General features: G+C 42.8%; 2 protein-coding genes across 6 annotated transcripts; one reads left to right on the plus strand and one right to left on the minus strand.

Annotated features, from left to right (window-relative positions):
• Nucleotides 1-956: 956 nt before the first annotated feature.
• Nucleotides 957-35,019, minus strand: rmdn2 (regulator of microtubule dynamics 2). Of its 5 annotated transcripts, none has more exons than XM_028989930.1 (11): nucleotides 21,547-21,895; nucleotides 19,670-20,117; nucleotides 13,362-13,536; nucleotides 13,067-13,169; nucleotides 11,572-11,632; nucleotides 4,772-4,847; nucleotides 4,261-4,338; nucleotides 2,686-2,784; nucleotides 1,944-1,997; nucleotides 1,679-1,759; nucleotides 957-1,596 (listed from the first exon to the last, which is right to left on the minus strand). In XM_028989930.1, the coding sequence occupies exons 1-11, from the start codon at nucleotides 21,638-21,640 to the stop codon at nucleotides 1,549-1,551; spliced, it is 1,317 nt and encodes a 438-aa protein (XP_028845763.1). In that variant the 5' UTR covers nucleotides 21,641-21,895; the 3' UTR covers nucleotides 957-1,548. The 5 variants fall into 5 exon arrangements, with proteins under 5 accessions (XP_028845763.1, XP_028845762.1, XP_028845765.1 ...); XM_028989929.1 differs by lacking the exon at nucleotides 21,547-21,895 and adding an exon at nucleotides 22,575-22,682 and having other exon boundaries at nucleotides 958-1,596; XM_028989932.1 differs by lacking the exon at nucleotides 21,547-21,895 and adding an exon at nucleotides 34,873-35,019 and having other exon boundaries at nucleotides 960-1,596.
• A 14,775-nt stretch (nucleotides 35,020-49,794) lies between these two features.
• Nucleotides 49,795-55,482, plus strand: cdc42ep3 (CDC42 effector protein (Rho GTPase binding) 3). Its single transcript, XM_028989522.1, has 2 exons — nucleotides 49,795-49,986; nucleotides 53,173-55,482. The coding sequence occupies exon 2, from the start codon at nucleotides 53,366-53,368 to the stop codon at nucleotides 54,323-54,325; it is 960 nt and encodes a 319-aa protein (XP_028845355.1). The 5' UTR covers nucleotides 49,795-49,986; nucleotides 53,173-53,365; the 3' UTR covers nucleotides 54,326-55,482.
• Nucleotides 55,483-69,952: the final 14,470 nt, after the last annotated feature.

Consider the following 69,952-nt stretch of genomic DNA (forward strand, 5'->3'; position numbering starts at 1 on the left):
TGAAGGGGGTAATACTAACTGCCGAGGCCAAGAGGGTGCTGTCAAACAGAAGCATAATCAATCTCCATATCGGAACAGAGCACTCGGCTCTGAAATGAAACGGAAAGGGATAGCGAGCATCCACCTTCACTGGGGACATTGCCAGTCCTGGGGGGTCTTTATCCATCTAGAGTACAAAGCGCCACTAAGCCTCCCCTCTCCAGTTACAGGAACACACAATCCTACAATTACAGTCTTCACTCGGACCGGCTTCTGGTACAAGGGCCTGAGTCCCAGGCAACCGAGCGGAGAACATGACACAGGCCGAGGGCTCCTGTGTCATTATCAGCGGAGCTAAAGTACTGAAACATGCTACTGTAGTCATATTTCATCACTCATAACTATTTTAGGTCATTAACCCCACAAGCCTCTCATTTGTAACATCATGTTCTTATGTGACCTCCAAATCATCTTTTTCATCAGCAATGCAATTAACTAAATCTTATGAAATTAGTCTCACCCAGAGTTCAAGAAACAACATGCTGAAAACCACACAACGCGGTCCATCTGAAAAGGAGAAACAGACTCTTCTGCCCATGAGGGCTGGGGGAGCAGAACCCTGAAATGCTGCACTGCGGTGCTCGTGGGGAGGGTGTACTCCGTTGACCCTGACTGCGGGCACTGATTCATTCGCTTGATGTCTGATTCATGAAGGGCCTGCCTTGTTAGGGTGGTATGGGGATGAGTGGTGAACCCAAGTGGCAGAAAGCCGTGGAGGTTACAGGAGCAGGACGAGTAACGTTTTCATTTTATCCATCCAGTTCACATTTCTGTCTTTCATTCCATGTGCAGTGCCAGATGGATTTAATATCATTAAATCATAAATTAAAACATGCACATATGCATCCAGTTTAATGGTAAAATATGAACATAGTACCATCATGAAAATTGTATAATAATGCACAGCTGTCCCACCAAAATGCTACCAGCAAATACATTCATGTTTCTCAGAAAGAAAAAAAAAAAAAAGTAAAAGAAAAGAAGCTATAAAACAGAGTATTAAAAAGTAAAAAAAAAAAAATCCTTTTAAAATTCAAATTGAACATATTTTTAAAAATCAAAATGTGTTGAATTCAATTAAAGTAAAATCCAACACAAAACATATAACTTGGGTTTCCTGTTCAACAACCATTTTTCACTAAAATACAGTTTTTAGATTTATACAAAAATAAATTACAGCTCAATAGAATTCGTTTATACATAAAATGAGACACGTGGTCTTACTAAAGGAATGCTTAGAATGCTTTTTTTTTTTTTAATGTAAAGTAAAATGTAAAAGTAGAAGTAATAATGAATTTCAGTCACTGACTGGACTTCTCCTCGTGGTGGTGGATGAGTTGGAACAGATGCCTCTTACAGCAGTGAGCCGATGGAGAGGAACTGCTGTCCAAGTGAGGGGCAAGTCCTCTTATCGGTATTATGCAGCTGGCGATGAGGTTTGGATTTTGGATTGATCAGTCGATCACAAGTGGCTGAACACGATTACAAATTCAGACAGATCAAAACATACTACAGTGACTGTAGAACAGAATCCAGCTCCTTTTGAGCCTCATCATCCTGACAACAGAAGAAGAAATACAGGTCTTTAGAAATACAATTATGGTATAATTAGAAGAAGACAGGCTGAAATGAAACCAACCTCTTTAGTGGTGCTGCTCAGGGAGGATGCAGCTTCACACATCTCTCTGGACCGCTGTCTCTGGCCAAGGTCTCTATAACACTGAGAATAACATAGGGGTCAAATATCATGAAGGAAAAAAAAAAAAAAACCCAAAACAAACCTACATTTTCAGCCACTGGACTATTTTCCAGACCCATTTAGGCCCTTTCTGGTACAAATTCTGCACAACCATGCACCATTCTTACAGTTATGAATTAGAACACATTAGAACACAACTACATACCTTTGCCAGAAATACATAGTTGAGTTTTGAGTACTTTGGACAAATCGCTTCAGCCTGAAGAACAACATGAAGAGAAAACTAGCGTGTCAGTTATATGAAGTGGAAGGGTGAATGCATATTTGTAATTATTAGACAGAGACTGAAAAGACCACCAGCCGAAGCCCGCAGAGTGAAAAAGGTCCCTATATGTAAAAAAACGCAGTGTGTTGCTGAAGTTTGCAGGAGCTGTTTGTAAGAGAGATAGACAGTCTTTTCTTCTTGTGGTGGGGAGTAACAAGTTGCAACACATAGCACTTAAATAAAATTTATGGGTAAGCTACACACAGCGAGCATGTGATTCTTGGCCAGGTGCGATTTCATTCCTCTATATAAACATGTGAGATGTGGCAACGGAGACGATTCCCTTTTAAATACCCGGGGGCTTGGAGGCATGAGCGTCTTCACACACAATATAGACACCGAGCTGAAGGGCCGCGGTGGGGAACATCAGGGCATTGGTGCATCTGGATAAAGAGCCCACACTGGACGCCCTTGCTGCATGCGGACGAGGCGTTCTGTTCACCGGGCCACATACAAAGACACGTCTGTCTCCGTGCCCGTCTCCATGGGCCACAAAGCCTCGTGCGAGCGGGAATAGAGCAGCGCAGGCCATGACATGAACGCTCAAGATGCGGAGCTCAGCACACAGGCAACGCGGGCCCGGTCCTCTCTACCTTCTGTGGAGGAGGGACACTCCTCATACCTTGAGGAAATGCTGCAGGGCATCATGGACGGTCGCACTTGGTGGTTCTCCAAAGAGTGTGGCAGCGATTTTCCTCTCGATCCAAGTGCACTGAGCCACCTGAAAAGATATAAAAAATAATAATAAAAAAAAGTGCTCTGACATTCTCTGAAACTGACTTATCCTCTTTCCTCCACAGCTAGAGCACGAGAAACGTGACTAATACAGAAGCACAGCAGGAGATTCCGTCACTTATAGAGAGAAACAGTTGTGGTCCAGAGCGGTTTTAGATCAAAGTTCTGAAACTTCTAAAATATTCCTGATGAAGGGAATGTTGCAACCAATGATTTTGTGGGATGTCCTGGATTAAAGAACCGAAAAGAAAATAAAAAGTCAGGAGTGGGGAGTTTCTGTTCCCAACCAGACAGCGGAAGAGGACATCTGAAGATAGAACTACATCCTCTGCTGTGAAATGATAAGTGTCCACTACTCTGCTGCTCTTTATTTACCAGCATGGAATGTCGGAGGGGATTGATCATTTGTACACCAGATGTTCTTCCTTCTGGTACATCGTGTTGGCAAACAGCAGTCGGCAAAAAGGCCAATGAGAGGCACGTCATCAGCAGTCTTGAACTGATTGACTGCTTGGTCCCTAGAGGTGCAGTCAATGGGTACCGTGAGAACAGAGGAGACACCTTATAGCCCTGGGGAGAGCTGGGGAGCCCTGGGAGATGGAATGCTGGGAGAACACGGCCTGCAGTTAACTAATGTTTCGTAATGCAAGACAAGCTGGTTGTTACTCTAGGAAGTTGAAACTCTGTAGGGTCATGTCAGACCAGTTGGAAAATGGAAAAACAGAACATTGCAGGACATTCTCTCATGTGTGGAGAATGTCCAGCACATATTCAACACAACCACCCATTCATGTATATTCAATCACACACCCACCAATCCACCCTCACACACTGGGATGGGTACAGCCTTCTGCTTTTCCAGGAATGAGATCAGCAATCTGGAAGAAGGTGCCATGAAGCATATAAAATGTTCTTTCTCCACTCCATTCATCTCCAGAAAAAAAAAAAGTTTAATTGCAGGTGTAATGTTTCCTTGGCATCACTGTGAGGAGCTTCAAACACGGCGGCGTTGGTGGATCATTGTCGGACAGAGGGAACTGAGAAATATCTCTGTTGAACCGAGACTCACACTTTTCTAACCTTGTTCACTGGGAATCTTCTGGAAACCAAGTGCATTTTCAACATGGTTTACCAGCACCAGTAAACCTATTCATTTCCATAATTATGCATCAGAGGTTGTCAAAATCAGACTGTTCTGTGAAAAAAGAACCATGTTTATCTAAATGACCTGATTTCTGGCTCATGGGATGATATCTACATCATGATTTAGAAGAATACTCTGTGACTGTGAATCTTTACAACATCTAAGTAAGACAATGGGCTGTCCAACAGCCTCCTGTTTTCTGTGTTAGCTCCACCAGCAGAATGATCACTGGCCAATGACTTAATTACATATGAGAGATTGTGAATGTACAGGCAGTAGGTGAAGAATGGAAGATGTGAGGAAGATCACAGCACTCACAGCGTAGCACCAGCGGCCCAGCAGGTAGTAGGACAGGGGGTTTTGAGGGTCCAGTTCTATGGCTTTGTCCAGGTGATCCTGCAGGGACAGGCACAGCTTATTGTTGAAATCATGAGAATCACACACACCTACATTTTTTTTAATGCAAGAGAACTGAAGACTGTTATTACCAGTTATTTCCTCCAAAGCCTCAAAATAAGTCATTTTATATATAGTTATCATATTCAGTAACATAATTGTTCAAAATAAAAGTTAAACACTATGAACCTAACTTCATAAGGCGTACTGGACAGAGACCATGAATATATGTACAAATACAGTCCAAATGGCATGAGAGCAGTATACTATAATTTCCCCAATTTGCTCCATTAAAATATCCTGAATTAAATGAGTTAAAGAATACATTCTGATCCACAGCCATCTTCAGCAGTTAACTGTGTACAGAACACTACCCACTCAGTGACAGAAACTTTACCAGAAAGTAAAAACATAAATACAAAGCTGAACTCACCTTGAACAAGTAGCCATTTTTTATTTTATTCTGTATGCTGTCATAGTCTGACATGAGTCCACACATTATGGCATACCTAAAGAGCATGAAGGAAACAGGGGAAACATCATGCTCACTGATTAATTCGATCAGAAAATGCAGGTACAGTGAGCACATACCAACACATGATCTTCTCGAAGGAAAAGTTACATGTGAATTTTATTATTAAACTAAGGTGGTGGAGTGGTGGAGGATGAAATTTCCTGTCTGGCAGCTGCTGGGCGTTTCTCGGTCATATTGCTGAGTTTTTTTTCTGATTCAGCTTCTACAGGCTCTGTCACGCCACAGGGCGTCTGGGGGCCAGTGGACCCCTCTGGCCATCAGCCAGCAGAGTCGGGGCCAGCGGGTGCTGCCACAGCAGGAGGGTCAACAGGGGTAGCACACACGCCACCTCTTCCCTGGGTCAGCAAGCCGAATGGGCGGGCAGGGCCAAGGGGAAGGGGGCAGGAGGGGGGGTAACACCATCTGAGCCAGGTCCTCATTAGGCCACTTCGAGGAAGATGAGGGCTTTTGGTCTCTGGGTTCACATCACCCTATCCTACGATCCCCCAGTTAATTAGGACAGATTCTTTGTGTGTGAGTGTGTCTATTTGCTGAAGGATGGGAGGCTGGTTGATCAAAGCAGTCCTCTGGTGATTTTTTTGAGGAGGGTCCCAGGATAAAGGGGTCACCAATGTGGACGGAGGGCCCCACCGGGGGGCCCTGTTGGGGAAGCTGGGAGCTCAGTTGCTGTTTCACTCTCATGCAGTCAGGTTCTCATTCTATTATTCTCTGTCTGTCATTTTCACCTTTACCCTCCTCCACTCTCTACTACCCAGCCACTTCCTTGGGTGATACGATGGGACACCGGTGCTGAATAAATGACTCACGATAATGGTACGCCTCAAACAACTCAAGCAATCAGTGACAGCAGGGGAACTTGCACGGGACATTTAAGACTGACAAAAGAAAGAAGAATGCTCGTTGATATGGAGAAATGCAGTAACCAAGCATCTAGTAAGAAACCAAGATGCCCCCTTCTGGTGGCAGACGTGTGCACAGCAGAAAGGACAATAATATGACTCGAGTGGCAAACAAACAATCACATCAACAATGTGCATCCTCCCAACTGATCAAAGAATCCATATGCATCCTTAACCCATCACACCACCAACCACGCATCCTCGAAGGCATGGGTCACCAACCCTGGTCCTGGAGGGCAAGTATCCTGCACATGTTTGGGAGTGATTTGAACTGTCTAATCCTTCCCACCATTTTTCTGAGTTGAATCAGATGTGATGGAATAAGGGACGAGCCAAGCCGTGCAGGGCTGGTGCCAGGACCAGGGTTAGTAAACCAATGCATCCTCTCAACCATATCACAACATCTGTATGATACACTCACTCAGACCCACTTCACTCAGCCAATCAAAGCATCCATGTGCATCTGCTCAACTTATCAAGCCACTGATGTGCAGCACTTCCACCAATCACAGCAATCATATGCATCCTTCTACACTGATCACAGAACTCCGGTGCATGTACTCTAACATGTCAAAGCATCCGTATTTGTCCTCTCAAACAATCACAGCACGCCTATATACTTCATCCCAGATCAGCAAATTGACATTGACAGCGTATTACTGTAATATCGTGTTTAGAAACAAAACTGAGAAATAAAACAGAAAGTTTCATTTGGTTATAACCACTGGTTATAATCCCCCCCCCACTCAACATGCAAAATCCACAAAACTGGGAAAAATATGGTACAAAAACTGGATGAATAAATCTCTGGTGCAATTGAAGGAAGACAGTAACATACCAGAAGTGATTAGCAACAGTCAACAGAACACACAGGTGAGGCCTGTGAGCGGGTTGCTCAATGGTCCTGGGGGCTAATCTCAGTTTTTCTTTTCCCCTCTTCCTTTTCTCACGCATCGCTTTATTAGACCAGCTCTCTTTTGGCCGGCAGCGCTCGTGTTCTGGCAGCACCTACAGACAAATATGTGAAAGCAGGAGGGCAGGAGCCAATGAAGACTTCATTTTGATGGACCAACTACATGACTGGCTTGGCAAATGTCTCCTAGACGAAGGAATCTGGGGTTTCCCTACTGAGGAGCAATATGGGTAAATGAAGATCTTTTCAAACTTCAGTTTGGTTAATTATGCAACCCCTCATCTCAACCTGTTATTCACAGATCAATTCAGATGGCATGCCCCCAAAAAGCCTTAAAAAAAAACAAAAAAAACATGCCCTGTACCTTTTTTTCTGTAATTTTCTGTAATTTTCCTGTAATTTTTTTTCAGAACAAATCAACACCAACCCTGCTCTTGCACCTACTGCATGCTTGCACCACCCTGGAAAAGTGAAGGGTTACTCCTTCCCGAGGTGCAGAAAGGGTCAACGAGTGAGGTGCTTTTGAGCTGAATAACAAAATAAAATGTTGTATAGTGTGGTTGTTTTCAAGACTGAGTGCTTTTGGCAGATTATGCATGAAGCGTTCGAGAAGTTTATGAAGAATACGGTGTTAATGTCCCACGATGTTACATAACAGCTCAGCAGGCTGCACCGAGAGCCAGAAGAAAGGAGTGTTCTTCGAATAATAGTCCAGAGAGAAACTGGTTGGGGTGGTTGCTCATTATTAAATAAAGTTTATCTCACTTTACTAAAGGAAGAAATCTGATCTTAGTCTGGAGTTGACCAGCCTGGAAGAGATGGAGTCTGAGACAAAGCGAGGGCAGAGGATATTGAAAAAGTTGGAAGGGGGCTTCGGTGAAGAGAGGGGAAAACGCATGACTGTGGCAGCAAAGTTGTTCTTTGCCGGAGGGTCTTGCCTCTTGTTGTTTTTAAGGCCTTCTTTTGCCGTGCTGAAACATAAGCCGTCGTAAAGCTCCTCTATACACACAGCGAGCTCGAGGGATGATCGAGAGCCCGTGAGTGACACAGGTACGGGCGGGAGGAGGACGCATTGCGCAAGGTCGGGATCTTTAGTCCGTCCCCCCCACCACCACAGTGGCCAAAAACAAAGGGGTCTAAGTGTCAAGTGCTGAGAGGAAGAGGCAGATTCATTTCACCTCCAGGCTCAGAGTACAGAGCAGCCATTCAGAGGCGAGCAGAGCAGGGGGACCAAGTCTTAACAAAGACGCACACAACAGAGCGTGCAAATGCGCCCTGAAGGGCACCTTGTTCAAGCGCATGTGGGAGTGGATGCAGGGTAGACAATGGAGGAGCAGCATGGACCGTTTAATTCCTGTACACCACCCTTTTTTTTAACTTACTGTTAAGCACAATATAACATAATTAGCCAAGGCTCAGTGCGGCCTTCATGAGCAGAGGTGCACGTGCTAGTTTCTGTTCTGTGATGAGTGGAGGGGAGTGTGAAGGGCATGGAAGGCTTTAGCTGGGCTATATTCAGCCTCTGCGCTAGTGCTCCTCATGCCAAGGTGAGAGCAGGTGGGTTTCCAAATTTACTCCGTTCACACAGGACGACATTTAACTCTGAAATTTAACGATTGCCATATTGGCTAGAAAAAAAAATGATAATATATTTTGAAATAGTAAAATAGTACATAATCTCATTATAATTTCATTACATTAGCCATGGTAAAACCCGTGCAGGGTTTTCCACACACTGCTCCCCGGGCGCCTGTCATGGCTGCCCACTGCTCACTCAGGGTGATGGGTTAAATGCAGAGGACAAATTTCACTGTGTGCACTGTGTGCTGTGCTGCTGTGTATCACGTGTGACAATCACTTCACTTTCAGGATGTTTTGCTCCTTTGCTCGGCACTTTCTCTCTCAACACTCTTACATCCAAATTACATCCATTCTGCTAAGCCTCCTTGGCAAGAGATGTGGTGAATTCCCAGTTAAATAAACAGGTGGAAGTCAGTCTAATGATTGTGCCATGAGACAAAGTGGACCACATGTCAGCTCTTGCATGCGCAGATTTGTTAACACCAGCCTGAAACAGACAAGAAAGTCTTCACAAGCCAGAGACATGAATATATAATGAAGCGCTGTCAGTGAAACAGTCAACAGTAACAGAAAGATATTTCATATATTAAATATTAAAACAACAATAGTGTCCTGAGTCAGCATTCTGTCCATCAGTGACCTTGGAGAACATCTGATCAGGTCAAACTTCTATCGAACATAAATTCTCAGGTGTTCACATACGTTGTGGACATCATGTCATTGTCTGGATGAACACATGCATGTGTGCTTGTGTGTGATGTGTAAGCAGCTGCATGTGCGTGTGAGAATGTGAATGTGCCTTTGTGTGCTGCGTGCCTATAAGAATGCACGCGGGTGTGTGTGTATCTGTGTGTAGCATGGTGTGATCTGGGATGAATGGAATCTGGGAACAGAGGTGTGAGGCCTGCTGGCTGAGCCTGGGTGGAGGAGTTCAAACGAAGTGCTTCACCCTGCCGACAGCGCAACATGAAACAAGCCTCTAGTAAAATGGACAGTATACATCATAACCATCCTGACGCAACATTGCAGTATGTGTATGTGTGTATAAATTCCATAGTGCATCAATGATGCATTACAGAATGAAGCCATTTTAGCTGAAAAACTGGCCTGCCAAAGAGCAAAGCAGTTTCCTACTAAAAAAAATTAAAATTCTTTCATTACATTAGACATAGTCAACACATGCAGGTGTTTCCAGCCACCATACAGGGTGGGCCATTTATATGGATACACCTTAATAAAATGGGAATTTACATTTACAGCATTTATCAGACGCCCTTATCCAGAGTGACTTACAATCAGTAGTTACAGGGACAGTTCTCCTGGAGTAACTTAGGGTTAAGTGTCCTTCTCACGGACACAATGGTAGTAAGTGGGATTCGAACCCGGATCTTCTGGTTCATAGGCGAGTGTGTTACCCACTAGGCTACTACCACCCTATGGTTGGTGATTAACGCCCTGTTTATGGAAAATTAGTATATGTGAGGGGGCAAACTTTTCAAGATGGGTAGTGACCATAGTGGCCATTTAGAAGTAGGCCATTGGATCCAACTTTTGTTTTTTCAATAGGAAGAGGGTCATGTGACATCAAATTTATTGGTAATTTCACAAGATAAACAATGGTGTGCTTGGTTTTAACACAACTTTATTCTTTCATTAGTTATTTACAAGTTTCTGACCACATATAAAATGTGTTCAATGTCACCAACCATTCCCATTTTATTAAGTTGTATCCATATAAATGGCCCACCCTGTACATTTCAAGGTTGCATCCATAGCCAGGGTGAAAGAAAGAAGAAACCATCCTATAGTGAACTGAACTGAAAACATGAACCTATATTTCTCCCTTCAAAATAACAAAATCCATGTATGAAATGCTGGTAGAGCCTCTAAAATCAAAAACATAAACTCACAATGAAAAAAAGTTACTTGATATAGAATATTTTGTATTTTGAATGTAATTAAGGTACAATATAATCTAAATCTATTGAAATTAATCTTAGGTCTTAAATGTTTATTGAATATTTGGAATTAAGGCTGCTTCTAATGACTATTTTAATAATCTATTCAACCGGAGAATCGGATTAAAAAAATAAATAATCCAAACATTAATTTCAAACCCTTTATTCAAAAACAGTACTAAAATCTTTAGAAAATGCATGAGCATGTTGCTCCTTGAGCTGTTATAATAATAATAAAATAAAAATGGAATAACGCAAAAAACACACACATATAAATAAAGTGCCACCTGAGCTGCCAGAACAATAAATAATTTCTAAAAAAAGAACAATACAAACCAGAAACCAGAACTTGTTCTCTACACTACACTGCAGACGCAGACACTCACAAACTCTCACACTGACACACACACACACACACACACACACATGCTTGCTCTCTCACTGCCTTTGTTCAGACACTTTTCATTGCAATGCAAAAATGTGAGCATGTCCACATGCTCCTGGCTCAGGCTCGCTCTTTTCTTTGAGGCCATGTTGCCTGCTGCAGAAAATAGCCGCTCAGATGGTTCTGATGTGGCAGGAATGCAGAGGTAAGAAGTGAAGCGATTGTCATTGTGATAAACAGCACAGCACACGGCGACACAATGAAATGTGTCCTCTGCTTTTAACCATCAGCTTGGTGAAACACAGCGTGAGGACGGCGCCTTGCTTAGTTTTTTTTGCTCTGTCCTGTCTATGAGGCACCGGGTGGTAGTAGCCTAGTGGGTAACACACTCGCCTATGAACCAGAAGACCCGGGTTCAAATCCCACTTACTACCATTGTGTCCCTGAGCAAGACACTTAACCGTAAATTGCTCCAGGGAGACTGTCCCTGTAACTACTGATTGTAAGTCGCTCTGGATAAGGGCGTCTGATAAATGCTGTAAATGTAAATGCACCGAACTCTGCAGGCATCAGTGCGCGAGAGAGAGCGAGTGCGTTCTAAAATGTTTTTAATAACTGAATGTCTCCGCGTTGTGCGACCCAACGAATCGATTATGAAATTCGTTTGCCAACTCTTACAGTAATCGATTTTTATTGATTTTATTGATACGTTGTTGCAGCCCTATTTGGAATAATGGCCAGTAATGGCCCTGATTCAGCTGCTTCTGATTCGTATTCAGTGCGTAGTCAGCATTCTGTAATATCAACAAATATCTTGCCTGCCAATTGGCTACAAGTCATAGCACGTTATAAATACCAAATACCATGTTATTCATGAAAGTTAATCAGCAACAGATGCTCACTCTCTTTCTCTCTCTCTCAAAAAAAATCTGTTCTATGGAATAATGGCACAGGACACTCACCACTGGTGGCTCTGGGAACAAGCTGGGTTCAGCGTAATGGCTTCCTCTCCAACCTTCATTCCTAAGAGGGGACACAATCTAAATAGTTAGATGTGGGCAAGGGTGTGAATCCCCACAAGCATCTACAATCAAACAGGTTTTTTATTTTCTTAAATATGAAAACACAAATATGAAAACACAAAAAAAAAAAAGAGCTGATGACACTGGACGGAATGGAATGAAAACACAACAACACGTGACGACCGCCGGACACCGGCAGTGGACTTATTATTATGGAATGTTTTTGGAAAAGTATTTGGAAAAAGCCGCCACGTTAGAAGGAATTCGTGTCACAGGAGAGACTTGGGGTTTCATACTGACCAGTCCAGCACCAGGCCCTGGGGCAGTTCGATCACTCAAAGCTGTTAGGATGAATGGGATGCAAATCCAATGAGCAGGACTAACAATCACTGAAAATATCACGTTGAGCAAGTCACACCGCTAACTGAAACCCTTCTTCAAAGACACAGTCAAAATCCACAACTTGCCAGTCCATGCAGACAATGCCATCTGCAATCAGGCAATCAATACCTTCCACAACAACCTACAACAAAAACAGAGTAATGCTGCAGCATGCGGTTTCCTGGCAGCGCATCCTATAATAGCCCGGAATAATCTTACTGACTGTTTCCATGCGGCTCTAACAATGGGGTCTTTGCAAAATCCACCTGTTGAGCTTTGATTAGAGACTCATTAATGATGAAGGATTAGAGGAGAACAGGCTAATCCAGTCTCATCCAGCCTCTCATCTCAGTCTTGAACATCTTCTCACCGCGGTGTAGGGTTGCACTTTTTAAAGAACGTACTTGAGCCGGTTGCCAAAGAGGGATTATGGAGAGTTGTGGGCTACAGTTGGCTTTCAATGAAGAATACCCATTCATAAATCATGGTATTCTGGGACTAGCATTAACCCCCTCCAGGAAATTGGCCCAGTGCCCCTCAGGAGTGGAGGTGAAGAATGAAAAGCCATCTGGTGTTATTTATTGTAAAGAATTAAAAAGGGGTTGGATAAAAAGAAGCCTAAACATGCCGTCCGAGTGGTGATCTGGAGAACTGCGTTGCCGTTTATAGAAGTGAACTTTTAACAGCTCGGTCCAGCACAGGAACTGACCAACTTTCAACTGTTGTTCAAAAGCAATGGTCCTGCCAGAAAAAGGCCTCACACTTGAACAGATGTTGTGATGTTAAGTAACAGGAAGTTTATGTGTTGTTTAAGGGCTAAATGTTATCCCCTGATTGTCCAAATACAGGCAAACAACCAGGCTGGTCCAAATGCATCCAAATAGCTGTGATTTCTGGGAAACGCACGTAAATGCTGCAGCAAGTTTACATGGGAGGGAGTATATGAAGGAAGTAATCATTAGAATCCCTATGGTCAATGTAATGTCCATGAAACCTCAGAAACTAAGCACCATTTGACACATTTTCCAACATTTTATTGTGCCGGTTTGAATACCTTTCTCGGCAAAGCTCTTCTTCTCCTCCTTGCTGGATGCTGCATCGTGGGCATCAGCATATGCACGGGTTAGCCGCCACAGAAACTGAGACTTACTGTCAAACTGGAGGGGAAAAATGGGTGGAATAAAATACTCATGTAACAATATCACATATCAAATCATAATAATACATTGTTGTGATATTTCCATTCATAGGTGCACATGCACATTACAAAAAGCCCTCATCTTGACGTCGGAAGTATACTATACTGCAACAGAGTGATTATGTAATACAATGGACATCATCCAACCCACCTCTGCTTTCTTCTGCAGAAGTTCAGACAGGGCCTGGGCCTTCACTGCCTCTTTACTGTGCAGAGCATCGGCTCTCTCCAGCAGGGCAGAGAGCTCGTCCACTTCCACCCTGTGCTCTTTCCTTTTGCTCTGCTGCACCTCCTCTTCCTCAGAGTCGGTCAAAGCGGTCATATACCTTATGCAGCAAGGACAGCACAGAAGACGCTTGGTTAGTGCTGTGTGTTGTGTATAATGATTGTGGAACATCATATCTACCATCTGCCACTGGTACAGACAGGAATGTGTTATTGCTTAAATCACATAGCGATCGAAAAGAGAGAAGCTCTTTCATGGGGGGGTCATGGGATATGCTGCTGGTTTGCAACGCCCCATCTTGACTGATAATGAAACAAGTTGAGGACAACCACCTTAATCTTTCACGTATACCCGATGAAGATGCAGAGGAGGACAAAGGCGAGTCTTCGTCGTGTGTGGCCCAAATTCTTCCGCTGCAGAGTTCCTCAGGATGTGAACCATTAGGCTGCAGTTACATAACACGGCCCCCATGCAGCTAATGTATTTAAACACATTTAATGGCTGCACTGAAACACAACAGTCTCTCCCACATCCGCGGTGTTCCACAGCTCTGATGAGATGCCTAGTGTTCCATTATTCTTGTAGTGGACACAGAGGGACACAACCCAACAAGTGCTTGGCATTGAGGCTATTTGCCCTGATGCCAGGGGCAGACACACCTTGATCTTCTTTTAGAACTTGGTTTGTTATTATATAGTTCTTTTCGGGTAAAATACTGGCGGTTGTGAATAATGTGTGTTGGTTTTGAATAGAAAGGTCAGGTTTTATGTTTTCTTGACTCTCAGCTGTTTCCTAGCATGGTCAAGAAATCCAACTCAGATTCCAATCCAAGTCAGTAGGCTGGGTTTGGTAGGAGCTCGCTACCGAACTTGAAGCTGTACTTTGCTAGGATAATGTTGTGATTGGCATGGCACCGGTGCAACATTTTTGTTTTGTGCACTAATATACTGATTGCATGCAATGCAAATCACTTGTTCCTTCCACCCGATAATTACTGAGCTGAATGAACGTGACGTCACAGTTTTATGGCTCTAAAGCTGTCTGCAAGTTTCATCAAGCGGCGTCTGCCTGAGGTTTCAGCGATTACCAAATCCTACCGAGGCAGAGCCAGACACAGCACAATAAACATTCTGATCTGTTTACACAAATGATATTTTTCCCCAGCATAAATTCAGGCAGCAAGCTAGGACACCACGGTGTTTACCACACGATAGCTCAAAGGCTTCTACGAAAGATCCACAGGGCCTGTTTCTTTCTGTTACTGCAAGGCATGCAAAATTGCATTAGAAATTTACGGTCCCCTCAGAAAGTCCCCTTTTCATGGCGCACCAAAAAACGCAGTGCATTGCTAATGACAGAGTCAGGCGCTTAAATGAAAGACAGCCAGTGAAAGGTGAGGACATGAAAGAGATCCATTAAGCTCTGGCAGCGGCTAGATGCGCGTCATACACGGTGCAGCAGGAACGTTCCAGACTCTAGCTACAGCTGAGGAGCCGGATCACCAAAGGATACCAATCACACACAAGGACAACCTCACTTATATCCCACTGCCTTTGCTTAGTGGCACCTTGGCGGTTCGGGGCTTCGATCCGGCAACCTTCTGATTACAGGTCCTCTTCCTTACTCACTAGACCACCGCTGCCACAGGTCACGTCTCCCAGTGAGATGAAAGGAAAGACAACCTCAGCATCCAGGACAGCAACGTGACCTCCTGTCATGATGCCTGTCCAGCAACTGTAACAACCAACGTGACTTCCACAGGCAACGCTCAACACTAGTGATGGGTGATTTCTCCCTATTAACAAACTTGATACTAGATTTATGAATAAATAATATCATAGACGGTTTGAAGGTTGGAAAGCCCAACCATGGAGAACAGTGGCCGTCTTTGCAGGAGACACACTTGAATCCTGAGGCAGATTAGTCATCTGTCAGCCTGTGTGGCCACAGTGAACAAGATCCAAACATCAAGAGATTTCTCCAGCATGCCTTAGACACAAAGTTTGCCTGAGACTGTAGGACTTAATCTTTCCTCACCAAAGATCAGCAATCCAAACAACGGAGCCAATGCTGTTTGTCAATCAGTCATTCGTGTGCAGCATCTCAGAACCTCAAAGAAGCTCAGAAGGTTACACAGTAATGCAGCATACACAAAGAAATCAGTTATCAGTTTATTTAAGAACTTTAAATACATTTCTCTCGAGTTGGGTACATGCTAAATAAATACATATCTGGAATTGAGGCAAAGATAATTTGTTTTTTCAGGTGCCTAAACGCTGTAACAAAGAAAACCTGCAAACGGAAAAATTGCATTATATTTTAAGCCAGTGTGACAAAACGGCCGATAGATAATTCTGATATATTGTGAGTTGAGTAAGAATGGCCCTCCTTCATTTAGAGGCTATGAAGGTCACTGCAGTGGCCTCATACGAAAGTTACGCATCATTACTACTATAGACTTAAGCAGGTACCTAAGCAGGTAAATTCATGTGGGCTTGTTATTTTCCTATTATGACCAACTAGTAGTAATTAATACCAACTAGTTTTCAGAATAGTGGAATGTTTTGAAGACAAGTACAATTGACATTTTGCAGAGCACACAATGAAATGTGTACCTCTGGCATTTAACCAATCACCCTTAGCAGTTTGCAGCCATAAAAGGTGTCCTGGGAGCAGTGTGTTACATTGCTCATCAAAGGGACCTCAGTTGCACCAATCTTTCAGTTACAAGTTTGCCCATTAAAATAGCTCATTCTCAGAGATCTGAGCAGTATGGTACTACCTCCCATACAATGTCAGGTCGAGGAATGTGTTCACCGATTCCATAATATGGTAATATTAAATAAACAAATAAATCTGTGGGTTCATAAAATTAGCGGTATTTTGGCCAGCGACACTGGGACAATGTGGACTCAAAGGCAGCTTCAAGGTTCACAAAGACTCCATTCTGCTATTGGCAGGCTAATATAACATTTCACTCAGCATTCCCAAATGAGTTTTCGTGAACTCGCTGAGAGATTTGAGCATCAGCCACACTAAGCAGTGCTTTTCCCACATTTCCCAACACAATGGTTCTCCCCAGCTGACTGGCTTGTTATGGTGTCGCAGTATAGACCTTCCTTCAATTAATTGATTTATACATTGTTTTCATTTACAAATTACTTTTTCAATGCAGGGTGGCTTTGCAGACTGGTGAAAGAGTAGAGTACTTTCAGGAACACGGAATGCAGGCTTAGTGTTCAATCTATTTTGTATTTGCAAATAAATTCCAGCCTGATTTTTGCAAATAAGATGTACATATACAGTTATAAAACTTAAAATCATTTTCATCTGCCTGTAAAGACATGAATATATAACACGGCACTGGCAGCATTACTTTCATGCAAGACTGAAAATGTGGTATTACAGTGTGTATTACAATAAGTAATAACATAACATAAAAACGAATTATATTGATCATTGTGTTTTGTACAGGCGTGCAAAGTAAGTCTTGCTTTTCAATGAAGTTGGGGTATTTTAAGAATTTATTGTGATTAATGTGTGATTAAATATTTCATTAAGAAAATAAATAATGTCATTTTGTACAAATTGAACCTGACTTTAAAAGACAACCTGAACTTTAAAAGCATTAAGCTTCTGCTATAACAGTTAATAGGTATAAAATAAACTAATTACAAGGTACACAGTGGCGTGTGGAACAAAAGGCTTTCATTGTGCATGAATCAGCAGTCGCTACTGGTCGAAAGGTGTTGCCATCCCAACAGGCTTAGTGGCTGCATGCACGCAGCCCGACTCACTCAGCATGCAAACTGTGGACTCCAGATCACCCACTCAGCCTCCAGACATACTTCCCACACAGACATGCTGACATCACCGCCGCGCACCGGGCCCCGAGGCGGGGCTGCTTATGCCCCCTGTTGGTGGACTGAACATGCTAGTTATGTAGCTATGGACTTGGATTCCACCCTGCAAAGCAGACAATGTTATTGGAATTTGTGCTATTGCAGTATACTCTCAGTTAAAGATTCTGACGTTTTTCATTAGGCAAGGCATGAACTGAGGACTACCGATTTGGACCTATTCAGTTCTTATTCAACACACAAAAAAAAAAAGTAAACCGAGTAGTCAACTGAGAACTCTAGACTAACCATAAGCACGTGTCTTCTGGTCATTTGCAGGCCCTCAGACACACAGATGATGACATCATTCTGTTCATTAAAAGACATTAATTAAACTGGGTGACATTACCTTCGGTGTCTGAAACAGTTTAACACATCGGCGAAATCGCGGCTCCGCTTATGTAAACAATACCCCCTCCTGAATCAATAAGTGTCTCGTGTAATAAATGGAGTCATTTCAATGCCCACAAGTTCCAACATCCCTGTGCAACAAAGGCTGCCGTGATGTACACATGCAAAAAAAAATAAAAATAAAAAAAAAGGAACTACAAGTTCCGACAAGAGGCTGTAAAAACTGCGCCTGACAGCTGGGAACACAGCTGCTCCAGCGGAGCGGAGGGAGGAAGCTGTTCTGACAGATGATGGATCAACACTGTACATCTCAGGATCTCGAGGAGCGCAGTTAAGCTTCATATGGTTTAAATGATTAGTTCCCTTCCCTAAGGTCCAAATGGGCAGATCAGTTCTGACTGAACTCTCGCTGCTGGATGTGCAAACACACTAAAGCCAGTTATGGTCTACATCAGCTCTAAACAAATGAGAAAATGACAGGCTTATGAAAACCGGAGTCTGCTGCAGCGCGCACTTGAACACATCACGAAGAGCAGCGAGTGCGAGCACTGCGATGATGTTGTTGATTCAGTGTTGTCTGCACCATGCACTCACTGGGCATTAACGCAGTACAGCAATCTCTCCAAAGCCACTGAACTGAAATGCCACTCAATGTAAATGAAAATGTTTGCGCTCCCCTGACACGAAAGCCACCCCAATTGAAGTTAATGGTGAGTAAATTAAGATGTTAGGCTGACTCCACCCTATGATGACATTAAATAAGAACATCTTATCCAGGTTAAGATGTTGCTATTCCCCCAGTTTCTTTAACAGGTACTAAGCGGCTACAGAAAAGCCCATTAAATTGAGCCTGGGATTTACGGTGGAACCACAGTTATGCGGCAGTAGGGAATGAAACTGCAAAAATAGGTGGAAAAATATAATAGGAATGTATGAACTGTTTCCCCAACGCTGCCTGTCTCCCTGACTCACAGTCACATTCAGCTGGAAAAGACAAGGGGCATCAAAATGGGAGGAGCCCCTTCTTCATTCTAGATTATTTAAAGTCACACCCTTTAATATATCTGGAAGTGTGTCACATATTCATAAATTGTGATATAGTGACACTATCCAGGCAAAACAAATTGCCGCATTTAATTCGGTGTCGAGAGCTGTGGGTCACATAATCACTTTCACAAACACTAAAATCAATTATTAATAATGTGCATAGCATTAGCTTGGTAAAATTCTTAAGCAGTGCTGTAAAAGGTTTTGCCCATTTTAAAGAGACATCTGTTGTTTATGTTATTCCTGCCTGGCGTGTAATCAAGGTATTTTTCTGGATGGGGAAAGGATGACTGCGCGTGCAGCACAAGAATCCACTGGAACTCACCGCACATCTGCTGCAGGGCAAACCCCCAGTTCTCATTCTGGCAATGCACGAATGCTGGAGAGCGTTCACTTCAGACAGCGTAGCACGGACAAATACGGAGCAGAGTGAACAATCACAGTCTTGGATATTCACTTCATTCTTTCCCAATAAATCAAATGTGACTATTCCTTTAAATCATCCAGGTAGCTTTAATGGGAGTTTCTAGATGTCAGTGGTCTTGTAAGGGCTCTGGTACCTCCCTATAAGAACCTGGTAACATCAAGTTACTACGGAATCACTGGCAAAGCAGCGGAGTGGGATTTGATTTAAATAATATTAATTATTACATATCCGTAGCATGGCCGGAGTCTGCAGTTATCTGTGAAATTGTCGGGGGACACGTGAAGAAATAAAATGAAACCTGATGTGAATCCGGTACCAATAACACAAATAGTGTGGCTATTTGTTGTCTGTTGTCAGTGCTTGTACACAATTGACCTTTATCATGTTATTATATGATACAGTGAAAATCTGGGTGGGTTGCTGCAGAACAGTGGAGGAATGTCAGTTTGAATCTCGTCTCTGGCTGGGAAAAACACAGTGAAGGGAATTCCGGCGGATGCAGCACTTACCCGCCCTCGCTTTCAGCTTCTTCCGAGCTATGGACATCTGTACTGGCCCCGCTTCCGCCGGCTCGTCTCCTGCGGGTGGGTGTGGACTTTTGGAGGGGGCTGGCCTTGTATGCCACTGGCCCCGCCCCTCTGCGGCCGCCCTGCAGCTCATCCCTAACATGGTCCGGCAGCTGAGGCAGCGCCCTCTTCAGAGCACGGACCTCCTCCTTCAGGTCTGACACTGACTGGATCAGGGCGCCCAGGCGCTCCAGCACCTCCCTCTGTCCAGATGGCATGACCACGCCCGAGTCCACGCGATCGTCGTTGCTGCTCAGGCACAGTCTCGCCGGGGTCTGCCTGCTCCAGCCAGATTTGCGGCTCTGGTACCAGGCTACAGCCAGCGTGACACCAGCCGCCCCGACAAGCACCCCCCACACCACAGCTTTGCCGTCTGCTGCCGCCATCCTGGCTACACGAAGAAGAGAAAAGCAGAACATGATGTTTTTCTAAGACATGGAAATCTGCAGTAATGTTCTCACGGATGTAATCATCATGAATGTCCAGAGGGGGTTCGTATACCCCTTATACTTAAATGAATATGGTAACAACACAGGCAGACAGATAATCATCATGCAATGCCATGAGAACCTGGGGCTCGGGGACTTTCAGCACATAACCGCTGGATGTCACCTCCAGTAACTTTGCACAGCTATATGGAATATAAACACAAACAGCAGCAGAAGCTTCCAGACCAATTGGTACACTGCAGTGTGAAATGCATGGAACATGGTGCTTTGATGTTCCATGCATTTCATGTTCCTCAGATCTGGGAAATACAGAAAGACTTGTTTTTGACTGGGTGACAATGCAGGGGAGACGCAAGAGGACAACACCCGGCTATGGCAAATTTAACATTTCTCTTGATCTCGCTTTATCTGAACGGGGGTTTCTAATAGGGTTGCCAACTTTCTCAACCGCAAATGAGGTACACTTTCTTGCCCCCTCGATTCCCCCAGAACATGCACTTTTAGTTTTTGTATGAGTTATCAGTATCGCTGATACAAACCCTTGGAATCGGATTGAAAAGGAAATCAGTGGTATAGCACATCCCTAGTGGAAACTGCTCCTGTACAGATTCAGCTGCAGAGTAAAGATCGCGTTAGTCAAGGGAACTGAAGCACTGCATTATGGGATCTGTAGTTTTTGTATTATCAGTGCTTCATATTGCCCAGCCATAATAATAGATCTCTATAACGTGATGTTTGACACCCCTGAAACAGTCTATAACTCACAGCAATGTTTACCGAGTTTTGCCATGCTTACAGTAGACTATTATTGGCTGACGAGGCTGTGATTGGAATACGGGGCTGGAGCTGCCACGGAATGGAACAAATCAAAAACAAACGGGATATTCCGGGATGTCCCAGACAATTCAGGACGGTTGGCATTCAGGACACATCCCAGCCTCATATATGGGGCAGAAGTGGCCTAGCGGTTAAGGAAGCAGCCCCGTAGTCAGAAGGTTGTCGGTTCGAATCCCGATCCGCCAAGGTCCCACTGAGCAAAGCACTGTCGCCACACACTGCTCCACTGGGCGCCTGTCATGGACACATTTCATTGTGTCACTGTGTGCTGTGCTGCAGTATTTCATGTCACTTCACTTAAACTCATATTCGTCTCTGGACCCTATAGTGGACACACACTCTAGGCCAGGCAGACACTTTATTATTTTTGTTTGGTACTTTGAAGCTGTTCAATGGTTAATAAATGGTGTTGAGAGCACAATGGCTGCAGAAGGATTTGTGAGAATGGGCTCTGTGGTTAAATCCTAATTTTATTCCATTCATATAAAACCGCTGCAGAAATGTCACCCATGAAAGCATCCTGTGAATATTAACCTTGTTCAGGCCACGCTCCAGAGAAATGAAGCAGCCGTGAAGGTGCAACCTGCTGCAGGCCGAGAGGGAACATGACCCCACCTGCGCCACCCATCACCTCAGGTCACGTGATGGGCGCTCCGAATGAGATTACTGACGCAGGGCTGAGAGACGGCAGACTCCCGTTTAAGAGATAAAAGTGTCCTACCGGCATATTCTAGATCTCCACACGCACGTCGCACTTAATATTAATGACTATATGAAACTTGGATATAAATGCTTAAGGAGTGAGATTCTTCTGTGGTTAATCGTTGCTAACAGGCTAATAATCTCCCCTCTACTAGCACAAGCCTTCCTTTTTAAGCATTCGGGAAAACACGTTTAAAAAATCTTAATTATTAAAACAATCCGTGGGTAATAACACACTCAGTTACGCTCACAGTGAGAGGAAAAGCGCAGTCTCCTCACCAGGAAGCCCTCTCCGGCGTTTGACATTTAAGTGCAACTATAAAACTGACCCGTCTTGAAAACTCGTACATCTTATTATAGTTCCTACCTGAACCGAAGTGCCAACGAGGAAGTCTCACAAGAAAGAAGGGAAACATAATTGCAGACGTAAAAGATAACCATACCATATGTATGTATGCATATATTGATACATCTAGTAAATACTAATGAAAAACTTTTGAAGAAAAGCAGGCTAACCCAGCTTTTCATCCTTGAGTTTCATTTTCATGATGTTTAACAAACACATGATACATTATATTAATATATACATATTAATTATTAATGAATTGAGGATTTGGATCATCATAGATATAAACAATTGCTTTCTGGATTTAAACAAACAATTGCAAAACATTTTTACAAATTTCCAGAATATCCAGATGCTAACGTGAACAAAGTTCATTCTAATCACACATTAACTCAGACTTTGCTGCCAAAGCTATGGTCTAGTAATATTTTTCCTTTGTACATCAGCTCGCTATCTATTTACCCATAGAGACAGACACAGCAATAGCACAAGAGGAAAATCGAAATGAACTTACGCAAAGTGAGCTGAGCAGAACAGACCTGAGTGCTCTCGCGATGGTCTCTGTCGTACTTCACGAATAAATATCTGATGAACCTTGAACCGTCCTGCCAGTTCATACAAGGCTGTCCTATTTGTTGGAGAGTAAATGTCATTTGTTACTGTTTTTCGTCTTTCGCTGCTTTCATAAAGCATTTCCATTCAGGGAGACAATTTAATTTAACTTTCCAAGTCAAATGTCTTCTGTTGGTCCTTATTACTTAAGAGTGGGTTAAAATGTAACAGGCAGAAAAAGTACATTTGTCCCTGATACAGAGAGCTATACCATAAAGAAGTCATGTGTAAATGTAAAGTTCATACTAGTTTGCACATAATTCTTTAAACAGAACCTTATCTCAGACCCTGTTATTTCTCAGCCATTTGTGTCTACTCATTAGAAAATAATAGCCTGCTACTATTACTGGAGTATTATTTTACATCTACTACACCTAATGTAACTTATGTACATGGTTCCACCACTGCCTGAGCAAAACGGGTCATTTAATTGTAAATGTAGTACATTTGGTGTTAAGCTAAAAGTACATTTTTAAAAACGCATTTAAGGAGTCAATGTATATTTAATTTGTGTCTGACACAACCTTGACTGAGCCCTTGACTGATAAGTTGTGTTTTCAATCTGCTGGAACATACAAAGCTCAACATAGACTGGTCCCTGATTAACTGAGTAATCCTCAAAGACTTGCTCTTTTATAATACTTTATATATGGTTTTAACATTAAAACATTTAAACATTAACATTAGCCTGACTTCCAGGTTGGCAGAATAAGCTTCTTGGCCACCACCATGCCTAGAGTCAGGGTGACTTGTGTGTTGCGTGGTAAATCCATGGTCTCTGCTGAACACCCAAGGATGGCCAGATTGTGACATGGTGGAATGTCTCTGGCTCTTGACATAACTGTACAAGTTATGGCAAAACCAGAAAAGATGTGCCAATGAACCCTCTGCAATATCACATAAAGGGGACACAGATGGAACGATACGATGCAACTTTGTAATGTAATGTAATGTAATGTAAACTATGTAGCACCTTGTACTGAATTAACATGAATTAACGTGAATTACTAGAGCAACTGTGAATCCTCAACAGTGACTCCACCCAAAGATCTGGTGATATTTCAAATCTCTCTGATTCAAGCTTCTCTAAAAGAATAAAAAGAAAAGGGTGGGTGGGGGATACAGAATTAAAATGTAGGAAATTTTCCTTAAGTGAGATTTTGGAAGATTTTAGCACTTAGCTGGGCAAAAAATGCAAATTGGTCATTCATGTACAAATTCAAAAACATTCTGATACCCCTCTCTCACCAGACTGCAAACACCCATCTAACCGTGATGGCAAAAACAAGTTGTCTTGACATATTGGAGCATGTAAGGAAAAACTGGGAACCCGACAAGCCACGTTTGTCTGATTCAGTATCCTCAAGGATTTTTTTTACAATTAAGTTTTGCTGTATTGACTTTACTGCTGGGCTGCAGTTAGTAAATGGAAGAGGAGGAATTGAAGATGTTTTAACAGAAGCAGCCTCCAACTGTAGCCACAAGGGGCTCCACAGCATGAACATCTCCACACCTCCGGTATGTAAGAGATCTAGAATTAGCCGCCCGGTAGTAATGTTTGAAAATTAGCAATCCAAAGCCCCCCCTCTTCTGAAGATTTGTGAAGATGCATCTTGGATATCCTATGTGCTTTGTAGCCCCACACAAAAGCCAAGTTAATAGAATCGAGCTTCTTAAAGAAAGATGCATTCAGATAAATGGGCAGGTTCTGACAAAGGTACAGAAACCTGGGCAGGCTCACCATCTTTATTGCATTTACACGACCTATCATAGGCAATATTCTCCACAGAGGCAATTGGCAATTTTGTCAGGAAATCTTCAGTGATTTGGTCTGTTATGGCCATAAATGTTTATGGTATAACCTGAAATATTACCAAATTTATTTATGTATTATAGTAAGACAGGAATAGAGACCGCTTGGTTGGATAGAAAGACAAGAAGGTCATCCGCATACAATGACACCCGAAACTCCATACCACATGCCTTCAATATGGGGGTGCTCCCTAACGCCAATAGCCAGGGGTTCTAGCGCTATATTAAACAGCAGGGGGATAGTGGGACACCACGTTGCTGATAAAATTAACTGGAGCTTTCCCCATTTGTTATAATGGTGGATGTTGGGTTACTATATAATAGTTTCACCCATTCAATAAAGGTATCCCCAATTCCTGAAGTGTTGCAATCAAATATGGCCACTCTATCATGTCAAATGCCTTGTGAGCATCTAAAGACAACATAGCAGCGCTGTCATATTAATCTGCATACATTATATTAAAATTCTACGGACATTACAGAATGAATACCTGTTTGGAATTAACCCTGTTCTGTCAGGGTGAATGATACTAGCTACATTCCTTCTGAGTCGATTGGCTAAAACGCTTGTGATTATTTTCAGATCATAATTCAGTAACGTAATGGGCCTGTAGCTTCCTGGATTGGCTTCATCCCTGTCCTTTTTTAATATAATGCAGATGTTAGCTTCGCTGAGAGAGGCAGGAAGTTGCTTGTTCTTAAAAGTATCTCTCCAAGACTCGCTCTTACTGGTACTGAGAATGAATAAATTCTCACATATGAGAAGAAAACTCACATATGCCATGACTCTCATCTCACCTAGGCCATTGTTGCACTCAACGTGTACACCGTGTATCTACCATAACCACACTGTTCCAGACATCCAAGTTTAGTCTATTTCTCTGAGTTGCTCTAGATCCTGGTTCCTGGACCAGTAGCATTATAATGGCATGCCCATGACACTGTACTAAAACCTACTATGCACTGTCCAGTAACTCATGGACAGATGCTCCATTCTGCACTTTGGATACTTCTTTTCTTGGACAAATCACCACCAGCCCTGCACTGACACCATTTGTAAGCTCACTCTACCCTGGAAGGTGGTCTCTCTCTGTATCACTCTTTCTCAAGGTTTCTTCCTTTCTTTTTTTCTCTTTTTTAGTGGAGAAGGGTCAAGTTTTGGGGCTGTTAAATGTAGGGCCTGTCAAAGCCCACTGAGACATACCGTATGTGATTATGGACCATATAAGAAATAAATGTTGATGTTGAAGATGATTGATGGTTCCAATTGTGTGTGGGTTTTTTTAAACCAGGGATCTGATTTATGAGACTGTATCCCCATACACAATTACCTCCTGTCTGTCAAACCTCTCTTCAGTTCGCTTATCTGCTAAACAATCGACCTGCTGTATTTATATTTCCCATGAAGTGTGGCACACACATCAAAACTGTTTAAGGTGATACAATATAACTTCAAAGGAATTCCACAAATTCCACAGAGTGCAACATTTGATCTTTTTTCTATTGTATTCCAGTCAATATCCAGTCAAAACGCCAGTCCTGGATTTTGGTTCAGATTAAAAGTGCTCCATTTTCTTCTTTTCTTTAGCTATTGTTTAAATCGTAAGGTCATGGACCCGGGCCTTCACGAAGGCTGTAGATATAGTGTGTTGCTACATGCGTATGTGGGTCTGTTGGTGTTTGTGTTATGAGGCTTCGACCTGTTTATTGTTCATTATTCGATTCTGTGTCTTTTTATGTTGTGTTATGTTTTACATATGTTTCGTAATAAACAACATTCATGGCCGTAGTTCACCAGACTTCTTTGTCTACATCCCCTTCACCCCTGGCTCAGGACGTAACAAATTTGGGGGCTCCTCAAATGGTCTACACGTGTCCCTGGCGGCATTGATAAGTGTGTTCATTTTTTTTTTTCTTTTGGAGGGTGTTTGTGGAGGTAAACCCGGGGGAGGTTCCTTATGGACCTTCATCTGGAATGCCTTCAAGATATTCAAAGTGTAGTTAGTTCGGGTGTTATAGTTATTGTCCAGCTCGTGCCATCCAGGGGGCCTCACAAACTTCCACTTTTCTTAAGACCTAATATATCTTAATATGAAAAGAACAAGCCTACATGGTTTTACATGCTTAGCAAAACCTATTAAGTAGCAGTAGTAGTAAAAATAATGATATTTTAATTGTTGAAAAATTGTTTAAAAAAGTATTTTGGAAGAATTTAAACAGCCAAAATTTAAAGTAGCAATGTTTGAAAAAGAAAGCAACCTTAATGACCAGTGTGCTGATGAGTTTGTGCTCCTTCACAAAAGTAGTCTTCTTCAGTCACCTTCTCCTGATTGTGCACAACCTCCCAGTTCGCAGCAGGCTTGGAGAAATTCCAAACTGGATAAATCCTTGTCCTAGAGTGAGGCACATGAGTGTTTCTTCTCTCTTCCTGCAGTCGTGTCAGTGCCATTGCTTGAGAACTGTGAGGTGGTCTCTAGTCTTGCAGATATTTTTCACTCAAGCTCAAGCATGAAAGGCAGAATGTGATTATTTGTTTGACACAATCATTGACACACAGGATTTTGCTGGTCACCACCGCATCCTGCGCTATTTATTTATTTTTGGCCTGGTCGAAAGTGAAAGTGCACAGCACATGGTGACACAACGAAATGTGTCCTCTGCTTTTAACCATCACCCTTGGTGAGCAGTGGGCAGCCATGACAGGTGCCCGGGGAGCAGTGTGTGGGGACGGTGCTTTGCTCAGTGGCACCTTGGTGGGTCAGGGTCTGATGTGGATTAGTGATGCCGTTATTGCTAAAGGCGAAGCCAGTAGTGAGAGCATTGATTTTCTCAATATTTGGGCTCCCAAGGTTCATTCAAGCTGATCAAGGTTTCAACTTTTGGTCTTGCCTGTTTCAACAAGTGCTGCACAAGTGCTATCACATGAAACTTCCAATGCTTACCTTCCACAATCCCAGCGTGCTCTGGAAAGGCTTAATCAGACATTAATGCACAAACTGTTTTAGCTCAGCTCGTGAGTGGGATGAGGGACTCCCACTTCTTTTGTTTGCTGTGCGTGAGAGACACCCCAAAAATCATTAGGCTTCAGCACTGCTGATATCATTTTTGGTCACACTGTGGTCCATTGAAGGTGTTGTGAGAGAAGTAGAATTAAGAGACTACTGCTTCTCCTTCCAACCTTCTGGATTATGTTAGTTCTTTTCATGAGTCCCCGCATAAAGCTTGTGCACTCGTACAAAAGGTGTTATCAGCTCAGACAAAGATGAAGATTTGTTTGGACCGTAAGTCTGTGAACAGGTCTTTCAAAGTTAGTGCTAAAGTGTTTGTACCATTTAGTGGGATCTGCTTTGCAGGCAAAATTTAAGATAAGATTATCCTTTATTAGTCCCACAAGTGGGAAATTTACATTGTCACAACATTGTTACATTGACAGACACAATGTCGACTGTATAATATAAGATTCACTGTGCAAGTAAGCAAATAAATAGTCTTAGAAAAGAAAAAAAAATGTGAATGTGAAAAATGTCATTATATGCATAAAAGGTATTTTTGTGAGATTTTATATATGTACACAGTGGGAAGATATACACATACTAGAGTGGTAGTAGCCTAGTGGGTAACACACTTGCCTATAAACCAGAAGACCTGGCTTCAAATCCCACTTACTACTATTGTGTCCCTGAGCAAGGCACTTTACCCTAAGTTGCTCCGGGGGGACTGTCCCTGTAAATACTGATTGTAAGTCGCTCTGGATAAGGGCATCTGGTCAATGCTGTAAATGTATATATTGCACTTAAGAGAAATGGAGATGGTGTACTGGATGTGTATGTTTGTGTGAGCCTGACAGCTGTTGGCAGGAAAGACCTTCTGAATCTCTCATACCACATCCTGGGTGCCGCAGCCTGCCACTGAAGGATCTGCTCAGTCCTGTCAGGGTCTCCTGCATGGGGATGTTTAGCCACCATTCTCCTGTCACTCACCACCTCCACTGGGTCCAGAGGGCATCCTAGAACAGAGCTGGCCTCCGCATCATCCTGTTCAGTCTCTTTCTGTCCCCAGCGGAGATGCTACCTCCCCAGCAGACCACACCATAAAAGATGGCTGAGGCCACCACAGAGTCGTAAAAAGTCTTTAAGTTAAGCCAAAAGACCTGAGCCTCCACAGTAGGTACAGCCTGTTCTGCCCTTTCCTATAGAGGGCATCAGAGTTGTGAGTCCAGTCCAGTTTATTGTTCAGATGAACTCTCCCCAGCCTCAGGATCAGGTTGAAAATGTGCTCCATCACCACACATAGTTGATCTGTGCAGGACCTGATGAGCTGATGCCATCTGGACCTGCTGCCTTTCTGACTTTTATCCTCCTTAGTTCCCTCCTGACCTGGATGGTTGAGACAGACAGGCTGGAGCCGTGTGCTGGATGCGTACTGGAAGTTGTGTTTGAGGTGGGGAGCAGTGAGTAGTGTGTGTTGATGAAGTGTGAAGTGGCTGAGCTGACTGAGGTGGAACAGTAGTGGGGGGTGGGGGAGTCTAAAGCCGATGTTGAGGACTGCATTCTGGATGAATCAAAGCTGTTAAAGAAGTGATTCAGTTAATTTGCACACCTCACATACCCCACCGGCAATAAAGTTCTGATCTTTGTGGCCTGAGATGGTTCTATGGCCTCTCCATACTTTATTCACATTGTTGAGCTGAAGCTGGTTCTCCTTCCTCTGCCTATAGCTGTCTTTTCCATCTCTGATCAGTTTTTTCAGATCCTTTTGCACCCTTTTCAACACATTCTTGTCTCTGGATTTGAAAAATGAAAGTGAAAGTGAAGTGATTGTCATTGTGAAACACTGCAGCAGAGCACACGGTGACACAACAAAATGTGTCCTCTGCTTTTAACCATCACCATTGGTGAGCAGTGGGTAGCCGAGACAGGCGCCCGGGGAGCAGTGTGTGGGGACGGTGCTTAGCTCAGTGGCACCTCAGTGGCACCTTGACAGCTCTGGATTCAAACCAGCAACCTTCTGATTATGGGGCTGCTTCCTTAACCGCTATTATTTTATTTCCCGGCTTTTATTTCTGGGGTAATCAAGGGTTTGTTGTTTGGAGAAGCACCGCATAGTCCTGGTGGGTATCAACACAGAAGTTTATGCAGTCTGTGACACAGGTGACAAGGCTGTCGATGTCCTCCCCATCAACATCACAAAGCACCTTGTTACGTCCCTGGACGTATGCTCCCACGTGTTCTGTGTGTCTGGCTGTGTTTTTTTTTGCGTCCTGTCCCTTTTAGGTTGACTTCGTGGAAGGAGTTGAGGCCTACCAGCTCCATCTGCCATTGGTCACCTCCACCTATTTAAAGAGACTTCAGATGGTGTTCGGGAGGTCCCCAGGGTCTGCTAGGCCCTTAGGCTTTTGGGAGGTCCCCAGGGTCCACGGAGATCTGCATAGAGCTCCGTTGGGGATCTCATTCGTGTTTCTTGTTGCCTTGTGTGATAGTCCCTTTGTTGTTAGCCTATTAGCTGTTAGCCTGTCATGTGCCATTTTTGGTAACTTGTACGTGTTTTAGTTATCCCTGCTGTTATCCATCCCTTCCTTTAGGCTGTTTTGATGTTGGTTAGCTGTCCTGAGTCCTCTGTCTTATTGAACCTGTTAGCACACTGTAAATAAAAGCACTGTTTGTATCGTTTGTTTGGTTGCATGTGTAACAGTGGACCTCCTCCTCTCCACACCCTTGTTGCGTTTCTGAGACCCCTTAGGAATAGTGACATGACAAATGGGGGCGCTCGTCCGGGATGTTTTTTCCTTGGTTTGGTGTTTGTGAGCAGAATCATATATCCGGTAAGTTAGGGTGTCTCTTGGGGTCGTTGCTGTGGCAATGCCCTCCCTGCAGAGCACCACTTTTGTTATTTTGCTTTGTTATTTTTTCTTTCTTTCTTTTGGAGCTACTCCGGCTGGGGGTACGCCGTCACACGGACAGCCTCAGCTTGAGTCTGACCGGGGTGACGTTCGGCGTTCAAAGTTGCCTCCAATCGGTACCCTCCGAAGAACAGAGGTTAAGGTAGATTGTGTTAGGCATGTTTAGGACCGGATTTGCATTTTTGCTGTTGTGTTTGTGGCCTCAGGTATACGTTCGGTGGAGAGGAGTTTGTAGGCTTGGGTGGTTGTTAGTATTCAGCTTTTTGTTTTTGGCGTACAAGTTTGTGTGGGGCAGTTGATCTGTTTGTGTACACAGGTGTGGGTCTAAAGTTAGCACAAGATGCATTTTGTGTGTGGTGGCTGTGTTTGTATCATTTGTGGACATTCGTTAGTGCTCCTTCTGCATTCGTTCGGCACAGTGTTTGAAAGAGACTCTGTTTGAATTGCCGTGTGGTGTTTGCTCACTCTCAGTAGAGAGGTTCTTCGGCGGAAGGATACTGTTTCAGTTGTGGAGCATGTTGGTCAATAGGAACGTTTTTCCCAGCCCTGCCTGCTGATGTGCTCTCGTCAAGCATTTCTGCCGATCCGGCGAGTGACTCTGATGCCGATGTAAAAATCCGTGAGTGCTCATTGGAGAAGCGTGAGTGGCTTGATTCAGTGAGAGTTTGTCCAGAAAGCGAATACCGTAACTACGGGCTTGCAAGATGGTGCAGGAGCTTCTGCTTTTGCCAACTGGAGTGTCAGCATGAGCTTGAGCTCAGAAAGTTGGAGCAGCAGGTTTGAATGGAACGTGACTAAGTACCAGAGTAAGCACTGAGTGTGCTTTTGTGTAAAGCTCCCGTTCGGGTTAAGTCTAGGACGACTGTTGTATGGCGGTGCGTCTGTTTGTGGGCCTACTGTCTCTTAGGTTATTAGTCCCCAAGAGCAGTGTGGAGTGCCCAGTTTGCCCTATTATTTTTCCCCAATCACTGACTTTTGTATTTCTGTGGAAGTGGGGGAAATATTTCATTGGATTATAGTTTGCTTAAGTTTTGCCCTATTTTACAACCACCACCATTTTTGGTTTTGAGTATACAAATTTGTTGTCCAGTGCTTGTTTTTGGACCTTCGTGAGATTCCAAAATTGTGAGATTCGTTGAATAGTGCAGATATTGTATTTGAGGGGCAATGCTTTATCTTGTGCTCTCTTGGATCAACCGAAGGGTTTATATTTGGTGGTGGGGGTGTTACGTCCCTGGACGTATGCTCCCACGTGTTCTGTGTGTCTGGCTGTGTTTTTTTTTTTTTTTTTTTGCGTCCTGTCCCTTTTAGGTTGACTTCGTGGGAGGAGTTGAGGCCTACCAGCTCCATCTGCCATTGGTCACCTCCACCTATTTAAAGAGACTTCAGATGGTGTTCGGGAGGTCCCCAGGGTCTGCTAGGCCCTTAGGCTTTTGGTAGGTCCCTAGGGTCCACGGAGATCTGCATAGAGCTCCGTTGGGGATCTCATTCGTGTTTCTTGTTGCCTTGTGTGATAGTCCCTTTGTTGTTAGCCCGTTAGCCTGTCATGTGCCGTTTTTGGTAACTTGTACGTGTTTTAGTTATCCCTGCTGTTATCCATCCCTTCCTTTAGGCTGTTTTGATGTTGGTTAGCTGTCCTGAGTCCTCTGTCTTATTGAACCTGTTAGCACACTGTAAATAAAAGCACTGTTTGTATCGTTTGTTTGGTTGCATGTGTAACAGTGGACCTCCTCCTCTCCACACCCTTGTTGCGTTTCTGAGACCCCTAGACTTAGGAACGTGACAACCTCCCACACAGTAGACTCAAAACGAGCCCTCCTTCTCTCCTCAGACCATCTCTGGTGAGCATTTGACTGGTGGCTCCAAGGGCTTATACACTTGGACAAGACTTGTCAATGTCACATCAATATGTTGAAGTCCTATTTTGCCGGCAGCATGGGGAGAGTGATTCCTTTAAGGAGGCTGGGATAGGAGCTTCTGCCATTTCTTGATACTCCTCGGGATGGACTGAGTTTTTGCCAATTGTGACTTTGGTAAAGCTAAGGTCACATACATGGGTAAGAGGGTGGGTCAGGGAGAAGTTCAGCCATTGGGGCAAAAATTGTGGCTGTGTCTGAGTGTCCGTCCCCTAAAACAAAGTGTGAAGTCCAGCAATTCCTGGGCATGGCTTGCTTATTGCAGCTTCTGCCGCAATTTTTCAGATGCTGTGTTGCTGCTCACTAACTTTACAAAAAGTTTCTTATGATCTCGCCCTGCTGCTTTCCGGAATGTGAAAGCATTGCTTTGTATTTCTCCAGTACTGGCTGCATTTCGATCTGCCTTTTATACTTGAGGTGGACGGAAGCACAACTCGGGTGGGTGTGGTATTTCTCCAGGAAGATGCGGATGGACTTGATCACCCATCTTTACCTTTCCACTACGTTCATTAAACAATCAGTCGTACTACAGTTCCATCAAGAAGGAAGCCCCGGCACTGCTGCTGGCGTTGCAACACTTTATGTAGGGTGCCATTCCTCCTCCAAGGTGCCAGGGGCACCTTCAGCAGCTCCTGACCAGAAGCGACCGGCCCGAGGACAACCACCAGCATAAAAGAGCCATGCAAAGATGGACATGATGCAAACTCATTCGTCGATCTAGTATCACGTCTTCTTCTGATTGATCCTTTGATTCCTGACTACGCCTTTTGGATTTGCACTTCTGCCATCATTCTGATGCCGATGTTGCGGACTCCTTCTTCCGTCCCAGACCAAGATTCCTGTGCAGGCGGTGAAGACGCCCGAAGACTCAGATTACAACCCGGAGGTTGGTGCTGCATTCTCTACCACTGTGCCACATCTTGCTCGCCCCACCGAGCAAAGCCACAGCCCTCGCCAAGATATCAGCTGCCCTCACACCGCCTCTTGCCCACCGACGCCAGCCGCTAGTGTGCCCCACATCCCGCTCTGTGATGAGGGTCACCTGCTTGTGTGAATATGGACCAATAACCCTCTTGATTTCCTGAACAGGATGAAGAATGCTAATCAACACATTATGTGTTGGTCCCTGTACCTACAAGTTTTCAGCCTGGATATAAGGGACAAGAAGGGACACCTTGTCCCTGCATTCTGGGGGTGGGGGTTTTGTGTTTGTATCTGGGTTTGTTGGTGTTTGTCAGTGTTGTGGTCCCAGGTGTGGAAATGTGATTGGTGTGATTGGGGGGGGGTCTCAAACCAGAAGCACACTACTTCCTCACTGCTCCTACCTGCCAGTCCTCCAGTCCTCCAGTGCCTGGGCCGTGACGAACAATAAGATGTCATGGCTTATTTCCAATCTTGAGACTTTTTATGTTCTGTTTATGTCATGTTTACGTATGTTTTGTAATAAACGTCCTAGTCATTTACCATAGTTCACTACATTTTTGCTTTTCCAACACTTATTTCTCTACATCCCAATTACCCCAAGACCGGGATGTAACTGTGCTTGTGTGGGAATGTGTGCGTTTTCCCAGTTCCCAGTCACCACTATGTGCTACGATTGCTACGTGCAGATTCACCAGAGAGCCTTTTCCCTAGAGAACACTATATTGTTTCTTTGCCCACAGCCTGCATTCTCCAGCCTGGAAAGGAACACTCACAGACACACACACACACACACAGCTGAAGAGCATGGAAGGCCTGGCATCCAGCCTTGGGTTCCCCCGCCTACACCTCCACTGTGAGAGATGGTCTGATAACACCCATGCATCCAGCCGTGGCCTCGCTCAGATTGGGTCAAAGACTAGAGATTGGAATTCAAACAAATACATTATTCAACTGCCACAGCCTCACTAGGCTTCACACCCTCCAACAAGAAAACACACACTCACACTGATTCGCTCAAACAAATGGCCAGTGCAGAAGTTGTGGTGAAACAAAAACGGCAGCCTGCAGTGAAACTCAGCCGTGTCGATCAGCTAATCAGAAACTGAGAAGAGCGGTTTTGTGCTGAATGGTGTTTGTTTCAGAAGGACGCCTGCCCCTTTTGGTTCAAGACATTAACCAACTACTAGGGGCAATCTGACCTTGACATTGCACACAAGTGTGTCAACTTAAAAGTGAGTGAGTGTTGTTCCAGTACACAATGAAAAAAGAACTAGTTCAAAGGTCAGCACATTGAGATGAAAATGAACTGGTTCACATTTGTGGGGCATGCGATGTATAGTCTTGCTCCTACATTTATCATGAAAAAAGTGCACTCTCGTCTAATCGTCTGATGCGTGTGTACAGGGTTCTTTCCGTCACGCTGGAGATACAGAGTGGAGAGAGACGGTGAGCGTTACGAAGTAGGGTAAACCGAATTGCGGTAAGGCGCAAAGAGGTGGGTGAGTATTCGCTTCTTCTTCTTGGATAGTATAACAGCCGTGACCGCAATACTTCACAGGTGTTGACTTTCGCAAGATTGTGCACCACGCTTGAGGAAAATAATTCAGGGAGAGCAGAGTAGGAAGAGGGGAGATGAGGATCGGGCTTACTTGGTCAGTTGAGTTGAGGAGATCTGAGTCTTGGTTCAGGCAAAGTATGACAATGACTGAGCACCAAGCTCCTGGCCAACGCTGTTATATGCTGAGAATCACCCAGTTCCAGATTCTCAGCCGTCACATGACTGGAGTTACGTGACACTTTCAAGTGGGGCTGGCTCTGCGCTTGGGCAAGAGGGGGCGATGCCCATGTCCTGCCCCCTTAAATCAAACTTTTAAAAGTTGAAAATGAAAGTTGAGACTACCCGCACACTGAACATGGACAAGATTTACTACAGTAGCTCAAACATCAACGTGAAAATACATAAATTAGATGACAGCTTGCCCCTCTTGTTCCCTCCTTCCCTCTGTGCTCTGTTCTCTGGTTCTTGTGCAGATCCCCAGTCACCCTTCCACCCAGCTAAACATCCACTCGCTGTTAGTATGCAAATGACCCATGTCAAGTTTCCCACCCGGGCATACACCGTGCAGTTTTAGAGTCGATAATTCCTTCGACCGATTCGCAGTTCGACCAATTCGCGTGCACCAAGCATCGTACAGTGTACATGATGTATGATCACCGATTCACCCCTCCTGACCAGGCCATGACCCACAATCGGCTGGTCAGAAGAGCTGACCAGCACAGAGCTGACGTTCAAGTAGCAGCACATGGAATCTTGGCTCCTTCAGCTGCGACAGACACAAGGAAGCATTTTTAATGACTGGAACAACAAGGAGAAAAGTTATTTATAGTGCTAAATCAAATTAATTTCTGTGATTCCCCCTTTCTTAAGTATAACCAAATGTGCCGGCTCTTCTTTTTTTTTCTGTGCACCAAATGTGCCAAAGCACATGCTTTGCTTTGTTCAGCATCACTACTGATGTGGGTTCTTCTTTTGATTCTTAGTTCTGTCTTCTTGGTTTATAGATGGTCCCTTATTTATTATTGCTAATATGTGCCCTGCATATATGTGTAGGTGTGTCACAATTCAAGTGGCACTTTCACCCTGGCAGATTGTTAGTGGTCCATTTAACAGACACTTCTCTGAGAACAGAGACGGTGGTATGATGACTGGTTTACCACTTCACATTTACTAGTTGAACCAGTCTTTCAAACTTAGATAAACAGGAGCCATCACTTCTACTGTGTATCACAGTAGCCAAAGAAACATTCATAAACAAACTCTGGCTCAAAGTCAGCATTAATCCACCACTGACAGACATGACAGACGCCTGTCTAACCCCTGCAGCGGGAGGAACAGGGATACAAGGGGCCAGAGTGCCACGGAGGATCTGCGGAAGCGTTTTTGTTAAGGTTTCATGATTGATGGGTTCAGAAACCTGTAATTATGAAAATATGAATTTTGTCATCTAAGGTAGGTAGTCAAGGAAACTATTTAAAACGAAGTAAGATGTTGATGCTTAGAAAAGCATACACCTGATGTGACCAATGGCTGACATTGTCCTTGTCCTCTTGTGTTGTCCTTGTCCTTGTTGTGTTGTGTACATACTAGGCAGTATAAAAGGTTTAGTTTTATATTTGGAATGTTTTTGCTTTGTGGTGGTAGTAGCCTAGTGGGTAAAAACCTTTGCTTATAAACCAGAACATCACAAAGTCTCAGGTTAAAAACCCACTTACTACTACTGTTCCCCTGGGTAACTCCAAGGGGACAGTCCCTGTATCTACCAAAGAAACCTATTCCATAGCTGAAGACATTCCCCAGTATAATGCCTACTGTGCTTATATTTAGTGAGTTTAACTTTGTTTTTCCTGAACTTGAGGGTGAAAAGCAGGTCAATACTGCTCCCTGTCAAACCTGTGGACACTGACAGTATTGCAGTCTTTAGAACAGACCAAGAGCCATGCTCCAGATTCAGGCAGCTTTGACTAAATTGTCTGATTCCTATTATGGCTCCTAATGTATTCACATCATCATTTCAGAGCACATTCCAGAAATCCAACCTTACAACCACTGCAACAACTCAACCAAAAATGGCATGAGAAACAGTGAGTGAATGAGTGACCAATTTAAATTAATATGCAGCTGCATGCAGTATATTATTAATAAGAACAAAACAAAAGATGGTGTGATATAAAAAAGGAGACTTATGCCATCGTATTTAAAATCTCCAAATTTAAGATATATTTGTGAGCTGCTGATATGGTTTTATTCCTATTGAGCAGCATTATTTATCTGACATGCTATAGCCTCAGCTGGATTTTTCTTCAATATTTAACATTTAACATTAAAAAAAAAAAAAAAAACACAAGATTGTCATGGCACCAAGGAAGGGGAGGACTCAGGTGCTTAAACAAAAATGTTTGTTTTATCAGACGAACACATTGGGCCCTACTTGTCACGTCCATGCGGGCATGACGCGGCGGGTGAACGGAGAGGAGGACGAAGAGTGACGAGGAATGAAGGACGCTTTCACCTGACATCACGGAACAGGGGTTTAATGGTGAATCACAGGACAGGGGAGACATCCGAGACGTAGACACTGGTGAACACGGAACATAACTTCAAAGACCTGACAGCGGACAGAAACAAACAGGGCAGCTTTATACATTTGACACAGGTGAGAACGATTAGGGAACATTACACATGACAACAATGAAACTCCGGTCCGGATCCTGGACCGGAGTAACCCCCATTTCGGACCGGATCCTGACACTACTTTGGCAAAGGGGAAGTGGAAACAGGAAAAGGGAAGGCTTACTCTCATGGGGACACTCCACACTCGTACCACATCTGAAGCACACAAAATACATCAACACCATTAGCAAAAATCATGACCCCGAAGTTTCAATCAGATCGACGGATTGGTGTGGACTACACTGAAACCTCCCTGCCCGCGGCCACACCAGCACACAGGCAACCCTTTAAAACCACTGGCACAGATCGCCCCGGGTCCACCATGTGCCCACATAGCAGACCGCACCAGCCCGCCAACCAGACACCGTACTCACACGCACAGCTTCATTTCCATGTGCGCAGACACTGACAGTGACCGACAGACAAGACCAGACCCAGAACGCGGCTGCGGAGGGAAAACAGGTGTAGTGGATCTCAAATGGGCGTGGCCTGCACTCATTGCCCCGGGAACAGGACATTGCACCCATAGACACCAGGGAGCACCGTTGTTACATAGACGTCTTTGCCAGTAAGTTGATGGAGCCTCTTGTGCTTCAGTAATGCATTTAATGTTTGCCTGGATCCTGTGTGTGGGCAAATGTTCTACAGATTTTCTATTGTTGTAGAAACTTTAAAGACTCTTAAGGAGACATTCTGGTGTTGACGACGTTCCCTGTTTAAATCCTTTCTCTTTAAAATTGAACATGGGTCATGTTATACACAGTGTTTTGAGCACCGTCTCCAGTAGTAAAGCTTTGTTTTACTTTTGTTTGACTATTTCTTTGGAAAAACTTCCCTTTCTAAACTGTATTTAAAATTAAAAGTGAATTTTATTTAAAATAAAACTAAATCACATGTCCAAGGATAAAGGCTTTTCAGGAACAAAACTGAATGTCCAATGGCTGCACCTTGTCCCAATGTCACTGCAAGAACTGAGTTCAAATGATTTAACTTGTTCCAATTTAGGACACAGAAACAGAAAATGAAAGCATGAATGATCAGACCAGAGCTAATTTCACCATCAGACACTGACAGACTACAGCCGAGGTGAAGACTTTGATGTTGTAAATTCTGGCAGATGGCGCCAGTGAGCTCTCATGCCAATGCAGTGTTGTATCTGGTCATTTCTTACATGAAGGTCAGATAACTGTATTTGCCACTGTGTTATGGTGAAGAGGGGATATGGACTAGCTACATACACGATTCACTTTTTGGAAAATGTCATGGTTATCTCCATTTCAGGATATTCACAATTATATATATGACTTGTATTGTCACTTGAGTTCCACTTCAAACCAAATGTTTGAGATGGTCGATCTTCAGTGAAGTATCAAAATTTCTTTGTTTTTTATTAATGACACCATTTGAAATCCAACATTAAAACTATAAATGCTACTTCAGAACATTCACTACGTAGAAGGAAACCAGCACCACCAGCAGGTGGCATATGACATCTGCTCCTCTTGAGATGATCCCCGGAAAAGGAAAGTGGATGACAGTTTCAAAGACAGAAGCCCTGTATGTTGTTTAAATGTTACATCTGTCCCACATGCAGTCTGGTTATTTAACGTTAGAAGATGCGCCTGCACGGTTAGTCCAGTGTCCTCTCGGTCCTGGTGACATGAAGGGGTAGTTGTTCAGTCCACAGCCGGGTAAAATTAAAATGACAAAAAAACAAAACAGATGTGTGTTTAGTCCTTCATCCAGCATTGCTTAACCTGGATGAAACACATTTAGGTGAAGTCATGTCTGTCTGCACAGAGCACAACATCCCTCAAGTCCTCATTTCCCAGCATTGCTTCACTCAGCAGACACTCTTGTCCTAAACTTTCAGTCACTAATAAGAGGATTTAGGGATAGTGGTGAGGTAGTAAAGTAATATGTAGTAAGTCAAGATGTTCTTTATTTCTCCTATATACAGTTACCTGAAATGAAATGAGCCCTAAATTCGTCCTGTGCAATTAAGCAGAGTAATAGAATAAACTGAGGTTGATGGGTGAGATTTTTTAGCCACAAGTCCACCACTGAACTACTGAAATGATTGAAATGCCTTAGTCTTACTGAACCTGGAGCTACACATTTTGGCCCATTTAAAGCACTGAGAACCTGACCCCTACCTAACAGCTGTATGGACAGACTTGATTTTTAGGGATTGTCCAGCTAGAAAAGCACTGTCATGGATTTGAATAAGCTTGTAATAGCGTGGGTAGGCAGGCTCAAGACCACAAACTCGGGCTGTGTGAGGGCCACTGTGCTCCTAAGTGTATTCCTGCCAGCCAGCAGGATAGAGGACGATTGGCCAAGCATGCCAGTGGTCAGGGGCCGTGGCGTTCGCCTGCGCTCGGCTATTTCAGTCATGCTCACTCCCACGGAGCCCAGCTGCACCTCAGTGGACAGAGCCAGCAAAGAAATGGACAAGTGAACAACAGAAACCTACATATTTTTACAGTATTCTCTGGTTTGTTTAGCTTTTATGGACGCATAGGAAGATAGATACCACAGAACCATAATAAACACACACAAACACACACACGCACCAAAGAATGGTGTTTTAAGTGAGAACAGAGCAGCACTATCAGATGAATGCTTGCATAACCCTCACACATTCCTGTGTGAGTTACAGTGGGCTGAAAGGTTTTTAAAAGCAGCGCCAACCTCTAAATGACCCTCTTCAACTTGTCCTCTCATATAAACAATGAACACATAAAAAAAAAGTGTTTATACTGCAGAACAGGAATAACATCAGTGCAGAGTCCTTGCATTTTACAGTATAGGTGGGGGGTCTGCAGATATTAATTATCACACAACACACACACAAATTATACATATTTTTTTAAATGTAGGGTAAGGGGTGGGGTGGTAGTAGCCTAGTGGGTAAAACACCCACCTATGAACCAGAAGACCACAAAGTCACAGGTTAAACCCCACTTGGTACAATCATGTGCCTGAGCAAGACACTTGACCCTGAGTGTCTCCAGGGGGGACTGTCCCTGTCACTACTGACTGTAAGTCGCCCTGGATAAGGGCGTCTGCTAGATGCTGTAAATGTGAATGTTTGGCTTAGAAAGATCTTGTTACATAGATGCACTAATACAAATTTGAAACAGTGTGTGAGCTTTTGTTTTTCATGTGGGTACTTGCAGGTGTTGAAATTGTAGATTTTCTATGGTCCACAAAACCATGCATTTGATTAGCAACGCGTTACAGTCTGTTCTACCAGATGTTCCTGCCTCTCCAGTTTCGTCTGTTGGACAGAAGAATGTGCTGATGGTCCAGTCATGTTATATAACAGTGGGTCAGGTGACGACATTTACCTGGGATAGAGACTGAGCTTTATGCTAATCTAACCTCATACTGATATTTTTTTCTATCCAAAAGTACGTCTGGAGTTTGACTGAACCGAATAAAGAAGCTGTGACAGAAATGTGGCGTAGTGTAGAGACGGGGGTGTTGACAGACTGGTCCCACAGAGGGAGAACAATGTTGTTCTGCCGTACGCACAGAGGTGGGAAAGCGCTGTAGAAAACCTTTCCTGCACACAGGGGCTGAACACAGTGCCCAGAGCTGAAGCGGAGAGGAAAAGAGGGGATGTTATCATCTGCAGGATGTTTGCATGTCCTGTTTATGCTTCTCAGCAATTAGCCAGATATAAGCATGTCCATGTTGGACCTGACGTGCAATGATCATTGTCACACTTCAGATGTGCAAAGACAAATTTGACATAGACTTTTGTGCAACAATTGTGCAATTGTCAAAATAACTAGAATGGTTCATTAGCCAAAAGTACAATGTAAATGTTGATTTAAGCATGTTATAGATGGTAGAATCAGAATTCAAATCAGGTTTATTGGCCATGTATGTTGCATGAACAAGGAATTTTGTTTAGATTAAATGTCAGGTCTTATAAAAAGCATATTTAATGGTTTAAGATAAGGACATTGTGTTGGCCAGTTTATTTGTTAGAAGAATGATATTTGATAGGGTGGTTGTGGCCTACTCGGTAAGACACTTGCTTGAACCATAAATGACCATAAAGTCACAGTAACAAACTCACTTACTGTCCCTGAGCAAGACCCTTAAACCTGAGTGTCTCCAGGGGGACTGTCCCTATAACTACTGATTCGAAGACGCTCTGGATTAGGGTGTCTTCTAAATGCCATAAAATGGAAATGAGTGGTGTGCTTAGGGTAGTTATCTGGTTGCATTACTCTCTTTCCTTTGAGATTCAGTTGACAGACAAATATCCTTTAGAACATCTCCTTTAGAAATAGGTAGTATAATTCAAAAAACATTTCCAGAAATGACTCTGGCCCAAATGCAATATAATAGGCCCAAGCTTCGTTTCTTATGCCCGATTTCAAAGTTTTCCCTTCTCCTTGAATCCCTGGCATGCACATGATTTTTGTTCGGTGTTCTCCAGTGTTCTCATTAACATCAGCATTAGCCAATGTAAGTGAGGCGTAGTGTTACCCTGACTTTCAGTTTGTCTGACTGCTCTAATCATCAGCCCACTGACAGAGAAAACCTGTCATCAATGCATTCTGCTTACTGGTGGTCTGACTACCTTGGGAGCAACTTGTGATAAATTTAGCAAAAACACAGCCCACCCATACAGAGGGTACAGTCGATTGGTTCAAATACTTTTACTCTCTCTCTCTCTCTCTCTCTCTATATATATATATATATATATATATATATATATATATATTTGTTTATTTTCAAATAAACCATTTCATATAATTATTACTTTATCTACTCTGTTAAAATGTACTGTGGTCATATTATTTAAATATATGAAGAAATCTAAAAAGTTCAGAAATTTTGGATTTGACAGATTAAAATGATATTATATTAATAGCAGGACTGTCATTACTAGAGTTCCAGTGTTGGATTAATTTCCTTTTTTCTGTAGCTCTTCTGTCCTGACCTTCCCCCAACAACCCCTACACCAGGCACGCGCTTGACACCACCCATCCCTCGCATGTGACCAGCAGCTGAAGTGTGTCTGTGCCCTTCTGTACACGCTCAGTGGCTCTCAATACAGTAAAGACCCTGGTATTTGTGGCATGTGCCCAGCCCACCCGACCTTGAAGACCTGTCTCACATGAGCTGCAAGCAGATACTCTTTCGGAGAAGAATGAGAAGCCTAGTCCAGATGCCTTCATTTAAGTTCTAGTGCTGCTGTGTTTTTTTGGTGATGATTCACAGCAAGTCGCGCCCCTCTACAGTCACCCTAGATATGAAATAAAATCTTTTTCATGTCTTCAAGCCTGTCATGATGCTCTGGCTGGTGAGCCGGTGAATCTCTTTCATGTGGTCAACAAATTCCATGCTGGGGTTGGCATTCCCGGCCGTTTGCCTTAATGCTGAATGATGAACATCTTGAGCTGATCTTAGATCTTTCATTAAGGTGGTAATAGGCAACTGAGTTAGACTCTCACCTATAAAACAGAAGACCAAACAGTAACTGGTTCAAGTTATTACCACTGTGTCCATGAGTAAGACACTTAACCCTGAGTGTCTCCAGGGAACCTGTCCCTGTAACTAATGACTGTAAGTCTCTCTGAAGTCACGTGCAGCTTCCTCATTCCGGACAATTTAATCTCCCTCTGTAACTGTGCCGTATATTCAAGTTCAGTGGACAGTCCTGTTTCCTCCATTCTCCTCTGGCTCCCTCCATTGTTTTGCTCAGAAACACATCAGCCGACATCAATGTGACATGATCTCTGCATTAGTCACTCTGAGACCTTGCAAACTTCCAAACAAATAATTCTGATTTTCAGATCAATGCTTTTTAATTATTTTTATCTTCTAGTCATCTAGCAATCTAGAGTCATTTTGAGTAAAGGGGAATTTTATTACAAACCTCCTTGTTTAAAACATACCATATTCAGTTTTGATTATTTATTTAATTCATTAATTTGATATATTACATTTCTGGCAAGTGAACTCCACTTAGATGAAAGATGAAATCATACTTTTGCTGTAAAAGTGAAATTCAGATACAGATAGAGTAAAAAGTGCCCCCATGACTCAGGGAACAAATCATGTTTCAGTGGCTATAGGGCTGATGGAGGAACACAGATAATAAGATCCATGATGATCTCAGTGAGATGTTTACCAAGGAGCAACTTTTTATTTCAATAATAAGGTAAAAAATACCTTTTTAGTAAACATTAGGGTAGCAATGTTGCCCGAGGTACTCAAGTAAATAGACTACATGGGGTATCTGACCCAATCAAGAGAACAGAAAAAAACTCCCTGTATTCATAAACATCTCACAGAAGCCTCTGGAATGTCACTGACTGTCCCTGTGATGAGATAGGAATGGGATCTTTTCTGGAAATCCCCATGGACCCAGCAACAAATGAAAAGCATAAAACATTTTCAAAAAGGAACATTATGAAATCTGTAATATAGACGTCTGCAAGAAATGTGACTGTGTAAGAAGTCTGCTCCATTCTTACTCATTACCAGAGTGAAGAAATGAGAACTTGTCTGATTTCAGGTCAGATAGCAGGTCCATAATTATTATTTTGTTGGAGCAACCGAAGGAAGAGGAAGGTTCCAAATCTGAAAGCATTGTGGTTTATAGTCAGGCAGTGGGTGGAGACAAAATGACATCGGTCCAAATCACTGTCCTAATAACAACCCAACGGTGCCTCAGGCCAGTGCTTCTGTGGTATAAGTTCCAACTTCACCACAATCCACTGTGTTGCTGTCATTATGGCTTTTAATACATGACCCTTTGTGACCATTTGACCTCTTGTACAGTATTATCAAAGTGTCAGCTTCCTTGTTCTTTACTCTGTCACTATAACTTTTATTTCATATATGATTACATCCTCTGGATGAACAACATTGCTTAGGAACTGCTGGGTTATATATAGACAAGATTTCATTAGAGAAGATCAGTCAAGAGTTTTACGGTCGACCCAACAGACACAAGGGTAAACAGGTAAACTGTGGTATGTTCATAAAATGTCCACCCAGGGTGCTGCTGTAATATCAGTGCCTGTGTGATGATCACTGAGACCCAGCTCACCACTTTAATGGTGGGGAGCTCAACAAAGCTGCAGGCTGTGAGTCATACGTTTGCTGGTGGTCCCTGCAGGGTTAAACATTTCGCCATGTGAATGCATGTCTGTACTCAAAACAGCTATTTTATTTACAGAAGAACTTGATTTGAAATTGATTTGGGTGGGTTTGGCTTTTCTGTTATCCAATCTGGATTCTAATTTGAACTTTTATGTAATGATGGACACTTGCCCATTTGTGCACTAGTGGTGGAACCATGTTCACTTCTGTAGGCCCCATGGGAGTGTATTTAGTAAAGAACTAAGTCTTCAATCAGTGAAACTCTTTTGTCATAATTACAGCTTACAGCTACAGTTACCTGTGAGATAATGCCCAGTTATGGTGAATCATTAGAATACTTCATCCCCAACTACAGGAGAAGACATAATCAGGGGCTTTGGAGTGGCCTCCCGTTGACTCCCCGCCTTCCTCCCCACTCTGTAATATGGGTGACAGTGGCTGCCGGGTTCTCATGGAGAAAATAGCAGTGTCCTGTGTTTTTCAGGCCACGTGAAGGGCTGGTTCCTCTGGCTGACCGCAATCTGATTACAAGACTCCAGACTGTGGAGCCACTGCTGGAATGCCTCTGGGGAAGCCACCTCCTCCCACAATCCATAATTGACTTTCTCACTTTTTTCTCCCAGATGTGAGCCAGACATCTTCTCACACGACCATGAGGAGCATGAAGCAGCTCATTTTGAGTTAATCCCATTCCCTCATGAGGCCTTGATGATTTATGACCTGAATGTTAAAGAACTGTGAATCATCATTGGTGCTGTTGCAGTGAAGAGCCTCAGCTGGAGGCTGAATGTGTTATTTTAAAATTCCCTTGGAAATTGCTACTGGTCCAGTGTTCAGTGTCATGCATCAGATTATTAGTCTGTCAGATATTACATTTTCATTAATAGCTGAGTGCACATGGTTTAAGTGGATTACAAAGACTTTTTGACCTGAATGTAAACCGATCGTACAGCCTCATTTTGGGATTCCAGAGTCTCTATAAATTCAGCCACTACTGCCTGTTTACTCACAGAATGAGGTGCTGTCATGAGATGAAATATTTCCTTCATCACTACAAGTTGGGCGGCTGTGTTAAAACGCGTCACCCTAACCATAAAAGGTCTCTCGTGGAGACCTTGTCGGGACGTTTCACATGCACATGATCTTTTGCATACATACACAGCAGTGAAGCACAAATCAAACAAAGCTAATTAAACACTATGGATGTCTCCTATCCCATCCTGCAAAATGACGGTTTGTATTTTAGCAATGAGCAAAAATAATCCCCTGGACTTTCCCATCACATACATCCAGTTGTTTACGTCATTCTATCGTCAGGACAGGATTTCCTTGTATGGGCACCTTAATATCCTCCCAAATACTGCGAGATCAGTCATGAATGGACTTTGTGGAGTACTCTGGCTCCACGTTGAGACCATGACAGGTGCCCAGGGAGCAGTGTGTGGGGACGGTGCTTTGCTCAGTGGCACCTCAGTGGATTGGGATTCGAACCGGCAACCTTCTGACTGCTTCCTTAACCACTGGGCCACCACTGCCCCATACTGCCTCTTCCCCTGATTCCTCAGTGTGTGCACTTTTTCCCAACTGAATAAAACTGCCTTGTTTGTATCACGTCTTCTTCAGGTCCTTGTATGCGGTATGTCTTGCCTTTTGTCATCATGCATGTTCATTTTTATGTTGTGTTAATGCATCCTTCACCATCTTCGCCAGCACCAGAACCGTGACAGAACCATTTACACACATTTACACACATGAATGCTACAAACATAAAAGTGGGGTGGGTTAGTGATCAACACATGGAAGGTGTTCACTCAGTCTAAAACCAGAACTGGAATCTGTGAAAATAGGAATGATGTCACCGACATTTACAATTCACTGCTGATGTCATGGGGACCAGATAAAAAGGTTCTAATGAGAACCAAATGCAAACGCTACATGTTTAGAACAAATAGATTCTCCCACATGCACTTATGGCATCTCTAAACATGGGAATTTCCATATTCACATTATCCTGTAATGCCCACCTTTACACATACGTACATGAAGAAAGATTTTTCTAAAATAATTCTGGAAAAGCTTGATTCCACACTTGAGTGAGTTGACAAAAGTGTGATTTGGAGGGCAGATGAAATATTTTTAGGCACATCATTTAGGTGCAAAGTGCATAAACAGAGAAGAAAAATGGAAAAATGACCGGTAGGAAATTTTCAGGAAGTGACCAAAGAATCCACCCTCACAGTGTGTCCACAAGGCCGCACTTGTGAAGACATGGGACTCCCAGAGCCAAAGCAAGTCTCCAGAAATGAGTAATCACTCCCTAACAAGCACTACTCTGTGTGCAGTAAAGTGATGCGAATCCAGCTGGGCAGCCTCACATGACCTGTATATTCCTGGCCCATTTGGATGCTTTCAGACACATAGGGCAGCGGTGGCCTAGTAGGTAAGGACGCAAGTTAACCCGCAGGTTGCGGGTTCAAATCTCTCAAGGTGCCACTGAGGTCCCGTTGAACATGGTACTGTCCTCACACACTGCTCCCCCGGGTGCCTTTCATGGCTGCCCACTGCTTACAAATGGCGATGGATTAAATGCAGAGGACACATTTCATTGTGTGCACTGTGTTCTATGCTATGCATTTTTAATTTTGTACACAATTTGAAGCCATGGCAGACTGGTCATCGCAGACTCCGAATATCAGCCAGTGACCCCATTGAGACATTTGTGGATTTAGATTTTAGAATAGATTTTTGAGGCAGAATGGAAGTTCAGCAAGTTCCTGCCTTGTTTCACCAGTGCCTGATTTGCCTGATTGTTCTCACCTATGGATGTGAACCCCATTCTGGTTGACGCACTGATTTTCACTTCAAATATTAGTGTGTGTGACATTTTTTTTGGCAGGGCAGTGTTTGCTACAACAGTTAACACTTGTCTTTGTGTTGGAAAATTACAAAAAAATGTTGCGTTTTCTATTGATTAATATTTTGTGTTATTTCAAGGCACAAGCAGGAATTAAAATGAGCAAATGGAAGAGATTAAGAATGTTTGTTCAGTTCATTTGGAAACAGAAATGCTCTCATTGCTGTTCTCTTTGAAAGCGCTATTTCTGGGGGTTTAGCCACAAGGCTGCAGTGTGCCTCATGACAGCACAGCAGGTTTTTCACCATGTGTTGTCCACATGCCCATCCCAATGACATCAGATAACCAATCTCCACTCAAAAGAGCACTTATTCATGAAACGTTGTTTAAACGTTGCCAAATTATGGCTATTTTGTTTAAGTACTAGGTGGCACAACAACCACGCTATCCCGAAAGGTGTGTGTTCCTCCTCTGGCCAGGCTATGTTTGGTCAGGTTTGTCATGGCGCTGTGGGAAGTCAGGGTGTGATGAGTTTATGGTGAATCTGCTGGACGGTTTTATGGTCTGTGTACCGGCTGACGTTTACAGAGAGACAACAGTTAAACCTTGAGAGTTTGAAAGGAGCAGACATGCTGCAGCACTTTCACCCCAATACTCACAGGAAAACACACCAGTAGTGTTCATGAAAATGTTCAATAAATTGTGAATTGAATAAAGAATTACAGAAAAGCAATAATTTAAATGCTTGGAGCAGGCCTTGGAGCAGAATGAAAATGGATCCTGCACGTGCACCAGCCTCAAGCAGCCAGTGCAGACTGTGCACAAAAACCCAATATGGCTGGTCCTAGTGGTACTGAAGCCAGTTTGCTTGTCGATTGAAGCATTTTTAATGGTGGTCTACTGATTAGTCTAAAGCAACAAATTGAACTATATAAACTATAGTTCATTTTGTGGAACTCTGAACATGGTTCATGCTGACCAAGTAAGAAGCATGAATGTATACTATTCCATTTTCATTTGTATTAATTGAATCTAGTTCTTTTTAACTGACACACACAGACAAACACACAAAACAAAAACACAGAGTAGCCTGTATGTTACACACTGTATTTATATCTTCTATCTAGAGTAAAAAGTGTGTAACTGTCACGTCCGTGCCGGCTCCACCTCCAAGGACCTGTGTTTGTGTCAGCGTGACGTGTCGGCTTGAGGAGTCTGAGAAGACAGCGGCAGAGACCCGCAGCCCTGACTCTCAACATATCACAGAGCAACATTGTTCAGCACAAAGCGTGGTGGCTGATTTCTTCTTTTTTGTAAACACACAATTAACTCCCGACTTTTTTGCCGTTTTTTGGTGTCCATTGTTCCCTTCCCTTTGACAATAAATTATTTCTGTATAAGACTTTTTTCTTAACTGAATCTAACCTGAGGAATCTCAAGAAGATGTTAATTCTATTCTCCAATCCTCTATAACATTTAATATATGTTTTTTAATAGACAAGGAGTTTTATTTGTGGGGACCTGAAACACCAGAAACATTTAATCTGTTGCAATCACATGGAAATCTTATACTCACTAAAATATAAGAACACACACACACACACACAAACCCATATGTTTAAATACAGTACAAATATTCTAATTTCTACCCATCCCCTGCATTCTCAAGTGTGACATTTTTGCCAGTATGTGCTGGTTACCAAGGTAACACATTTTTGGGAGGGAGGAACTGGTTCTAAATGCGGCATGCAGGTTGTTAACGCCCCACACAGCTACAATGTGACCACCAGGGAGGTCCGTGGCTCTTTTCTGACTGGATTTTGACAGGAACATATTGGACACATTAATGATGAGTCCTAATATGAGAGCTTTTTTAATCCCTTCTGCTCACCAGACTCAAGCCGTCTTTCACTCAAGCCCCTTCACACAAGGGAAGAACGAAGCAGCCGACTAGAGAAACAGATGAGAGAGTGCGTGTTCCGAGTGTGTTTGTATGTATACATCTGGGCAAAGAAGGAGAATGAAGACCAATCGATTTCCTGAGCCATATTCATCGGACATAGTGACCAGGGGAGGGAATGGGGAGAAGAGAAGCACGGTGAACGCCTCCTGCAGCAGCCGTTAAAACAAACACCTCCCCGAAAAACCTGCCAGAGGACAGGGGGATAGGGAGGGGAGAGACAGAGAGAGAGAAGGCGGAAGAGAGGGGAGGATAGAAGGATCAGTGTGCAGAGAGAGAGAGAGAGAGAAATATAGAAGAGAGAGACAGAGGGAGGAAGGGAGGGAAGCATAGAAGGATCTGTGTGTGGAGAGAGAGAGAGAGAGAGAGAGAGAGAGAGAGAGAGAGAGAGAGAGAGAGAGAGAGAGAGAAAGACTGACGGATGAACACAGGTGCTGCGGCAGGAAAAGACGCAAGTAGGAGGTTTCTCTGCTACTGAGGGGCTGGAGCGGGATCGTGAAGCAGCTGCCTGGCAGACGTCCTCACACTCCTTGTGTCCAGAAGGGAAGTCTGGTGTGGTGGAGACCCAGAGGGCAGTGCAGGTAAGAGATCAGTGATGTAAGATTTTGGTTCTGGTAGGTGCTGTTTCTTCTCCATCGCTGCTCCTCTGTGATTAGGGTTCTTTTTTTTTTTTTATTATTGTGGCTCCTCTGTTGGCAATATTTCTGCCATTGAACACATGTTCACCTTGTTAGCTTTTTTTTATTTTAAACCTGGAGAGTTCTGTACACACCTCAGAAAAACAGTCCTTGTGCTGCTCTGTGTATCGTCCCCGGCTGCCTGGATATGGTTTTCTGTTCGGGACCAGCCAAGAGCAACACGTGGAGCTGGTGGACGAGGTTTACAGTCTGAACAGCCACAACCTGCTCCACCCTGCCTCGTTTTCCAAGGGCAGCAGTCAACACTCGGCCGCCTGGAATTATGGGATCTTTACAGTGGCCGTACAGGCAGCCATTTGAGGTTTTCTTTTTGTAACGGAGGTCTGGAGTCAAGCGACGAAGAAGAAAAAGAAGGAAGAAAGGATGACTTGCCTTCCCTTGATGAATGCATGGCCAGATGGACAGACTGAAGAGCAGCATCCACTCGTCGTACCAGTCACAGCTAAACATGGAGCCGTCAGATTTGGATGGGCGGCCTGCCTCAGCCAAAAAAGGCTAAAGGCTAAAATAGGTCAGAAGAATCAAAGGCTGAGCTGTTGTAGAGTCGTCCATGTGTACAGATGTCTCACCCTCCCTTCCCTAAAAAATATGTCTCTGTGTAATGAGAGGACCTGCGGCAGGATGCCATCACTGCACTTGTTTAGACTGCTGGCACTCTTTAGCTGACCCAGATAGTCCACACGTGATTCAATTATGGACCCATATCCAACACTGCTTCCCTTCCTGGTCCACCTTTTCCAGTTCCTCAGTGTCTGTAAATGATGAGACCCTCTCAGATGCTGGACTGACACCAGGCAGTCAGCCAGTACCTCTCTGGGAGATACGGGACATATTTGCTGGCAACCGACCCTTCATCCAACCCTCTCCAGGATTAAATCTGCACATTGAAACACTTGAGTCAGAGAAGGTGGTGACAGGTCCCATCCGCCTCCCTTCGGGGGCATAATGAGCCTAGTGTCGGCACTGCGGATGGCAGTCACAGTGACACAAAATATGAGCAGCATGCTGTCATTCCACCGTGCCAGTCCAGAAACTGCAATTGGCTGTTAAACCTGGACATCACTGGTGTGAATTCCAGAATTCCCAGAAGTGGGCTGCCATCCAATGAGAAAGGTATTTAAAAATAGAGCCAATACGTTCATCTTTAGGAATACAGAAGTGTTCTGCAGCTGTGAAATGATGACCCTCTATGCTGATGCTATGATCACATGTCATGTGATCATTAGAGGAAGAGCTTATTACTTATTAGCAGCCGGACCTTTGAACATGTCCCCATTCATGTCCATGGCCTTGATTCGGAGGAAGGTTTGAACTTGACACAACCCCTAAAGGCATGGGTTGCTCACCAGAGAGAGGTTTTGTATGGTAACTGGTGAAAGCAACTAACCAGTCTGGGTGTAAACTTATCTGTAAGAGGACCAGTGCACTGTGATCAATGACCTTCACACTTACATACACACACATCAATGAAACACACATTCACATTCATACTATACATGCAAGCCCACACACAATAACACTCACACTAATGATGTTTAGAGCCTCTCACAAGCATCCTTATGCTCGTCCTATAAAACATCCAGTGCCACACAAATTAGCTCACCCACCACCAGTCCTCACACATCCATGTATAGCGTCTACAATGCCTATATATAGTTCACCAAGTGACAGGTTTATTTGACCTGTAACACTTTTATATCCAAAAATGTCATAGACACCCAGGAACCAGAGCCTGTTATGACCTTGCATATGTCCATGGTCTAAATGACTCAAAATAACCCTGTAAGCTACTGTAAATTAAATGCCTTTAAATAGTAGTCGACTTGGTCCATGTATTCACTTTTACATCTCCATAAATAGTTTCCAATTTGACAAATTTATTTGTGAAATTAGACCTGTTTTTGCAGAATACAGATACACTATTTCTTCAGCAGTTACTTCATATTCTCTAACAATGGCAGATGCCAGAATATACTTTATGACCTCATAAAGTTATCCTCACCTTGTTAGAACTCATTATTTGTGAGGGTTATGCTGTGTTTGGGCTATAGAACCTTAGGAAGGAACGTGTTTTTACAAGACAGGCACGTTTGGGTGGACTTCACTCTGCTGCTGTGGCTACAGCCTGTCAGCATGGGTCAGTGCAGAAAGACCTTCCAAAAGTAAATATGTCTATAAATGGGCAAGTGCTCTTTCTATCCCCTCTGGCTAACGCTCTTCCCTGTCCCCTGTCTGTTCTTTCTGATCCTCACTATATCATTTTCTTTTTGCTTTCTTCTATATTTTTCTTCTGCCTTTTGTTCAAAGAAAAAGAATACAATGGCTGTTGTTTTAAAAATGTCCTTGGTTTTAAAAAAAAAAGTTAAAAACAAAAGGTATAGAATTTTGTTTCCTTTTACATCCTAACTCTCTGCTTGGTCAAATTTCCCGTTCAGTTGATTGATTCTGGAAACTACAAAGATTCTACAAAGTCTTCTATCATGTCGTTTTAGGCCTCTTGCACTGGTAGTTGCGTGTCAGGGTGGTAGCCCCCTCCCCAGGGACTGCCCACCCATGTCCTGGTATCCTGCCCTACTGCGTTCCAGCTGTTTCATATTAGTGGTGAATGCATGAACCCCCAGCTTGGCCAGCCCCCCTCCTTAGGGGCTGCTTCTTCAGAGCTTCAACCCACGTTCATGACCTGTGTTCAATATGTTTTCATTTTTTTTGCCCGGCTCCTGAGTAAAAACTAATCAGCACAATCCTTAAAGGAAAGGAAAGTGGGAGATCACGCTTTTTCTGCAAGACTGGCATTTGTCCTCCAGGGGAGGTCGTTTACAAATGAAAGTGAAGTGATTGTCATTGTAAAACACTGCTCAAAACGAAATGTGTCCTCAGCTTTTAACCATCACCCTTGGTGAGCAGTGGGCAGCCATGACAGGTGCCCGGGGAGCAGTGTGTGGGGACAGTGCTTTGCTCAGTGGCACCTAGGCGGCTCACCACTGCCCCGAAACACTCACTGAAAGAATATTTTGTGAGATTTTGGTAAATTATGTCATTCTAAATAATCTCCTCTTGTTCTTCCTCTAGGTTTTGTCAACAGTTTTTGGTCCCCATCAATGCTTCTCAGGATTGGTTGCACAATGGACTGTGAGACCACACGGCCTCTGACAATGTAACTTCAGCTTCCTCCTGGGAAGATCTTAGACCTTAAGATCAGACCACAGCAGGTGACAATAACTTCAGAGACTAATTCATCTAATTTCTCACTACTGTGCCAGTAATGCCAGCCAAAACGCCCATCTACCTTAAATCCACCAACAGCAAAAAAGGCAAAAAATGTCGTCTGAGAGATATATTGTCCCCAGACATGATCAGTCCACCCCTTGGGGACTTCCGTCATACCATTCACATCGGGAAAGGAGGGGAACGAGACACCTTTGGAGACATGTCCTTCCTGCAGGGCAAGTTTGAGCTACTGCCAGGGAAAGGAGAGGTCTTTCGGCCACAGCACAGTGAGTTTCTAAGGGCCAACAGTGCTTCTGACACCTCCTTCACAGAGACACCCTCCCCAGTGCTGAAGAATGCCATCTCCCTGCCCACCATTGGAGGCGGCCAGGCCCTCACGCTGCCCCTCATCACCACAACTATCTTCCCTGTCATACCGGATCCACTGGAGGACCCGTTGGTTAATCCAGCCATACTGCCATGTGGCCCTGATAAGTCTGATAAAGGGCTGGAAATGCTGCATATAGATGCTTTGCTCCAGTCCATAACATTTTTCAACACCAGCCCATCAACAGATCAAGCCAAAGAAACCCCAGCCTTCAGCATCAACCTGATGGAGATGCAAGAGAAACCAACAATGACAAAGAAAACCCCCAAGAGCACCAATGTGCTCAGTGATGGAAAAGGGGTGGAGTCAAATCCATTCTCCTTCTTCCTCAATGACAACGTCAACTGCAATGGCAGTGGGCACACAAAGTGGAAAGGTTGCTACAACGGTAATGCTAGTCTCCTCTATGAGAAGGGACACAACAACTGGGCAGACCGGGATAGTGGTGTGGAGGACAGCCGTATATCTGACTTTGACTTTGAGCTGTCCAAAGGGAAAGGTATCTCCCAGGAATCACTCACCCAGATGACCGGCTCACTGCTCTCTCTCGAACTTGACTTAGGCCCATCTATTCTGGATGATGTACTCAACATAATGGACAAACCCAAGGAAGGAATCAAGATCTGAGCAAGCATGAAGCAGAAAGGGAAATACTGTTCAAATGAATTTGGACATTTGGAGTTTGTCTACATTTCTGCATAGATGATATTTAAATGTTGGCCTTGTCTTCTAAGTCATGAAGTAAGTCTCGTTAAGCAGGCAACACACACAACATTTTATGATATCACAGGTTCGTTGAACAAATGGTTTACATAAACTGCCCATTCCTTCTAGCAGATTTGCTTGGTGAACCGGTTGGACGGAGATCGACGCATAATTAGCTGCTGATCTTCTCCTGTGGTTTTGAATTACTGTCCTATGATCCCGTCTCTGTGAGATGTAGATCCCACAAAAATCATTCCTGCACCAATTTATATTTTCTGTAGCATGATGGGATCGTGGCTGAGATCATGTTTTCATGAAGGGTAATGCAGTATTTTATATTCTTCTAAAGCACAATGCTGTATACGTTTAACGTCTTATGTTTATCTTTTTCCCATAATACTTTGTTCCACCAGCTGTCTTTAGCATATTCAGGAGATCCCCTGTAGAAAGTTTCTGAGAGTTCTTGTACGATTGCCATTCAACTTCTTTCCATCAGTGACATCAGTTTATATTTAAACCATTTGTTCAACAAAAACTCAGAACATTGAAATGCTGTGTGTGCTGTTTCATAAATCAGAGCTTTGTAAAACATTGTTTTTTTATTTATTGTTATGCCTTTTTTACTAGTAGTTCTGTTGACTGAGACTGAGACACTCACAGTTATGAATGCATTCAGCTGTAATGTAGACATTCATCATGGCCTTTACAGTTTTCTTTTTTGGTGGAAAGAAACTGCTGTGTGCCTAAAATATCATTTGAATCCAATCCTCACTGGTGTGACTCTTTAACTGCAGACTAAAGTGACACAGCGTGTGCATAGAAACAATCGCAGTTTTTGATGTAGATAAAACTTGTACATGTGTTTGAACAGTTTTCATATTCAAATGCACAATATGATAACAAAGTAATATTTGCTCCTTGAGATAATCATACGTGTGATTTTTCACGAATGAAAAGAGAAAACGCTATCATTGTGTACATAGTTATTCAATTTCTTTAACAGTTAAAAAAGCGGTGCACACACAAACGTTTTTATCCTACGAAGCTAATAATAAATAAAATATAATTCTTTATATATGTATTCATGCCTTCGTTTCTTCCATGCAGAATAATACTTATAGTACCAACCAAACTGCAAGAAACCTCTTGCAGGAATAAGTAGTCAAGGAAAAGGCGGAAAAAGCAGAAAATAGAAAAAAGAAAGAAAGAACGAGAGTGAACGGCGGTCTTTGTTGTTTCTGGCATTCCTTGCATTTTCACATGATGCTCTGCTGTGGACGCAGAGGCGGCAGATCGGTCCATCAGGACTCCAGAACAAGACGCCTGCACCATTTGTTTGTGCTCTGATGGAGGCAGGGGAGCAGGAGTCCAAATTCCCAGCATTCCAGCAACGAATTACAAGTGTAAAAGAGGTTCCATAAATCAGCAGTCACAACCAAAAGCACACACTCGCGCACACATGCAGTTTAGGGACAACAGCAGCAAGATAGAATCCATCATATGACCCATCCCGTTCCCAGAATTGTGAGCTCTCAGGCCCCATGCTCACAAGTGGTCACTTTAGTTCAGCCGAATACAGCTTGTCTGCAAGGCTGTTGAGATTATCTGCTCTTCTTCGAGATTAATTGAATGCCAGAACAAATTGCAAAAACACTTTTGCCTGTCATAGACTGTTTCTAGGAACCTTTTGCCCACAAGAGTTGTAAACATGGTTGAATTTTTTTTGTCTGCATCCTACATTCCACAAGATTGTGTTTGTATTTCAAAGTTGATGCCATATGCAAAGCATTTAATTTTGCTGTTTGGGAGAAATGGTCACATGCGGTGGACCCAAAACCATTCAAAGTAACCTCAGCATGTCTTTGACACTGAGAGTGCTGATTGAGTCCCACAACAGAAATGTAAAGAGGCCAGTTCAGCACACGAGAGGAAGTCTACAGATTTTACAGAGACTCTGTGTAGTGCTGGCACATGAGCTAAAAGCGTTGAAAATGCAAGAACATGTTGCTGCACTCTGCTTGTTATATTATACTTCTCCATGATGCTTCACCCCATCCCATCTCATAAACCCAGAGCAGGAAATAGAAAATGCCAACAAGTGCCTTAAAATAGTAAGATGAGACAAAATAAGCTTGTTTTTATGAGCAGCACCACCTAGCATGACCCGAGGAACCCTAGACTTCTCGTACCACTTCAAATATCTCAAAGTGTTGAAATTACAGATGAATATGGTTCTAGTTAAGCTCAGCTTTGTTATCACACTTCTAAATTGCCTTAAATTAAAGTTTTGCCTTTTTTTTCTCTGTCTTTTGGTGGTCCTCTGGTCACCGGTGGCAAGGAGGAATCCAAAATAGATGCTTTTCAGTCATATGTGTTTATCCATTTGGATGTGTTGTTATATTTTGTGGTGCAAGCAGAAGAATATGTGATTTTTAACTCATTGGTATCAATGAAGGTAAAAATGGAGGTGCAGCAGAAGTCTACCATACAGAGGATACCATACTGAGAAATACTTATCCAGGATGCCAAGGACGTCATTTTTAAACATTGAACCCAACCTGAACCTGTTATTTAAATTCCATATGGAATTCAATGCACACATTATGTACATAGCAACATAAAGCTACATTCCTCATCTGGAAGTGGAGGACCCAGAAGAAGGAGAATAGAGGAACAGTTCTTTGGGGTTGTCAGACATTTGATGAATAAGCTTTGACTCGGTGGCTGCATTGGTGCCAAATAAAGCAGAGCTCAAAGTGGGGGAGTTTTCCAATGGCTCCAAAGACAGGTCCGGAATATAGCAAACACAGCCTGTGGCACGGATGCTTTATACAGAGAGCCCCTTGTTCCACAGTTTCTGGGAAAACCTTAAGAAGATGTTTCCGTTGCATCCAGTGTGGTGATTGGTGAAAAACCGAACACATTGTCATACCTTTGTTGAGAAACATATTCTGTTTGTATTCAGAATACTTTTGGAATATGTATAAAATATATTTTAAATATTTCTGTGTTGTGAATATATCTCTTATTTTTTAACAAGTTAAATATCATCACAAATATGCAACGTCCATGCAAATACCACAAATACCACAGATAATAGCAAAATCAGCAATATAATTTTTTATTGACTGTCATCCACATCTGCCTTTGATTTGCATTTTCAATGCATTCTAAAAGTATCTTCTTATTGTTTTTTTTTAAGTTCCCACATTCCTGTGTGAATTAGGTGGTTGAGTCAAAAAAGGCAAATAAATACATAAAAAAAGAAATGATTGAAACCATGAATTAAATTTGACATTAATTAAACAAGGACTCTCAGCAGTGATCAGAACAGCTGCCTGAGTCCCAGCTTGGCTGCTCATGACTAGACTGAACCTTTATAGGTTTTAGCCAGATTAGTAACACTTGGAAGAGAATCAGAGTTTTAGAAGGAAAGCCAGGGATTCATAATTAAAGCTTGAGTGTGTGTGTGTGTGTGTGTGTGTGTGTGTGTGTGATATAAGTTAAGCTGTCAAGCAATCTTGCACAGCTGAAACGGTTACGGTTTGCACAAGCACAGAATAATTTAAGGTTTATAATTAAGGGATGATAAGGGCCCTATTTTTTCATGCTTAGATTCTACCTCTTCAAGCAAAACAGTTGTGCAAGGTGGAAGGAACACTGAAATATCATATTTGGCGTGTTTGTGTCAGTGAGACAGAGTGGTCCATGGTCTGAAGTGTGTTGAGTAAATGTATTTGGTATGTGCACAAAAGCACCTTTTCACAGCAGGAATAAAACAGATGTTGCACCTGTTGCATCATGACTGTCATATTCTGCCACCTTGCCTTGTTTTGCGCAATGTCCTAATTTTGGTTTGATTTAATAGAATTTGTTACATGCATCTGCATTTGTTGTATGTTTTTTGAGCCTCTCTGGTCTGTGGGGACTCTGACCTTTCACGTTTATCCGGAGAACTCCATGTGAACTTGGGGTCTGCTCAGCCAACACACCTGCAGGTGTCCAGTAAATACAAAGAAACTCCAACAAGGCCAATCAGGGCCCAAAGAAGGCCAACCAGGGTCCACCAGGGCCTAGGAATTGGACAACCAATATATGGCCACCAGGACCCAGCAAGGCCTAATAACTGAGGAAGGAAATTAAGGATGTTAAAGAAATTATACATGTTGAGGATGCCCTGTAACAGCTAAAGCTGGGTGAACAAGACCCACAAGTTAGCTATTCAGGTCAGGTCAGGAAGATAGGGGAAAGGATCAGATTCCTCACGCCAAGTAGTGAAAGCCATCTAGTGCATAACAGAAAGATAAAACACAGAAAGGAATGTAGGCAACCTGGTGAGATGGACAGTTTGTGTAGCTGACCAAGGTATTCTAATGGATTGAGAATGAGTAGTTCTTGAGAAGTCCATGAGAAACAGGGCTGAAGTTAGAGGAGAGATGTAAAACCGTGGGGCTCATGGCTCACATGTACACTGTGCAGGCTGCCATGTTGATGGCTGTTTGTAAGCGGTTGCCACAGAGACGTGCTCCCTGCATCTTTAGCACATGGCAGTAAAATGGAGGCTATTGCAGAGGGTGCGCACGTCGCCGCGGAGATCGAGTGATGAAGACCAGATCAGAGGGCATTTTCTTCAGGAGCAAACACACTTCCAGCTTACACGTGAGCCACAGCAGCCCGATAATCTCTGCCGCTGCGCTGGTCTGTTACAGCTCAGAGACCGAACAGAGTTGTCGAGACTGGAAACGTGAGAAGGGAAGCCATTGCCGGCCAATGTCTAAATTATCTGCAGGCCTTGCGAAGGACCCCTGCAGTCCTCCAGCCCAACATAACCTGTTGCTATTCTCGCTTCCTCCTTGTGTGAAGACACTTTTCAACTGTAAAGAGGAGTGTGGTGAGAGGAGCCCCCCCCGTCACTGGTATTTTTATATTTGTTCCTTCCTCCATATGAGAACTCCCATAATGCTCTTCACAGCAAGCATGACTGGGAAGGGATTGAATGTCTATGTGCCAATTCCTATGTGCTGTATGTCATTCAGCATCAGAAAAGTCCACATCCACTTTTAGACACACATTTTGCACTATATTCGCTAGTGTAACGTCATCGCTGGTGTAAAGCATTCTCAAGTTTTATATAAGTAAGTTAATAAAAACGTGCATGTGACGCATTGACAAATGTGAGTTTAGGTTTTCTAAACTCTGGTAATAAAAACGTCATTAAAGATGGTGCTCTGGGAATAATTACTCACCAACAAAAAGTGTAGTTAGATGAATATCATGACACACATCTGGCATTAGACCTCTGATAATGAAAATCACACATGGACACTGAGAAGACAGCAGAACATACAAACTCTCTCTTTTAGCACATTGATTTATACCTGTATTGTATCTTTAAATATGTAATGATGGGGATTATATGAATGCACTTGATTGTACAATTAAAAAAGGGGAGGGTTGCATCAGGAAACTTTTGCCAAATCAGTTGTGATCTGCTGTGTAGGGCTGCAACTAACGATTGTTTTAATAATCGATTAATCTGTCATTTATTTTTTGATTAATCGGATAAAAAAAAACAAAAAAAAAACAAGAAAAGCATTCATTTCCAACCCTTTATTCAAAAACAGAACCAAAATCTTTAGAAAGTGCACAAACATGTTGCTCCTTGAGCTGTTATAATAATAAAATAAAAATTGACTAACACAAAAAAACATACACATGTATGCTTTACATCTGCAAATATACTTTTTTTAAAATAAAGTGCCACCTGAGCTGCCAGAACGATAAATAATTTCTAAAAAAATAAAGAACAATACAAATCAGAATATTTAACAGGATTTGTTTGAATGTCAGAACTTGTTCTCTACACTACACTGGCAGACACACACACTCACAAACTCTCACACTGACACACACACACTGCAAAAAATGCTTTTCTAATTTAGTAGTTTTGTCCTGATTTCAGTTCAAATCTCTAAAAAAATCTTAAATCAAGATACATTTACTAGACACATGATATAAAACATCTAAAAAATTAAGTGATTGTTTGTTTAAAACAAGCAAAATGATCTGCCAATGGGGTAAGAAAACTAATCTAAGCATCTAAGCATCTTAAAACTAAGTTTTAAGCATCACTTAATTTTCTCATGCCATTTTTCTTATCTAGTATTCTTGATTTCAGATTTTTTAGATATTTGTACTGGAAACGAGACAAAGTACTAGGTAAGAAAAGCTTTTTTTTTGCAGTGTAGCTATACATGACAACAGATTGATAAATGAATGGTCCAAAAAAGGCTAGTGAATAAAAACATGTCTTTAGTCTTTTAATGCAAAGTAACTATAGCACCCCTGCTTTACTACTGTTATTAACGAGCTAACGCTAACTTGTCATGCTTGTCAAACTGGATGATGGGTAAACATTTACATTTACAGCATTTATCAGACGCCCTTATCCAGAGCGACTTACAATCAGTAGTTACAGGGACAGTCCCCCCCTGGAGCAACTTAGGGTTAAGTGTCTTGCTCAGGGACACAATAGGCGAGTGTGTTACCCGTTACCCACTAGGCTACTACCACCTCCGTCGTCCACGCGGAGACGCAGAGAACAGTCCGAAAGCTGTTTCATCCCCCTCCACACCTGTAGGTGGCGCTGTAAGTCCCCGTCTAGTTCTCCTCCGCGGTGAATTAAACACCAGCACCTGGGACATTATGTTCCTCCCTTCAAAACGGAACAAAAGTAGGATTCTGTAGCGACTTCCCCTGCTGCTGAACTCCCTTCTTCCTCCTCAAACACTCCAACATGTTTGCGTTTCAGGTGCTGGATCATTGCCGTGGTGCTCCCGTGCCGTGCCGTGTCGCTTGTGCATATGTATCTGTCCTCTACCTCGCCTCGTTTTTTTTTATTTTTGCTCCGCGCTGTCTATGAGGCGCCAAACTCTGCTAGTATCTATGCGCGAGAGAGACTGAGTGTGTTCACTCCGCTCCGCGCTCAAATAAAGTTATTTTTAATAATCAAACGTCTCCGCGTCGCGTGACATAACGAATCGATTAGGAAATTCGTTGCCAACTCTTTTAGTAATCGATTTTTATCGATTCAATCGATTCGTTGTTGCAGCCCTACTGCTGTTACAACCCCTAACGAGAGCACCAAAGGAAGAATTCTACTCTTCAAGATTATCCTGAGAACGGATCTGAATTTGAGTCAGTGGTACCATAATCAAATCTCGAACCGCCAAGGTTCCATTGAGCACAGCACCGTCCCCACACACTGCTCCCTGGGTCCTGTCATGGCTGCCTGCTGCTCACCAAGGGTGATGGGTTAAAAGCAGAGGACACATTTTGTGTGTTTCACAATGACAATCACTTCACTTTACAAAAGTGGAAAAAGTACCACACAAGTGAACAAGTCCCACACCAGTTTGAAAAAAGTGGCCATTGTCTTTATTATATGGAGTTACTGCATTATCAGCATGTGCTTATGTAACTGTAACTTTAAAAATGTTCCGATAGCAGAATGCAAGAATGCGCTTAGATTTTCCACTTGCACAACAGTGATGAAAATTTGAAAACGTTTTTAATACCTCATAAATCACTTTTTTCTCTCCCTCTCAAAAAAAAACAAAAAAACAACACGCTCGGTCTGACGTTAATGCTGATATAGAATAAGCCCCCTTCATTCTTTGTTTAAACCCACGCAGGTCACCAGACTGCATTCCAGCCATTATGGCTCAACCAGCCTCGCATTCTCCCTTTTAAGGTAAGATATCTCTCCCTGTTCCTCTCCTTCTCCCCCACATCCCACTGTCTCCGGGGGGCTTCCTCAGCATCCCAGACCCAGGTTCTATATGCTACTTATGAAGATCAGCGCATCACAGACTGCAGGTGACCGTCTGTAACACCTCCAGTCAGCCCGCCACCAGTGTGTCCCTGCAGGTGTTATATGGGTGAAAGAGCACATGATGTCATTTGATGACCCAGCAGCTCTGAACCATGTGTTCCCCTTCCCACCCTAGGAATGAACCCAGTGACATACCTACCGGCGCCATTACCCGGACAGCAGCTGGGATTCATAGCTGTGATCAAAGCTGTAGGAGTTTTCCATAGCTCCCAGTGCATGAACTGGACTCACCGCACTGGCAAACTATTTTATTTCAGCAATTAGAATGAAACTTTTTTAATAAACCGTTCTAAATTAGTATTGTTGAGCTGAGGTCCAAGCTGAAGTAAAATATGACTGATATCAGTAAACTGGTAGCTTTTGACTAAACTTCCTTTCTCAAATTATTGTTCTTTACACAATTATTTATCTAATACTGCTGTTCGAACAAAGATTACACACCAGCCATTAATCCTGTGGAAAAGTCTGAGTAACTGCACCTTCATAAAATACTTCACTATTCTATGGTGTAAGCATTCTGTATTTAAAATTCACATATTTTCACTTTGCAAGTTTAGTTAGTTAACATTATGAATTTAAAATGCCTATTTTCAACATTTAGAAATGTAGATATTTTCCAGACTTGGTACTGGAGCATGTTAACCCTATTGACCCCAACAGTAGTACGTGTCAGTGTACCAGTTGGCCTTTTCACCATGCAGCTGTCATGTATACAACCAGAGAAACTTCACATGTTAGAGATTTTCCGCATCTTCTCTTCATATTTCATTCATTTGTACTGAAATTGATGATTAGGACTCAGAAATTATGATTACAAACAAGCTCACACAAGTTTTAAGTTTACAGTTTTTAATTGTTCTGGAGTAAACAGAAATTTCTGAGACTTAAGGAATGCTAATAAAGCCAATGTGTAGGTACTAATGGACCAAACCCTTAATGTTTAGCGAAAGATCAATGTCTGGCAATGTTTTTTTCATGTTTATGGACGTTAATGAAGACATTGGTAGGTCTCAGGTTGTGACTGACACCCAGTAGTATTTATTTACTTACTATTGTGCTGTTTCAGATCATATTCAGCAATTTCCTGATTTTTATTACATTTTCTGATTCTGAGGCAATTTACATTTTAGCATGCAATTCTTTAATCCGACTACGATCACAAGCATACATTTTACAAGTACATGCTCAGGGACACAATGGCAGTAAGTGGGGTTTGAACCTGGGTCTTCTAGTTCATAGGCGAGTGTGTTACCCATTAGGCTACTACCCCCCATACCATACATTCAGCACTCTCAACATCATTATACATCATCCAGCATGTTTCTGAGCAATGTGATGCTGCATGTACTGTACAGAACTGTCTCATTGTTCCATCTGATTTTCTGAACAGCATCACCTTCTATTGACCTTGGCAGGAAAGTATAGGTGCTCTGGTTTCGACCGGCCCATGTTGCAAAAGAGAAAGTGAGTTTTCATTAAGGAAAAGGTCACAGACCACCGGAGTACATTTACAATCTTTTAGAAAGGAAGGTTCCCATCCTTTTTCCCATCAACAACTTTGTCTGTGGCCGTGCTATAGGTTAGCATGATGTGTGTGTGTGTGTGTGTGTGTGTGTGTTGTAAATTAAATGAAGGCAGTCTTTATTCATTATCATGACTTAGATAATAGAGAACGAAGCAGAAGCTTTATTTACACCTTTCGAACATGAAATTAATTTTATTTTTAATGATATGGTGTAATATATATTTTTTTATTTCATACAGTTTAATGTACCTTGCATAGGTTTACATGAACACTTTCTTTCTGAGGGAAAAACTATTCTGACTTGGCAGTTTCTATTGAAAGGTTTTTTTTTTTTTTTGTTTTTTTTTACAGCCTTTAGGAGATGCCATTATCCAGCACAACTTACAATCAGTAGTAACAGGGACAGTCCCCCTGGAGACACTTTAATCTGTGATTAAATAATGTTCTGGAAATACACCATTTAATAATCCACATGAACTACTGTACTCATTGTGGTATTCTGACCCACTGGAAATCAAAAGTTGAAAGCAATGGTGCCCTCTACAGGCAAAATCAATTGCCTCCACACTGCTCGACCAGTCCCACCATCACTCAAGAAACAAGGGAGACATGCATCTCCCTCATTCCTCCACCTAGTTTTAGCAACTAGGTGGAGGAATGAACATGTCCTAGATGTTCAGAGAGCTGACTCAATGAACATCTTCAAACGATGACTTGCTTCTTTCAGAAGTACTCAGATTAGCACTGGTGGTTATTTCCATGGCCTGGATCGTGGTGAACCAGTAGAAGAGCATAATCAATTTTGGAAACACAAAAGTACTATGTAAGTTGTTTGGGACAAGAGAGTCTGACAAATTCTATAAATGCAATTCAGATTTTACCATACCATACCAAACTATACCACAGCATACCATACCATACCATTTATTTAGGGAGGTAGTAGCCTAGTGGGTAACACACTCGCCTATGAACCAGAACATTTACATTTACAGCATTTATCAGACGCCCTTATCCAGAGCGACTTACAGTCAGTAGTTACAGGGACAGTCCCCCCCTGGAGCAACTTAGGGTTAAGTGTCTTGCTCAGAGACACAATGGTAGTAAGTGGGATTTGAACCCAGGTCTTCTGGTTCATAGGCGAGTGTGTTACCCACTAGGCTACTACCACAACCAGAAGACCCAGGTTCAAATTCCACTTACTACCATCATGTCCCTGAGCAAGACACTTAACCCGGGTTCAAATCCCGCTTACTACCATTGTGTCCCTGAGCAAGACACTTAACCCTAAGTTGCTCCAGGGGAACTGTCTGATTGTAAGTCGCTCTGGATAAGGGCGTCTGATAAATGTTTATGTTTAAATGTTTATTTATAAAGCACATTAACCCAACAAAGGAGCTGACCAAAAGTGCTGTACATTAAAATAAAAAATAAAGGAAATTACCAGGAATTACCATGCAGGTGTTGCATGGACTGTGCTTGAGTGACCTTTGACTTCTCTTTACCCAGAAATGTCTTTGACCCTGACATCAAAATGTCACCTTCAAGTGTAAAATATGCTCTTGGAAAGCTTTGCATTTCCCAGATTTACCACAAAGGAATCCACAGTGGGGTTTTTTTGGGCAATTTATGTGTATGTTATGTGTGATTTGTACAATTGCAAGTCCTTTCAAATGAGATCCACCTGCACTGTTGAAAATTGCTAATATCCTATATTAGAACAATCTAATTTAATTATCAGAAATAAGTATGAAAATATCATAGAAGTCCTGGTCTCTTCTCCTACTAAGACTAACGTTGTGTCATAAAAGTCATGGGTCACAATTTTCTTTATTACAATGATAAGAGAAATTTTAAAAATTAATAAACATTTTGTAATGTAATGTTAATATTAAAATCTGGATGTATTATAGCATGTCAACATTACCATCAGTGGCTCAGGCAGCTATCGCTTTGTTTACATTGTTTTTTACTTTTTTAAAAAAATTATTCCAGGTAGAATCATCCAGGACGATAACACCTCTTGGCAATTATATGAGAATATTACCAGCAATACAGTGCAATCGTAGAAATTTCCATCTCCGTTGATGAACATGTCTCATTTGATAATGGAAAAAGCTCTGTCTGCTTTCCCTGCTTTCACATTCCAGGATTGTAACTTGGCCCCGTTAAAATACTCAGTTACCAATTTTTCATGCAATATTTAGTGTCCATTTTGAGTTTGACTGAACAATTTGGAATCTTTGTCTTATTAGCAATCAGGTTAATCATGATGGATGTTATTGAATGTGAAGTGAACTTTTTTCCGCTGGGATGTTATAATGGAAACAATAGGAGGAAGTGGGGTGTGCATTGTGATGATTGAGTTTATTGTATTTTTGGGGTACTATGGTACAGGTTTGAATAAGGTTGTCTGTGGGAAGGGGTGTGATCACAGGGTGATGGTTTGTTACTTTGTCACTTTGTGTGGTCAGAGGCTTTCGCCCCAGGCTCTGACGTACACCAAAAAAAAGTTGCGTCTGACTAATGAGATTATCTGAGCTTTCACCTCACAAGACAGGAAAACCAGAGGAGTGAAGAATTATTTGGCTTGACCCCAAGGCTTTCGCATGCAACTCGTTAATCCTCTGAGCCAGTTAATGAGCGCCTTGCGTGCCAGTCGATCATTACATGGAAGCCAAACAACTTCGACAGCAGTGGTCACAAAATATCTGTCACATGCCCTGGGGCACTCAAACTGGGGTGGGCATAGCTTCACACTGCATGAATGTCACCACACAGCGAGCCAAGCTGGCCTCCGGCGAGGGGTGAACAAAATGTTAATTAGCAGTGAGGAAACACAAGGTTCTTAAAATGAGATGAGGCCTGAAAAGGGAAAAGAAAATTGCTACTGTTTGGGATTACAGGGCCATGAGTACTGAGGATGAGTGGGGGCAGTCTGGCCACTGTGGCACAGAGCCCCAAGGATAAAACATTAAAGTTCACTTTGGGAGAGGGTCCAAGTACAACACAATTGCAAGCTTCTTATCAGTGCACAGGATCTGAGAATGAAAATAAGACATCACAAGTACACTGATTTCAGTCCCGTGCACATAGTTAATGTGTCAAGCTTTTATTTGAAAGTGAAAGTAATTGTAATTGTGATATACAGCAAACGGTGCACACAACAAAAGGTGTCCTCGCATTTAACCCATCACCCTTAGTGAAATAATAGTACTTTCTGACTGTAGGGTAGGCGATGTGTAGGCACTCAGCTGAATGGTATGAGGGGCCGTTTAGGAAATATTTCAGCTTTTGTTACACAAACACATGTGAAACACACACACATTCACATATGAAACTGATAAGCATGCATTTATACTACTGAAAACTCGCACACACACATATGAAATGCTCACACAGATACAGGTGGAAAGCACGCACTCACACATATGAAATGCTCACACAGATGTGATGGACTCTTATGTAACAAACCAGAATTAAACTTTTCAGTATATCCAGAAGTCATTTCACTATATCCGGAAGTCATTTCAGTATATCCGGAAGGCATTTCACTATATCCGGAAGGCGGTTCTATGGATTCTATTTTGGCAACCCGATTCAAAGCAGTAATTGTATTTTCCGCTCTCCCTTCCTGGCGGAAGATTCTTCCGAGTGCCGCCACACTACCAGCCACAGCGCACTACCAGCCAAAGCGTGCCTTCTATGAATATTCAAATCTTTTTCATTTGTTTTTTACTTAGCTCATGGAGCAGTGGTGGCCTAGCCCTTAAGGAAGAAGCCCTGTAATCAGAAGGTTGCCATTTTCGAATCCCGATCCGCCAAGGTGCCATTGCGCAAAGCACCGCCCCCATACACTGCTCCCCGGGCACCTGTCATAGCTGCCCACTGCTCACCAAGTGTGATGGTTAAATGTAGAGGATACATTTCACTGTGTGCACTGTGTGCTGCTGTGTATCACAATGACATTCACTTTACTTTATATGGGCCTTTAACACAGTTTAAGTTTCATTTTTGTTTGTTACATAAGAGTCCTTTTCACCTGTATCTGTGTGAGCGTTTCATATGTGTGTGTGCGAGTTTTCAGTAGTATAAATGCATGCTTGTCAGTTTCATATGTGAATGTGTGTGTGTTTCACATGTGTTTGTGTAACAAAAGTCTGAAATATTTCCTAAACGGCCCCTCATAGAATGGTATCTGGAAGATGCACCGATTGCACTGGAAATATGCAAATGTATGAGGTAAAATAACTAAATAAGAATTCTACTTCTGCAACTCCAATTTTTTGTATGTAATCAATTTCTTAGAGAGACCTAGAGAAAGTCAGATATCTTTACTTTACTACTTCATTTGTTTCTAACATCAAAATGTTTGAGGTAACTGGGCCCATCTACTCCCTGTACCCCCTCCATTTCTGGTGCAAAGAAGTTCACTCATTGCATGCTAACTGTTCTTTTTAAACCCCAGATTGATCCTGTCTAAGACAGCTTTACTAAATTACATAAACCTTCTTAGAGGAGTTTAACAACCACAACATACCCCGTCCCATCATCTGCATCCAATGGCTGGACACAGCAACATAAATTGAGTTTGTCAACTAACCCCTTATCCTATTACTCAAGCTCTGCTAATCTGGATTTAAACTTCTTGCATTGTACTTGAACCATTCAGCTATTTAATCCCATGGCTGTGGTGTGGTACATTAACAGAAAAGAATCTGCTGTATGAGCATAACATAAAGCTTCAGTTGCTCTGAATGAGCCTGTGATATGCCAGGTTATTGTGACTGACTGCTGAATTCGACATATGCATGGCTGATCAAAATATGTTGAGAGTCAAGGCAGAGTAAATTGCAACTCTTCATTCCTCATTCTTCTGACCCACCAGAAGCTCATTTCCAAGTTCACCACATTATTATTAAAAGGGAATTGGCAATATGTTCAATTCAATAATTGGCAATATGTTCGATTCAAATTAGTAAAATAATACATTATTAAATATTTCAATAAGTTATATATGACATACATACAGCACAGGTCAAAAGTTTGGATACACCTTCTCATTCAATGTGTTTTCTTTATTTTCATGACCATTTACATTGGTAGATTCTCACTGAAGTTATCACTGGGGCAGTGGTGGCCTAGCGGTTAAGGAAGCAGCCCTGTAATCAGAAGGTTGCTGGTGCCACTGAGGTGCCACTGATTAAAGCACCGTCCCCACACACTGCTCCCCGGGCGCCTGTCATGGCTGCCCACTGCTAACTTAGGGTGATGGGTTAAATACAGAGGTTAATGCAAATTACACTGTGTGCAACGTGTGCTGTGCTGCTGTGTATCACAAGTGACAATCACTTCACTTTCACTCACTTCACTTTGTAAAACTATGAAAACACATGGAGTTCATGAACACTTAACACTGGCCTCCACAGTCACCGGACCTGAACCCAGTCGAGATGGTTTGGGGTGAGCTGGACCGCATAGTGAAGGCAAAGGGGCCAACAAGTGCTAAACACCTCTGGGAACTCCTTCAAAACTGTTGGAAAACCATTTCAGGTGACGACCTCTTAAAGCTCATCGAGAGAATGCCAAGAGTGTGCAAAGCAGTAATCAGAGCAAAGAAACTAGAATATAAAACATGTTTTCAGTTATTTCACCTTTTTTTTGTTAAGTACAAAACTCCACATGTGTTCATTCATAGTTTTGATGCCTTTAGTGAGAATCTAGCAATATAAATGGTCATGAAAATAAAGAAAACACATTGAATGTGAAGGTGTTACCAAACTTTTGGCCTGTACAGTATATGACACGATTTTCTCAGTAACATTTGGAACATAGATATTCTTACTGATTTCTACATTCAGTTTTCTTAAGTACGTCAAAAAAACAAACATATTTTTAACATTTTGCTCAAGGCTACTGTGCCATCTTGTGGCGGTGTGATGCAAGAAACAGTACCCAGAATCGCTAAAGAAAAAATTTTATTGAACAAATGAATGAATGAATGCTGGGAACCATACATGATTTCAGACATCATTCTTAAAGGCTGGTTATATTTTGCATAGAGCATTTTTCATTCTCAGAAGAATCACATTATTGTGGTTCAATTGTGGTGATGTGATGTGGTTTGATTGAA

This window comes from Denticeps clupeoides, chromosome 8 (genome assembly GCF_900700375.1).
Source record: "Denticeps clupeoides chromosome 8, fDenClu1.1, whole genome shotgun sequence".
Classification (NCBI taxonomy): Eukaryota; Metazoa; Chordata; class Actinopteri; order Clupeiformes; family Denticipitidae; genus Denticeps; species Denticeps clupeoides.

Excerpts from the sequence above, each read along its gene's own strand:
- cdc42ep3 (XM_028989522.1), top strand. The coding sequence starts at position 53,366 with ATGCCAGCCAAAACGCCCATCTACCTTAAATCCACCAACAGCAAAAAA.
- rmdn2 (XM_028989929.1), bottom strand. The coding sequence starts at position 22,677 with ATGAACTGGCAGGACGGTTCAAGGTTCATCAGATATTTATTCGTGAAG. Across the intron at positions 11,633-13,066 it reads GAAGAGCTTTGCCGAGAAAG|GAATGAAGGTTGGAGAGGAA; the intron begins GTATTCAAACCG and ends GTCCCCTCTTAG. Across the intron at positions 1,760-1,943 it reads ACTATGTATTTCTGGCAAAG|TGTTATAGAGACCTTGGCCA; the intron begins GTATGTAGTTGT and ends TGTTATTCTCAG.